The sequence below is a fragment of the Chenopodium quinoa genome, unplaced genomic scaffold (assembly GCF_001683475.1).
Source record: "Chenopodium quinoa cultivar QQ74 unplaced genomic scaffold, ASM168347v1, whole genome shotgun sequence".
NCBI classification, from domain to species: Eukaryota; Viridiplantae; Streptophyta; class Magnoliopsida; order Caryophyllales; family Amaranthaceae; genus Chenopodium; species Chenopodium quinoa.
The window spans coordinates 2,611,892-2,680,966 of NW_018742684.1; the positions used below are offsets into that span (position 1 = coordinate 2,611,892).

The 69,075-nt window shown below is 35.3% G+C and overlaps 7 protein-coding genes and 1 pseudogene across 9 annotated transcripts in view; 4 read left to right on the top strand and 4 right to left on the bottom strand.

The window, feature by feature from the left end:
* Positions 1-1,419, top strand: part of LOC110722780 (protein BRANCHLESS TRICHOME-like) — a 1,625-nt gene extending 206 nt beyond the window's left edge. Inside the window, exon 1 of the mRNA XM_021902074.1 lies at positions 1-1,419. This exon is cut by the window's left edge and continues 206 nt beyond it. Coding sequence (XP_021757766.1) covers positions 212-1,240 — 1,029 coding nt within the window. The 5' untranslated portion in view covers positions 1-211 and the 3' untranslated portion in view covers positions 1,241-1,419.
* An 8,958-nt stretch (positions 1,420-10,377) lies between these two features.
* Positions 10,378-13,508, top strand: LOC110722781 (growth-regulating factor 3-like). Its single transcript, XM_021902075.1, has 4 exons — positions 10,378-11,264; positions 11,399-11,572; positions 11,682-12,027; positions 12,576-13,508. The coding sequence occupies exons 1-4, from the start codon at positions 10,967-10,969 to the stop codon at positions 13,114-13,116; spliced, it is 1,359 nt and encodes a 452-aa protein (XP_021757767.1). The 5' UTR covers positions 10,378-10,966; the 3' UTR covers positions 13,117-13,508.
* Positions 13,509-14,246: 738 nt separating this feature from the next.
* LOC110722578 (protein IQ-DOMAIN 1-like) lies at positions 14,247-17,503 on the bottom strand. Its single transcript, XM_021901843.1, has 5 exons — positions 16,911-17,503; positions 16,532-16,804; positions 15,670-15,912; positions 15,409-15,546; positions 14,247-15,206 (listed from the first exon to the last, which is right to left on the bottom strand). The coding sequence occupies exons 1-5, from the start codon at positions 17,040-17,042 to the stop codon at positions 14,475-14,477; spliced, it is 1,518 nt and encodes a 505-aa protein (XP_021757535.1). The 5' UTR covers positions 17,043-17,503; the 3' UTR covers positions 14,247-14,474.
* Positions 17,504-24,391: 6,888 nt separating this feature from the next.
* LOC110722783 (uncharacterized protein At3g28850-like) lies at positions 24,392-26,096 on the top strand. The gene has a single exon (XM_021902076.1). It carries the CDS (start codon positions 24,927-24,929, stop codon positions 25,977-25,979), a length of 1,053 nt encoding a protein of 350 aa, XP_021757768.1. The 5' UTR covers positions 24,392-24,926; the 3' UTR covers positions 25,980-26,096.
* A 5,600-nt stretch (positions 26,097-31,696) lies between these two features.
* Positions 31,697-34,328, bottom strand: LOC110722784 (NAC domain-containing protein 43-like). Its single transcript, XM_021902077.1, has 3 exons — positions 33,622-34,328; positions 33,222-33,508; positions 31,697-32,691 (listed from the first exon to the last, which is right to left on the bottom strand). The coding sequence occupies exons 1-3, from the start codon at positions 33,791-33,793 to the stop codon at positions 32,125-32,127; spliced, it is 1,026 nt and encodes a 341-aa protein (XP_021757769.1). The 5' UTR covers positions 33,794-34,328; the 3' UTR covers positions 31,697-32,124.
* Positions 34,329-48,956: 14,628 nt separating this feature from the next.
* Positions 48,957-51,372, top strand: LOC110722532 (annotated as a pseudogene).
* A 2,117-nt stretch (positions 51,373-53,489) lies between these two features.
* On the bottom strand, positions 53,490-54,110 carry LOC110722533. Its single transcript, XM_021901802.1, has one exon. It carries the CDS (start codon positions 54,108-54,110, stop codon positions 53,490-53,492), a length of 621 nt encoding a protein of 206 aa, XP_021757494.1.
* A 1,821-nt stretch (positions 54,111-55,931) lies between these two features.
* On the bottom strand, positions 55,932-60,722 carry LOC110722785 (polyadenylate-binding protein-interacting protein 11-like). 3 transcript variants are annotated; one of them, XM_021902080.1, is made up of 11 exons: positions 60,182-60,722; positions 59,699-60,070; positions 59,451-59,561; positions 59,326-59,370; positions 59,087-59,159; positions 58,883-58,995; positions 58,725-58,784; positions 58,588-58,635; positions 58,428-58,496; positions 56,623-56,684; positions 55,932-56,520 (listed from the first exon to the last, which is right to left on the bottom strand). In XM_021902080.1, exons 2-11 carry the CDS (start codon positions 60,008-60,010, stop codon positions 56,463-56,465), a joined length of 951 nt encoding a protein of 316 aa, XP_021757772.1. In that variant the 5' UTR covers positions 60,011-60,070; positions 60,182-60,722; the 3' UTR covers positions 55,932-56,462. The 3 variants fall into 3 exon arrangements, with proteins under 3 accessions (XP_021757772.1, XP_021757770.1, XP_021757773.1); XM_021902078.1 differs by having other exon boundaries at positions 59,699-60,074; positions 60,182-60,719; XM_021902081.1 differs by having other exon boundaries at positions 59,451-59,558; positions 59,699-60,074; positions 60,182-60,718.
* Between the last annotated feature and the right edge of the window lie 8,353 nt (positions 60,723-69,075).

Consider the following 69,075-nt stretch of genomic DNA (forward strand, 5'->3'; position numbering starts at 1 on the left):
AATTCCTTGCTGTTCACAATTAATTCATGTCCCTACTTGTACAGAACTACTTCATGCCTTGCTTCCTTTTTTGTCAATACAATACATTTCCACATAAATGCAAAAAAAAAAGTTCCCTCTTTTACATAAATAAATACCCAACCAGAAAATATTTCTCCTCTTCCAAAAACAACAAAATTTAATACTCGATTAAATTATAAAATCAAATGTTATGTTGATGGCGATGATGCATAGCACGAGTGCCAACCTAGATGATCTTGATACTGATTTCCCCAGAAATCACATCATCAAATCTACCTGTCCAATTAGCTGGAAACTTTACCAAAATCCCTTTTTTATTCCCACTAATCCCATTATTACTAATTTTACCAGTAATAATAATACTGATATTAATCATATTATTAATAATGATTGCAATATTAGTCCCTTTACACTTAAACCCAAGCAACTTCAGCGCAAATACAGTGCTTCAGCAAAGTTCCTGCATCAGTCAGATCTCAAGATGAGTAATACTAAAACCCAGATTGCGGAATTGAAGGCAGAATTGGAGATGGAAAGAACACTCAGAAAGCGAATGCAGGGTTTGAACAAGAAGCTATCGAAAGAGCTTATTGATCAATCTCAGAGGAACAAAGTGTGTGTTGTTTGCGATGATCTAATGAAGGAGATTACGCGGCTGAAGGAAGAGATGCAGAAGATGAAGGCGGAAATGAACGAAGAGAGAAAAATGTTGAGAATGGCGGAAGTTTTAAGGGAGGAAAGAGTTCAGATGAAGCTTGCTGATGCACAGCTCTTTTGCCATCAGGAGTTTCTCAACGGTTTTTTACTGCAGCAACAGCAACAGCAGATCAAACCATGTTCGACAGATTCTGTTATACTTTCAAAGGAAATGGGGTCGTCTTTTGAGCATAATGGCTGTAGCAAGAATGGGAGTAATGTACAAAGGAAGGCGGCAGTGTCGTGTTTGTCGTCGTCGCCGGAAACTGAGAATCCGCATATTAAGCAAGGGATTAAAGGGTTTGTGGAGTTTCAAAGGGCGATTAAGGCGAAAAGCAATGGATGTAATGCTAATAACAATGGTACAAATAATGCTAATTATTATTGCAATAAACAGTTGAGAGATTTGGGTGGTTTCAGTAATAAGGTGGAGTGTCAGAAAGCACAACTTAGAGTTTTGTTCAAGCATAAGTTTTCAGTTCCATATTCTTCTCACCATGATCATAGTTTAATCCTCAGTTAAATTGAAAAGATTTTTGGGGTTGAAGATGAATGATGAATTTAAGGTCACTTTATTTTTCTTTTTCTTTTTCTTTTTTATGAGAAATTAGAGTTCTATTTTGTTTAATTTTTATAAAATTTTGTATGGAAGTAAGTGATAGAGTATATAATAATAATAATATGGTAAGTTGATTGTGTCCCTCTTTTTATTTTAGATTTGAATTTCAGAGATTTGTAGTTGTACCTGGGTCAAGTATTGACAAAATTTTCTGAAAACTAAGTTGCTTCAAAGTGTCGGTAAGTGAATTTATATGATCCAAATAGTGAGGGTTTCAAGTTTTAGTATAATGTTCGTATGATTGAATCTATTTGGCATTTGGCACATTTTAGCCTGGTGTATTTCATGCTCTGTCTCTTTGTTTGCACGCTTTCGAATTCCGATACATATAATCAGGACAATCGACACCAAGTAACAATAGTTTAGTTTACCTTGATTTATCAAATAAGCTTGACAAATTAAGTTAACTTTAGTATATAATTAAATAGATCATGTTTAGCAAAAATAGACTCATAAAGAGGTGTAACGTGTCATGACCAAAAATGTGGTTACTCGATTGACAAGGTGCCGAGTTTTGACACTCCTTAGTCCTTAGTTATTTGGTGCTCTACTTGTGAGGAAAATTAATTTTTGAGGTGTAAACATTACAATTTACACCCCTTTAACTTGTAGATAGACATTTCTTATACTACAAAAAAAAACAGTTTAGCTTGAATTTTGTAAACCCTTGCGTGAGAAATACGGAGTATCAATTTAGCAAAGGTAATGAACCTTTTTATCAATTACAAAAGACAAATCTTTCTTCAAAGTGTAGATTTTATTGTAAAATTAAGTGTTTCATTCAAAGGCTACAAAAATATCCTCCATAATGATAATGTGTTCGTATGATCGAAGTGAGATGGTGTGGTGTGACTTTTGTCACTGACTTTGGAAAGAATTCCAGCACAACCGAAATTATGCCTAAAAGAAGAAGAATGTGTTTAGCTCTTTTTAGATATATATAATGTGTATGTCATATACTCCTGATTTTCTCCACCGGGGGATGTACATGAATCACAAGGCAATATGAAAGGATGGAGAAAATGGAAGACGAATGTTCTTTTGAGCTTTTGGGCAGAGCAGATTTCAGTAGACCAGAGCAGAGTAGGACTAAGCTTCCACACACTGCGAAGCAGATTATAGCACATTTTAGCAAAGCAGAGCAGGGCAGAGCTTAGTAGAGCAGATTAGATTTTAGCTGAGTAGAACAGAACAAAGCATGACAAATAAGAGCAGAGTAGCTCTAATGAACATGGCCGGAGAGATTAATCAGAAATTAAGAGAATTAACCAACCCCTAAACATCTCATTAAGAAAAGAGTGAAGTGAAGGTTACAAAGGCCCGAATAAAAACAACAAGAATGCCAAGGGAATAAACGTGGAAAAAGTCTACTCCACAACTCATCCATGGACAAACACAACCTACTTGTACAATAAACTGATCATATTCTTGAAAAGCCATAAACCAACCGACTTTTACTCTCTCTTTAGTTTAACAAATTTGGCAGAAGAAAAATAAAAAATAAAAAAAATAGATTTGGCTTATTATAAAAGAAAATTGATGTTTTCTAAATAAATTTAAGTTAGCGTTTATCAAGTAAAATTTTGATAAAATATTACTGTATTTTAAAATCCTACGAGTTTGTATTGCTCAATTTACAAATAAAGAATAAAAACATCCAGGTGGGCACATGTGTGGGAGTTGTGAACTTGTGATAGTTGGGTCAGCAAAAAAATGGGCCAAAAACACCGTGATCCAACTAAGTAGCCCATGAGAAGGACGAGGACACTTGAATGTTGTTGATTCATTCGTTTTTATAATGTTGAGCACGTGTAAAAAGTTTTCGAGTTGAGTCGAGCATCTCTTCACTCGTAATCGACTCGTTCGATAAGCACCCTACTCTGCAATGTGTTATCGGCCTTTATACCCTTACGCTAGAATTAAGGTCTCAATATCAGTTAGAAAATGTTGTTAAAATACTTCTCTTTGTTAAATTTAGCCCTTGCTCCTAAACACAATGGCGACAATGCCCTCAAATTAGTCAAATAGCCACATTTTCACTTCTTTCTCCCAACGAAATTACTCACCCCATTTCAAATTTAACAAGTACGTACTAGCCAAGTGGACATACAAATCACTATAATTACTATGATGTAAGCCTTTAATCTTATGTCCTTAGAGCCCCATTATTGGTGAACAAAAAAAAATGGTTCATGGGTCACTATCACCATTTCTCTCTCATCCACATCAACCCAACAAACCATTTACAATATTCACTCTTAACAATAAACACTAAACAATGGTTCATCATCAATACTCCCTACCCCACCTTATTTTATTTTTGTAAATATAATCTTTTTGTTTCATAATTATAATTTATTAACCGATGTCAATGTAATTAATTGACGTATTTAATATTTTAATCGTGATTACTAAATAAGAAATTATCGCGTTTTTTTATCAGCTTTTTAAAAAATTAATTCTTGTGATTAATATTTTTTTAACAACAACGCGGCTAATTTTAATTAACATAAAAAAAAAGGAGGTACAAATCGTGATTACAGTTCTACAACTATAATCTAGTACATTTTATTTAAAAAAAAAAACACAACTACACATCGTTTTGTAAGATGTCCTTAGGGATAACCATTTGTTGTAAACCTAGTTGCCTAAGTTTTCGTTGTTACCAAATTTATTCCATATATGTTCGACCAAGTCGTTTTTTAGCTGCAAATGAGTCTGTTGATCCTCAATCTCTGTTCTACGAGACAAGTATAAGCCGATATCCACAATACGATCAGTACGGTACTCGGTAGTGTCCTCATTAGCGTTCCCTCCAGCATTCATAAACTCATTGGTATTAACGTTATTTTGATACGTCTCTCGTTTATCTTCAACGATCATATTATGTATTATGATGCAGGCGAGCATGATATTGTGGAGTATGTCGGTATCCCACGCCAAAGACGGCTTTTTAATAATGGCAAAACGAGCTTTTTAATAATAATAATAATAATAATAATAATAACAATAACAACGATGATAATAATAATAATAATAACAACGATAATAATAATAATAATAATAACGATAATAATAATAATAATAATAACGATAATAATAAAAATAATAATAATAATAATAATAACGATAATAATAAAAACAATAATAATAATAATAATAATATTAATAATAATATTAATGATAATAATTAAAAATAATAATAACAATAATAATATTAATATTGGTATAAATAATAATAATAATATTGGTAATTATAGAGGGGATTTTTGAAGAGAAAAATATAGTAGAAAAAAATGAATTTTGAAAGTTGAAAAAAATATATCAATATGGGTGTCTATTTATAGAGGGGAAAAAAATAGAGTCGTTGGTAATTTTTTTTTTTTTTTATTTGTATTTTGTAAAATATATCCGTTGCAAAATTACAACGGATATATTTAAAACAGTGCACACGTGTCAAGCAGCGGCTGGGCCAAGTGGCGCGCTCCCAGCCGCTGATTTCTATTTTTTTTTCTGAGCTTCAACAGCAAAACGACGTCGTTTTGCTATAATACCAGTCCAAAATATTGGTGGGGCCCACAGCGAATTAATTCATGGAAATGCTTGCTCCTGCAATCGAACCCATGACCACTCAACATGAACCATTAAAGGTTTGCCATTAAGCCACCACTTTATTTGTTTATTCATTGTGAACAATTAAATAATTCACCCTTAAAGATGCCCTTAGTTCCTTACATAAAGTATATACATGCTATATATTGCTGCGAGATAATTAACAAATGACCTAAGGGCTAAGGCTATCCATAAGTTAGCTAGGCTATACGCCTATACTTGCATAGTTGCATGTACCTTATTTCACGCAATTATTAATTATTCTTGTTAGAGTCGTAATTCGTAAACATCAAGATTATCGTGATTATGTGACATAATTTCTGCCACTAGACTAAAACTATTCAGTAAAATGGTTAGAAACTTAGAGGTAGAGGCGTAGAGCCGTAGAGTGCATTGTAACGTAGTAGTACACTAGTACTCCTTAGTACGTAGTACGAGTACATTACTAGGGTGGTTTTGCCTTTTGGGCATGTGCATGATGGGCAATCGTATAGTGCCTCCAAGTGAAAGGGTCCTAAGACTTGATATTTTTATTACTCCCTCCGCCCACGATTATCTGCACCAAACGTCCTTTTTGCGGATTCCTAGGCAAAACTTTTAGTGGAGTTTAATTAAGTTTAGGTGGATTTAATTAAGTTGTAAAAATGAAAGAAATAGGAGAGAGAAAGTGGGCCTATATGTTTAAGTTTGTTAGTGGGTAAAGTGAGTGGGAAATAGGAGAGAGAAAGTGGTCTCATATGTTTAAGATGGTTTTTTTTACACTTTAAAATTTACTAAAAGAGGAAAGATAAAAAAATTATTACACATGATAGAGAGCACCCATTTATGACAAATGTTGCAGATAATTGCGGGCGGAGGAAGTATATGAAGTATCTTATAAAACTATATACGTATGAAGTACATAAATTGTTGATGATCAATGATTTAATATCAAATAAATTTTATTTGAAAGATTATAATATCAATTTTATCATAACATGAATTTAGTAATGTAGTAAAATAATTTTGTTACTCTGTAATAAATATCATAAGCGTATCTTTAGAACAATGATTTAGGGTCCAAAAATTACAAACTGGTCCTTTGTTATTGTAAGCTAGTAGTATTGGTATCCCCAATAGTCTGTTCTCTTTAAATTATTTTCAATTAAGTTTAGCTCATTTCAATCAATCAGATATACCCCAACTCTATACATTCCATACGATGGAGTATGGACGTGTGGACTATGAAGTACTCCGTATATAACATTAATCCTTTAAAGGTTGCTCCATAACTCTCTTAATAAGATTATTAATGAATTGAGCTGAGCAGAACTTATTGGAGCTGAACTGAATTAAATATTTAATGAGAGAAGAAAATTAAAAAATAAAATGAACTAAACTTATTAGAGTTGAACAGAATTGAAAATAAGTTGAAGAGAACAAGTTCGAAGTACTTAGCACCGAGTATTTTTTTACTCGTATTTATGGCACAAGATAAATTAAATGAAAGTGATGTCGAAAAGAGTAAAGCTAGATAGATAAATAATGCTAGTGCCTAATGTCAAATGCCTAGGAAGCAATGTAGCATACATGCACTAGCAACTTAACGGCGTAACTCAAGTGGTGGCAGTGGCGACGACTGACGATACAATGAGACGGTGACCGTTAGTCAATATATAATAGAGATACATAGATAGATGTGACTTTAGACTTTTTTAGTAGGGTACGGTTATTTTTAGACTTTGCTTTTCAACCCTGCCTACTCTTTTATTACTGTCTTTTTGTCAGAATTTCAATGCTTTACAGTTTTACTCCACCAATTATATATTCAAAGTCGAAGTCAGCCTCATACGAGTAGTGATCAAGTGAGTATGTTACTAAGTACGGAGTATTTTAATTTAATACGACTTGTATTTGACCTTTCATGCATTCTACTCGTAGAGTCGTAGCATCTCCTCCACAGGGCGTAATTCTTGCTTGCTCACCTGCCTACGTGGCCGGATACCAGCTCATTGCTGCCATGGCACCATCATTATTCACCCTCGACTCATGGTCTTATTACAACACGACTTGCACGAGTCCGACATGACATAAAATTTATAAAATTATAATAACATGATTAAGAAATTATAGAGGCTTTAACTTAACAACATTGTACGTGAGTTGTACCATATTGTAGGATACATTCTTGAATATAAGTATTTAGCTCGTGGGAATTATGTATAAGCTATGCTTGATACTTGATAGTGGTTAATTTGACATTTATATTGCTCAAAAGTTGTTAATTACCCTAAAATTGATAAATGGATTTCCAAATGGATTTTTTTTTTTTTTAGTTTCTCTAAAGCACATGCATGATCTTTATTATTTTATTTTTATTTACAGTATAGTATATTATTTTAGCAAATAACTTTTATTGCATCATTATGGGAATTAATGAAATTCCTCTTAAAACATTATGTAACATTCAATTAATTGAGTTATTGAGATTATAATGCAAAACCATGTTCTCAAATAAGTACACTGGTTGGCAGTATAATTTATGTAATTTGTTAAAAATTTGACATTCCATCTTTAGATGGACAATATCATAAATTCCCTTGACAAAGGATATCATAATAGGCTCATAGATAGCCTATTGTCTTTAATTAACATCACTTTTCCTTAACTCCTAAGCCTATGTGGGCTAAACATTAAACCTCATACTTCCTTTGATTTTTACTCCATTGTTTCACACTTTTATATCATATTTATAAAAGAATTCAATCGCCAACACAGATACTGATCTAATTAATAATTATATATATATATATAAAAAAAAATAGTTAATCATTTGATAAAATACAATTAAATGAATCTCACAAGACAAGATTTTTCCTACATTATGAATCATAGGAGTCAAAATAAATCATGTGACTAAAAAAAGAACAAAAAAGTACTCCATATCATATATGATATACCCTATGAAACTAATACGGAATAATAAAAGAGTTAGGGCCTGCTATGTTCAGTTTAACTTTAGTTCAATCAGTTCAACTCCAATCAGTTCAATTTCTAATTTTCTTCTCGCATAAACAATTCATTTTAGCTCTTTTTAGTTTAGTTTAGTTTAATTCACTTCAGCCCCAATCATTTTATTCAATTATTTTCAGTAAATCAGAACAGACCCTTAAAGAGTAGTACTAGTATCAAAATAAATGTAATTAATTATGATGGATACTCATATATAGAACATAGAAGGGAGTAAGAAATGACGTTAGAAAAAACCAAAGAGTAGTACTCCGTAATAGTATTGTCGAGGGGAAGAAAACAAAAGAGAAATAAAGGGGTTTGTCTTGAGGTGAAAAATATCAAGAGCATAAAAAAATAAATAAAAGTGTTAATAGGAAGTAATTAAATGAGGAGATAAGAGAAAGGCAAAAAGTAGGAAAGTGATGTGAAATGCTTGGTTAATGCAAACATCCAATAATATTAAGCGGCTATTGAGAGAGTATAGAGAAGATGAGGTATAAAGGACATCTTTAAACGGTGAGTTTTGGCCCTTTCGAGTTTTAACCAACGACGTAATTACCTAAGCCGTGAACAAGGACGACTACTACTTCAAGACTTCAAGTGGTGCCAAGTTTTGACTCCTTCTTACAAATTAGCTTTCCTCCAAACAAAGGTAAAAACAACCATTTATTATTGAGTACTTGGTATGTTTTTGTCCTATTCAAAGTATGAGTAGTATAGGTTATACAAATTGATTTCAGCATAGATAAGTAGGGTTATTTAAAGCCTGTTGTTTTTAGCTTATTTTCAGTTTATTTCAGCTTCAATAACTTCAATTTTGTTCAGTTTTTATTTTAATTTCCTTCTCTCATAGAATATTCACTTTACTTTAGATTAGTTCAGTTTTAATAAGTTCAATTCAGTCAATCAGAGCAGACTCTTAAACTAATAAAGTTTGATTTAAGTTTTTAATCGGTCTATTATAAGGAGTGATGAGTAAAGACAAGAAATAATAAAATTTACTTCATTAAGCAGTACTCATAGTAAATTAGAATTTATATATAGACAAAAGAATACATTACTAGTAGACATTAATCACATTATTACTTTTGAATTATATGACAGTGAATCGTGATCAATTATGATAGATTTCAACATCACTCCAAATGTCATATTCATTAATGAACACTAAATTGAAGGCATATTTTTTAAAAAAATCAAGAAAATAAAACAAGTAAATAATGATTTAGACTCATTAAATAAAATTCCGTTTAAATATATAAAGTATTCAAAATAACTCAAATTAAATGAACAACCGATTACACATATTCGACTAAAGTGACACCGATCATTATATTCATAGGAGTAGCAATTCTTAATTTAGTGAATGTATGATCATCCCCAAGGCCCCCAACCTCAAATTAAAAATTGAGAATGTGTTCATCAAGTCCAACTCCAAAGCTAAAACTCAAAATTGACACAATTGACTACGGGTCTATTTAGTTTAGCCTCAATTAATTCACTTTACTTCACTTCCTAATTTCCTTTTCTCATAAACAATTCATTTCACCTCTACTTAGTTCAGCTCCAATTAGGGGTCGTTTGGTTCGCACGGGGTAATGGGAAAGGGAATAGAATAAAACCCTTTCTACGTAGTATGTTGTTTGTTTTACAAAACAAAGGAATCACCATCATTCCACCACCTGCACCACCACCACCACACAACCCCTCTTCCCCAGCCATTCCACCAGCCACCACCTCACTGACCCTCGCCGCCCAATTTCGCACCTCCCCCACCCTCTCGCCGCCCATTTTCGCATCTTCCCACCCCTCGCCGCCCCATATCACACCTCCCCCACCCACTGTCGCCAGATATCGTACCTCCCCCACCACTCGTCGCTCAATTTCGCATCTCCCCCACCCCCTCGCCGCCCGATTTCGCATCTTCCCACCATCGTCGCTCGATTTTGCTGGCTTGTTTGGGTTTGTGTGGCTGGGTTTGCGTGTCGGAATCTTGGGCGGCGGATTGGTTGGGTTTGCGTGGCTGACTTGGGTGGGAGGATGATTTTCAAGGGTTTTGGCGAGGGGAGGGGGAGGTGCAACTGATTCCGGCGAGGGGAGGGGGAGGCGCAACGGATTCCGGGAAGGGGGAGGTGCGACGCGTTCCGGCGAGGGGAGGGGGAGGTGTGACGAGTTCCGGCGAGGTGCCTTGGCGGTGGGCGTGACTGGGTAAGGTAGCAGTTGGTGATGTAGTGGTGGCTGGGGAAAGGGAATGCCAAAGTCTAGGGGGGGTGGGGAATCAATATAGAAGGATTTTGGGTAAACTCATAAATGAAAATGGGTAAAGGAAATGAAAAAAATGGCAAACAAACAACAACAAAGGGAATGAGCCATCTTCATTCTTTTTCCCTTTGATTATTAACTCCAACCAAACGACCCCTTAGGTTTAATTCAATTAAGTTATTTTCAGTAAATCGGAACATACCGTAATTGAGTACTTATATTAATTTTTTCAAAATCAATTACTCATTTTGAAAAAGAAAAGAAAAAAGAAGATGAATTTATCCGAATAGCGAGGTGTGTAGTGAGGACAATGACACTAGACTACTAAACCTCTCTGCTCTAAAACACAAACACACACACTTACTTTCGTTGTTTCTCTCTCCTTCACGCAGTGCATCGTTTACTAATTTTGTCTGTTTCCACACCACTCACTCCACTTACTAACATCAATGTTGGAACCATAGGAAGCATAAACCCACATACCACCTTCATCTTCAAACATCTCAATTCTACTTTAAAAAAACACAAATAAACACCATTTTTAATATCATACTGTATTATTATTATGCAAATTAGCTTAATCCAAATAAACAAACAAATCTTAGTTGCTTACTTTGGCGGCCACCGCTTCTTCTTCCACCCCCTTCTCTCTCCAATATAACAACAAACTAAGCTCTGTCTCATTTTACTTGGAATTTTAACATCAGAAATACTCTGAAACTATAATAATTCTTTCTTTTGGATTTCTGATTCTTCTTTTACAAAATGGCAAGTGGAAATCGAACTAGCGTGTATGGAAATTGGGAATTCGACAAAGGTGATGTTAATTTAGACTATTGTGATGTTGGGTTAGGCTTAAAAATTCCATGGCTCCAACAACAGCAGCAACAACCGCAGTCGCAACAACAACAGAGACAACAACAACAGCATCTTCAGCAGCAGCAGCAGCAACAACAACACTGTGTTGTTCCGTGGCTTCAAACACGCCAAATTCACAATCATACCGAAGATAACAGGAGTCCTAGTCCTACAATTTCCGGGTTTTCTTCGGTTTCGCGATTTGGTAACTATGTTTTTACGTAATTTGTTAATTTAAAACATCGCCCTGAGAAATCGGGCGATGCTGAATTATTTCAGAAGGATGAATTATGTAAATAATAAATTATCGGTGTTTTTTTTGTTGCTGTTGTTGTTCAGGAGATGGAGGAAGAGTGACATTTACAGCAATACAAAGACAAGAATTAGAGAGACAAACAATCATATATAAATATATGATGGCTGCTATGCCTGTACCTCCTGAACTCCTCATTCCTCTGTCTAAATACCCTTCTATTTCAACTTCTACTATCACTACTACATCATCACCCTCTGGTAAATAATTAATCAATTAGTTTTACCTTTTAGTTACTACTTCCGTTTTAAATTATTTGCAATGATTAGACATTTTTAACTCACGCTTTATATCGGGTGGGTGATGCAGTAGGGAGGAAAGCAGGGGTGGAAATGCGATACGCGGGGGTGGGGCGAGGCGGGGGAGGAGATCCAGAGCCATGGAGGTGTAGAAGAACAGATGGGAAGAAATGGAGGTGTTCAAGGGATGTAGCACCTGAACAAAAGTATTGTGAAAGACATTCTCACAAAGGCCGTCCTTCTCGTTCAAGAAAGCCTGTGGAATCATCAACAACATCAGCAGCAACACTTCCTGTTACAACTACACCTTCTGTTTCTTCTTCTAATCCTATTATCTTTACCCCTTTTTCAATCCCTAAACCCTCTTCTCACTCCTTCGACTTGCCTTCTCCTACTCAATTCAACTCTTTTCCAAGGTATAATCTTTTTTCCTCTTTTTTTTTTTTTTTTTTTTTGTTCATTTTTCCTGTTTTATTGAATTTTCTGGATTTCATTTCTTATTGTTATTGATTGTATGAGGTTGAATTAGTACAGTTCATGTAATTAATGGTCATCATATTACACATGTTAGATATGGCTACATGAGTACGTGTCCAAGTGTCTGATTTGACAATTTGTAATACTGTATAGTGTCTTACATTCACGGGTTAGACATACACGGGTATTTGAGGTGAAATGAGAGTAATTAAAATGGGTCTATCAACTCTATTCATTTGGATTATATATTGGGAAATGGGAATTAATTAAGGAGGGGAGTAAATATTGCTACTTTGGAGTGTGTTATTTATGTGGTGGGGTGTAAGAGGATTTTGTTTTTTCACAAGTAAATGATGTTTGGTGATGAAGGTGGGGGATGATATTTTATTTCATATTTGTGGAGGGGGTTTAAGTAGGGATTTCTTTTGAGTGTTTGACTCTAAACTTTCCCTTTTGGTTAAAACAAAATTATGACTTTTTAAATTAGGTATCCAGATTGGTTCACATTGAAGGAAGTTGCACCAACTACTACTGCTTGTTTGTACCCTCAACAAATAGGAGGGGGTGACACAACAAGAACATCATCTATTGTTGAAGATCATAACCAAAGCTGCCTTCTTCCTAGGCCGTTTATCGATGCTTGGTCTTTAGGTGATCACGGCGATCCCAAGGATGGTTCGAATTCCATTGATAACACTAACACCTGCCCTACTCCATCCTCACCGCTCAATTCCATTTTGCCCCTCACATTGTCTATGTCTGCCAGTGTAGACCATGATCATGATAACTCTGAGGACAACACCAAAGACCATCCTGAAACAAGGCTGTCATCATCGTCCCATCATCATCAGCCGTTGAATTGGATGAACTCATGGATTGGTTCACCAGCTGCCCCTGGTGGTCCTTTGGCAGAGGCATTGTGTCTTGGGATATCCGGATCAGGAAATGGGAGAATGGCGAGTCATTCGGATGAATTGGTGTCACCTCATGGACATAGCACAAGCTCTAGTACCACCACCCTGGGATAGCAAAAAGTGGCATTCATCCTAGCTAGTGGTAACAATAATAGTGTTCACCTTAACATTGGTATATCATAAGATTATCATGCAATGTTTGGCTTTTTATTGCACATTCCACTAAATTGAGCACACTAGCTAGTAAGCAACAATCTGTTAATTCTTTGTAGGTTGGGGCAACTCTTTTTTGTAAGAGTTTTGGGTAATAGAAGATAGAAATGCACTTTTTAAGTAGCTCAAGTATTTTAAAAAGTTGTTTATATTTTTGTCATATTTTTTTAATTTTCTTTTTTAATTTACTTTCTGTCTTCTGTTTAACTTTTTCATGATCAGAAAAGATGTTAGGAAGATGGTTATTAGACAGTGGGAGATTCTGAAATGCAGATCATGTGTCACTTTCAGTATTTTTGGCCTAATTGTCTTTCTGTTACATATGTGATATGTCTATGCTGTGACCTTACTGTTCACCACATCATTCATTGACTAAGGATTTTTTTTAAATTTGGAAATTTGTTTTTACTACCCCATGTTCTCCTTCTCCACAGGGTTCAATTATGAGCTGGCTTAACTAAAAAAAAACTTGGCTTACTTGCATAATTTTACCTACTCGTAGACTAGATGTGTCAAAAATTGACCCAATTTGATAAAACTTGACTAATCTAATACGGAGTAGTGGTCAATCTAAAATTCCACTTAAAGGGCACAAAGAATTAGTATAACTCAAACACGGATTAGTCATTTATGAATTTTGAAAAGGTTTTGTAATACGAATATATATTTTCAACAAAACACCTATTTGTGGCTCTGTCTAATGTTTTTTTACTTTATTGAGACTTGTTATTTCCCTATTCTTTAGGTATAGTATGTTAGAGATAACAATAAATTAAAGAGTATCAGTTATGAATAGACAAAATCCAAATGCAGTAGTCATTGGAAGTATGTCTTTGAAACTAGTTGGTCTTGAACAGCTTGTTCAGCATTTGACAGCAGATAGTAATCAACTAGAGTGTACGCGTGCCAACATGCTTCATCTGTTGACAGAGTCGCGGCTAGAGTGACTCTATGGCTGCAGCTGAAGTTGTCTTGGAATTAAGAAGTGATCATCATTGGAATGGTGTGGTAAGGGCTTTTGATGCATCAAGGGATTATGATGAGATTATTGCTAAGCTGAGTTTTATTAACATAGTAGTTAAACGGAAAGATATTGAATCAGAAGTAGAGGTTTTAATTAGAGTAAAATTTTGATCTAATTTTCTGCAGCAATGTTAATAAAACAGTGGATTTAATCCTAGAAACCTAGTTAACAACATTAATCATCCAGTCAGATAAAAGATATGATCCCTTAATTCCCCTGGTTTATCTCTATTCGTTTAACTTAACCACCTTCTAAGATGACTTCTTGTTGAGGCTGGAGAAATTTCTCCTCCTGTAATATCTGTGTAAGATGAACAGGTAGTCGCTCTATCAATACGACTATACAAGCCTTCCTGAACACTTCTGAAGCTTGGACTTCTTAAGTTCTGGCTGAAAGAACTATAGTCAGTAGTGTAGATGTTCCCTGAATAATGTTGATCAGGATTAGGGAATGAGAGTCGTTTCTTTACTGATGATCCCCCTCGAACTTCTCTATCTGATGTAGAATGTCTCTGCCTGGGTGTACTCTGTGTCCGAGCTCTGGCCCTTGCTGATTCTGTGGCTGCCATGTAGTTTGGTGTTGTCGTACTAACACGTAAGCTAGGAGTGTTCACTGCTGAGTGGCTTTTGTATCCCTTATTGCATCGTGGACTTGCTGATTGAACCTGCTGTGGCCTTGTATCGCGTAGTGATGGGGTCATAGGGCGTGTAGTATATAAGCCTGGAGAGGCAACATGCAGGCTGTGTCTCCTATGCTGCTGTGATCGTTGAAAACTTGTTGGTGTGCTGAGGTGTGGTGGTAATGACTCCATTTCAACATTCTTTACTGCCTCTATTTTGTGTTTTGTTAGACTGATGTGATTCTCACTATACTCTTTAGAATCCAGCCACTGACTGAGCCATTCATTGTCCTTATTTTCCTGTTCCTTCTCGTCTTTTGGATATACTTTCCGGTCAAATCTTCGTATCTTGATGTAGATAGAAACATCAATGTGATCATTAGAACCATTAACAAATTATGCAAATGGAAGTTAGAAAACTTAGTTCTTCTCCCCATTTTGGAACATGACTAAACTTATTTTAGTTGTATATCAAGCTTGCATAGAGCCCTTTTTTAAACAAATTTAAGGTGAAAAGAACAAAGCACATACTTTATGTAAAGTGACAAACCTGTTGAGATAATGCAAAGGCAAGGGCTTGTTCGCGGCATAGAGATGCTTCCTTTTTGCTTTGAAACATGGCTTCAATATCCTCTATTGTGTATAAAGGGCTTTTGCATTGCTCTTCAATGCTATTTTCATCTCCAGACTGCAGCAAGTCAGGGTGCATAAAGGTGTCAAAATTCCGGTCTAGTTAGTCACAAGTCGAAAAGAAGGCACGAGCTTTGCATGCATATAAAGAGATGAGGGAGGGGGAGGGGGGTGGTGTTACCATTGGTTTTCTTTGACGGATATTTTTGTATTTGTCCCATAAGTTGTTGCTTTCAGCAAACATAGACTTTCGGGTTAGACCATGTGAAACCTTTGGTGAAGATTGATCACAGAGTTTAGCTTGCACACGAATCAGAGCTTGCATACATTTCAATGTCGTCTTTGCTTGCTTTCTTATGTTATGGCCTCTCACTAATGCCTGCAGCTTCACTATCCCCTTGAGCGCTCGCAGAGCTCGTCTTGCCTTCAGATAAGCAATTACTGTCAGTGGTGGAAGTAAATGGTATACTGAACAATGCTCACAAGTCACACAAACCTCTGATATGGCTTTAGTAACCACTGATTAGTAATTGGAATACATATTCAGTATATTCCAAAAATTAAATGACCTTGTTCATATCTGTTTGCATCTACTTCTGCTACTAGTTTACTATTACTAATCAATGTATTATAAAAAATTTGCGGTATATTGATCAGTTTTGACAAGTAAAAGTTTATCAACTGCATATAAGTAAAACAATAGCATGTCAGTAAATTTACTCCTCAGTTCTTATCCATGAGTAAAACCTGAGTAATGTATATACCAGGCATAAACAACATATCCTATTCATTTTCGAAAAGTACTACGTTGTACAAGCAAGTATCTTCATATAAGATTTTAAATCAGGTTTGATGCAAGGTTAAATATCAAGGATTTTCCTTATGAACAATACATAACTTTAAGCAAAGAATTACGGAGTACTAATTTCTGGAAGAATCTGTACATTTGTGATTTGTAGTCCTACAAATGCAGGGGCACAATGTGTATTGACAATAAACAGTACTGTTAAACAAAAGAAAAATAGATAGAGTATGTTACTTACTAGGTAGCCTCTAAAAACAGTCTGAATAATCAAAGCAGCATAGTATTCTCTAGCTAAATATGCAGGTATTATGTTCTGAACTCTAACAGCAGTTTTAGTAGTTGCCACAGCTGATTTTGCTGCTGCTATACTAGCTTCTGCCGCGGCTATTATGCGTCTGTGCTGATGGATCGAAATCGAGTCTGCTTGCACTTCTTTGCTACTCATATTAGCCTCATATTGTTGATTATGAGAAGAATTTTTCCTGAAAATCCATCTTCTTTTCTCTGTTTTCTGTGGACAGACATTCAGAAATTACAGCAGATTAGCAGGTGATGAGAGCTTCAGAAGACTGTTACTAAAACTACATTCAGAAAACATGCTTAATTAGAATCATCACCTTTTCCTCTTCTTCATCATCTCTTGCACATTCTTCTTTTCTCTTGCAGTTTTTCTTAGGAGATGCTTTCGTAGGAGATCGAAAAACCTTCTTGACCGCGGTAATCCAGGATGTACCACCTGCCTTCCCCATCCAGCTTGCATAAAACTTATGCAGCTAACTGAGCCAGGTTTCAGTATTTGAGAGGTAAATTTGATCTTACTATAATATGACTAACAAAGACATAATGTATATGTGTACGACTACAATAGAGTTAGAATTTATATATACTCGCCGTAGTAAGTAAGTAGTGTGAGTGTATGATGGTATTATACTCTTGACATTGAGTCATCATGTCAGTGAATCTTAAATTTGAGTATCTTGATATTGGGGAACATAAGTGTTAGTGATGGAGGAGAAAATAAGAAGGCACATAAGCCCACTAAAATAAAGCCATATTGGGAAACGTTAGTGTTAGGGTCCTTAGGGAATAGAGATGATATGGGGGTGAGAACTGAGAAGTACTATATGCAATATGCCATGCACAATCACCACCTCTTTCCCTCCAATCGAAATATTTTTCTACTCGGTATGTTGTTAGGGAAATACCTATCTTGTCCCTACATCTATCCTTATAATTCATCGGGTTGGAGAAGAAATCAATAACACTAAACAAAGTGAGTTCACCCGACCTAATTAGTAATTACCTGGTCGATCATGTATATGTTACAAATAAATTAGTATGTTAGCGACTCTTTATGCTTAACTAGGAGCAACAAAATCAAACTCGAGGTAGCCATTATATAAAAGTGAAATAGTCCAAAAGCTCATACGTAAGAGTCAAGAATCCTATGACTCACCCAAGAATTGAGTCGGACGGATCACTATTACTCAAACTATTAATATTACTTCTGTTACATAATAGTGGCATTGTTTTCGTTTTGTTTTATATACTAGTACATTAATTAATATCGGACATGCAAGCATTAACCCAAGAAATAGAGATAGATAAGAGGACTGAAGGAAGCAGGGAAATGCATAAGAAAACCATGTGAAATGTAAAAAGAAAATAAAGGCAATCACGTGGGTAAGAGTAATAAGAGTACAGACAAGTGAAAGACGAGAGAAGAAGAGGAGGGAGAAGTTAAGTGTTGGTTGGCTTATCTGCTATTGGGATGTGCAACTTTCACTTAAGATACTTACTACCCAAATTCATCAATATTGCTGCTACTCAAAATTTTACATATAAATATCATATATTATAATATAATTTTAATTTAAGGGTATTGAGAGTTTAGAGACCTCGAAGACTGCCATTTTAATTTAAGTGGTAATTTTTTTGATGAGGAACTTGTTTCTGGGTACAAGAGACCTCTCTGCCAATTTTTGCCGTTAGACTGGTCAAACTGTCACTTTTTTTTTTAATTACTAATCATATTATATACTTGTACATGCATGTATATATAATTGTATACAGTATATACTCCGTAAGTCCGTATACATTAAATTAAAATGATACTTTTGTAGTTTAATGCAATTGATGATTTATATAGAGTGCGGGATCTGAACGCATAAATAAGAATATAAATGTTTCTGAAATGATATATTATGGTGTTTGATCAACAGCTTCTGCTTGCGTAACCATGTGGTTTGGACCATTGTCTGTTGCCTAGACATGGTTTCAGTTCTATTGAACACAATTTTTGGCATGCTTGATTTAACTTTATTGCTTACTTGTTTTTTTGTAATTAGAAGAATCACTAGTTGTCTTGCATTAAAGGAGGAGCGGGAGAACGATTAATGTATAAGATTGGTGGATATCTATTTATATAGGCGATGATCATTATGTTTGAAATTTTAAAATGATGTTAGATTTATACCAATTACGTGGTTGTCTTTTTAGTTATCGTGAAGTTTAAAATGCAATTTGGATGCATCCAGTATTGTTTTAGGATTACTTTAATCTAGCTTTTGATTATATATAAACTGTTTTAGGTTATTATTAACATGTTTAGATGTTAAATATGTTTTAGAAGGTGATCATCAAGGAATAGGTTTTATAAAGAATTCGGAGTAATGTGATTACCATTTTAAATTTAAAAGTTTGTTTTCTTAGTATATTGCTAGTACATACGAAGTACAAGTTACAACTAAGCTAAGGTTGTTTTAATGGAAAGAAGAACATCTTCCTAGGGCAATTTTGAGGAGGAAATTCCCTCATTTAGATCCGTGAAAGATTATGGCCCAATAATATCCCCATTTTAAGATGTCTTTAGTGGAAATTTAACCCGAAATCTTAAAATTATACTGGTTTCACCAAATTACGCTTAACTTGGTATCTATTGAGTATGTAGGTATGGTACATTGGTACATATTTTACAATATCACAAGTGGTAGATAGTTGATGGGCTGACAGAATGACAATCACCTCCAGAAGCAGCAGTCCAATTCATGCGAGTCTATTCTTTACATACAAATTCTTCTATGGACCCTGGTCCACCCATTTTAGATGGACCACTACTAAACACATGCTTCTCTGAATTAAACGCATCTTCATTTTCTTCTCCATTTTCTTCTTTTTTTTTTTTTTTTGTTATTTTTTGTTTCCTTCTTCACATGAGCTCTCTTTCCCTTCTTAATCTGATTGTCTTTTTTTTTTCTTTCTCGATTATAATTCTTTTGTTTTTCAAATTCTTATTTCCTCTCTCCTCTATTCTTTGGTTTTTTTTTCCCATTATATTTTCCATTGATTTGCTGCATTAAACATGACGAATATGTTTTTCAAATTCAAAATTTCGGAAGTGATCAATCCAAGTTAGTTATTCTGAATTCATTGTGACCAATATTAATTTATTTTTTGTTTTTGAGATGAATTTGTGGATTTAATACTTGTTTTAATATTAATTGAATTTCTTGAAGCTAATCTAATCGATCTCAATCCATTAAGATAGATTTCAATCAATTATGATCGATTAATTGATATTTTTTATTGTTTTCATTAATTTGATCGATTAATTTTATCGATCTTATTAATTTGTATGAAATTTATTAATTGTTTGTTTCAAAATTAGTTATATGTACCACGCCTATACTTTTGAACATTTACTAAAAAATTATGAACGATTGCAAATTTTGAACATTTAGTAAAAAAAATCCGAACAAAACATCGAAAATTTTGAACATTTAGTAAAAATATTTGAACAATCGCATTGTACCATGCCCATACTTTTGGACATTTAGTAAAAAAAATCTGAACGATTGCAAATTTTGAACATTTAGTAAAAAAAATTTGAACTGAACATCAAATTTTTTGAACATTTAGTAAAAAATTTGAACAATCGCAATGTATCACGCCTATAGTTTTGAACATTTTGTAAAAAAAAATTGAACAATTACATATTTTGAACATTTAGTAAAAAAAATCCGAACATCGTAAAATTTGAATATTTAGTAAAAATATTTGAACAATCGCAATGTACCATGCCTTTACTTTTGAACATTTAGTAAAAAAATCTGAACAACTTCAGAATTTGAACTTTTGATTAAAAAAATCTGAACATCGCAAATTTTGAACATTTGGTAAAAATATCCGAACAATTGCACTGTACCACTGCATGCCTTGAAATCGATTGGATTAGCTTCAACAATTCATCTTCATCACTACTTGTAGAATATTTGTCAAGTTTCTAAAAAAAATGTGAAAAATGTTATGAAATTATTCACAAATTACAAAAATTTAAATAATTTTAACAAATTACAACAATTTCGAAGGAAATCAATTAACGTATTTAAAGAAATCTAAAGAAGTTTTAAGTTCAGATATTTAATTACCTTTCTGGACCTTTTTCTTGTTTATCTTCCATGGATATTCATAGAGGAGAGAGATAACTAGTTGAGCAATTGAAAAATGAAATGAAAGTAATAAATGAAAGTTGTTGCAGAGGAGAGAAATATGTTGTTGCAGCGAAATAACATAAAGAAAGAAACTGAGTAAATTTTGAGAGTGTTTGGGCCGCAAGATATGAGGTTTGTAGTGTATATGGGCCCGGTGGTTCATCTAGTTCTAGATGGACCAGGGTCTACAATAGACTTATTGTCTATTATTGAACACATCAATAAGGGTGCACTTTAAATAGGTGTAACAACGTAGCCCAAAAGCCTAATTACACACAACCCAATTAAAAAAAAGCCCTAAAACTAAAAAACACGAAAACTGCAATACACCCACCAGCACCCAATACACCCACCCACACCCAATAAATGTAACGTCATTTCCAAACTCAAAAATCTTCTTCTTCTATATGATTTTCTCTCTCCTCTTTTTACTTTCTCTCTCCTCTATTTCATTCTTTCACTAAAAAACTGCAAAAACTTCAATAGACATTAGGAAAGAGATGCAAAATCAAAAAGATCCTCCCCAAAATGACAATTTTATATAATTTTCACTTAATTTTGTTTGAATTTATATGATTATCACTTAATTTTGTTTGAATATTGTTCGAAATTTATTATTGGAATTGTAAAAAAAAAAAAAAATAGTGAAATCAAACGGATATTTTATGTTCACATTTCGAAATGCATATGTTTATAATTTAAATTCTTATGTTCATATTTTGAATCCGTTTGTAAACTTTCTGAAATGCTTATATTCACTTTCTAAATTCATATGTTCATATTTTTTTTTTTATGTATATGTTCACCTTCTGAAATGCTTAATTATGTTCATACGCATTAAAAAATGAACCAATGCATATGTTCATATTTTGAATTCATATGTTCATATATTTTAATACTTATGAATTATGATGCATATGTTTCATAATCATATTATTTTTATTTCTTCAATTTTTAATCTTCATAATAAAATGCCTTATATTCATAATAATATTTTATATGTTCATAATGTAAATATTTTTTGTTCTCATTAAGTTTGTTTATGCATATCTTCTCTCTCTGAATGCATATGATCATATTTTTTACGCATATGTTCACCTTTTAAATGGTTATATTCACTTTAAGGAAACCAATGCTTACGTTCATATTTTGAATTTTTATGTTTACCTTCTGAAATGCATATGTTCATATATTTTATGCTTATGTTCACTTTCTAAAAAGCTAATGTTCATATTTAAGGGGACCTATGCATGTGTTCATATTTTGCATGATTATGTTCATTGATAAAAAAAAATGTAGAAAATCAAATGAAATTCATATACAAATGAAATTGATCGAAGCTTTAAAAAAAAAATTCAATTCATATGAATTCAAAAAATCAAATAAACAACCAATTCCATATAGTAAGTAACATATTCAATCGTTAAATCGAAAAACCGAGAAAATAGAAAAAAAATAAAAAATAAAAAATGAGGAAAAAGGAATTAAAGAAGGAAGGAGAAAAATAGAGTATAATTTGTGAATTCAAATATTCATATACACCTTAATCAATCGAAATTAAAGCACAAAATCGAAATTCACACAAAAATTCATACTTAATAACTACTTTCATGTTGTAAGAAACAAATTTAATCAAAAAAGTGTAAAAAAGGGGGAAAAATTAAAAAAACAGAGGAGAGAGAAAATAAAAAATGAAGGAGAAAAATAAAGGAGAAGAAACCTAATGTTCACTTTCTGAAAAGCTAATGTTCATATAGTGTTGTTGTTACACCTATTTCTAGGTGCATGATTGTGCACCTAAGAATATGTGTGAACACATGGTGTTTTTGGACCTATACTTGACCCAGCCCAAAGCTGATATTGGCTATCAGAACTTCAGAAGCCCACAATTCCACGAGCTCTCTTTTCATCATTCATAACTTACAGTAAGTCTTAAGGTTATAGATTGTTAAAAATATTACTAGCATAATTATTCTTACTAATACACCGAGTTTGAAGCTTGAACTTACCTCAAATTATATGCGAAGTAAGCTACTCGAAAATGAAAACACTGCTTCAAGTAGTCTTTGCCACCTCTTTGAAACAAGCTCTATGGAGTACAACTTAGGGTCTATTCCAATTTACCGAATTGAAGTGATTGGGGCTGAATTGAATTGAATTGAATTGAACTGAACAAAACTGTATAGAGTTGAAATAAATTGTTTATGAGAGAAGAAAATTAGAAATTAAACTGATTGGAGCCGAACTAAAATTAAGCTGAATAAAACAGGACCCTTAGTACGAGTCTTCGAGCTACTTTATTGCCCAAATTGTTTTCTTTTTGTGTCGACTCGTCTATTATCATGGTTAACATTAAGCAGGGTTTGAATTAAGTTAAATATGGTTGCTGGTTGTGCCAAATAATCTCTCATAATGTGACTTGCCTCATGGCCGAGTCTACTCACTACATATCGTTTGAAATTTTCAAAAGGATGTCCGACTCATGCCATGTGGCACTGTTTTGTATTCATTTGCGTACGTGAACAAAATTTAACTTATTTTGCTTCATTGTCATGTCGGTTAAATATACATGTTATGCATTGTCGCGTTTCTTAATTTTTTTTAAAAAAAAGTGGTTCAGCCCTAATTTACAACTGCTTGTCGTATCATGACATAAGTTAGACAAATTTGATCAACACCTGAACCAACCCAATACACATGAGTGGGTGAATATTGAGAACACACGATCTAATAAACGAGCAAGTTTGGGGACATTTGGTGATTATTTTGACGTACGCAAATAATATTTTTCAAGAGCTGATCGTGATTGAACCAACCCAATACACATGAGTGGGTGAATATTGAGAACACACGATCTAATAAACGAGCAAGTTTGGGGACATTTGGTGATTACGATTTTGTTGTCTAGCATGATGTCACGACTTACTTGAAGAATATGGGCTTTGAAAAACAAAACAAAAAAAATCTATGAAATATTATGTGGATGTTCGATTTATCCCTATATTATTCCGTAATATTCTAAATCTAAAGTTTATTATTTTTCAAGAAAATCTGGTTACATTGTAAATTTATATTTCTCCCTTATACAAAGTGTATGAATAAGAACAATAAGGGGCTGTTCTCATACGTTTATTTTCAGTTTAATTCAGCTCCTAATTCCTTCTCTTATAAAATATTCATTTCATTTCAGTTCAGTTCAACTGAGTTCAATTTATGAGAACAGACCCTAAGTTTGTTCTTTCCTAATTTCTCTATTCTCTTTGTATCACAACATAAAATTAAATTTTATACTCCCTCCGTTTTTTTTTATATGCATCACTTGGGAATGCACATATAGGAGATAAATATAATATTGTGAGTGGGTGAATAAATTATTATAATAAAAGTATGATGGGGACCATGAAAGAGAAAGTATGCGAGAGAGAATAGATATTTTATTATTTAAGTGGGGACATAGAAGAGAGGGAAATGATAAAATAATTTGATTGGGGTTTAAAGTAAGAGAGAGAAATAATAAAATATAGTAACCAAATATAGAAGTGATGCATATAAAAAAAAACATCTATAAAAGGAAAGTGATGCATATAAAAAAAAAAAAACGGAGGGAGTATTAATCTTTGAAACAAAAATTTAGGGTAACTCAAATGAGTATTTGAACTTTTGTTTGAAAGAAAATGAGTATTTGATCTAATTATATTCAAATTTTTACGAATCAAACTTTATTTTTACCAATTAAAGTTTCCGAAAAGACCCAAATCCTTTTTATTCTTTTAATGAAGTTTCTTTTGTTGTTCACAAAAGTCACAAGACTCAAAACTATCACGAGTGTAGTAATCCTAATACTCTGTAGCTAATAAGCAAAACCCGTTAATAGCCTTAAATGACCCTCCTCACTAGTCACCATGCTACTACAGTTTCACATTTTCAAACTCAAATCGGCGCCTTCCTCACTTCTTTCGTGAACAACCACAGTAACCCCCTCACTCACTCTCCCCCCAAAATCACATTTTTGAATCTTGAATTTTTCTCTCTCCTCCTCTTCTCATAACTTCCCCTCTTTTTTCTCATCAAACTCACTACAAAACTCTAACCAAAACCAAATTCAAATCAAAATCAAAAACACCCCAAAAAAAATCACAAAAAATGGGTTGTGTATCATCAACTCTCCTAAACCAAGACGATGATTTCCCACAAATCGGAAGCACCGCCTTTAACCACCACATTGTCTCCCTCACTTCCACCACTTACGGCCTTCTTTCGCTCGATCCCCCACCACCCTCTTCCCCTATGACACCGCCTCAGCCGCTCCCTCGCTTCTCTCTAACACCCAAATCCCTACTCATTGACCAGCCTCCTACCGAAGTCATCAATTCATGGGAACTTATGGCCGGCCTGGACTCAACCACACCAGAAAATAATGAGATTCAAGACAATAATAGTAGTTTCAGATTCACTCCTCAGTTATCTAACTCCAAACCTTGTACCCCTAAATTCTTCTCCAAATTCAAAGAGAATTCGAACCCGAATACTAATACTCGGGTTCGAAAACCCCGACAATTGTTCTCAGAACCAGATGATGGTTGCGGAAATAAGTGTAAATTGGAGAAGTTTCCGGAAATTTGTCCGCCAAATGGGGAGGATAAAGTAGTGCTCTACACTACTTCTTTGAGAGGGGTTCGGAAGACGTTTGAGGGTTGCAATGCGGTTAGATCGGTGATTCAAGGTTTGGGTTTCGGGTTTTGCGAAAGAGATATATCAATGGATCGCGGGCTAAGAGACGAATTGAAGAAGTTGTTAGCATCATCATCAAAGGGCGGAAATCATGAGGTGCTTGCTCCGTCTCCGCCACCGCTGCCTTGTTTATTTATAAAAGGACGGTTTATTGGAGGAGTTGATGAAGTGTTGAAATTACACGAAGAAGGTGGCCTTGTTGAGCTGCTTCAAGGGTTACCGAGACTCGAGGCAGGTACTGTGTGTGAAGGGTGCGGTGATGTTAGGTTCTTGCCTTGTTTTCGATGTAATGGGAGTTGTAAATTGGTTGCGGTTGTCAAAGAGGTTGATGATGATTATAATCAAGATAATGTTATTAGTAAGAATACTAATTATGTTAGTAGTGATGGTGTTAAGAGGTCTGTAGTGATTAGATGCCCTGATTGTAATGAGAATGGATTAGTGCTCTGCCCTATTTGCAGTTGATCAAATCATAAAATTAATTTGTAAGTTTATTTCTCTATCTCAAATCTTCTCATTTGAGTATTTTTAAACAATAGTGTTAATTGTATGGTTATGTTATACAAGTACAATATATTGTAAACTAGAAAATTTGGTTTCTACTAATTGATATGATTTGTAAGAGTATGGATAATTTTGAACTAATGACTTTACAAGTATTATACAACTTTTGAAATCTTTTCAAGATTTCGAATTATTGATTGATCATACCTTCACCTACACAGAATGACAATGACATTACTCTTGTTTTTGGTTTGTACCAACTAAAAGGAAAAATCTAAAATCATGCATTTGGATATGTTGTTTCATAGGAAGATGCATAATTTTTCTACGACATTTAGGTTGATACTTGGTGTCGTAGTGCATCCTCCATGATTTCACTTTTCTATTAGTCTTTTTTGTCATGATATTATACAAGATTGTCTGTTATTTTATCATTTTTTTTTTGTTTGGTGCTTGAATATTGGAGTTTAAGTACTTTTATTTTGTATAGAGGTGTAAGTGTGTAACTAACTAACTCACTATTGTTATGGTTGCTGCATAAAGATTCATATTGGGTTCCTTTGAATGAATTTTTGGTAGATACTCTTAAGCCCCACTCTACATCCCTTATGGAATGTTTGAAAAATCCTCCAAAGGGTATAAAAGAACAAAATCCAATAGTGGCCGAAAAAATAACTGTGGTGAATTGGGGACCTTCAAAGTTCGAACTTATAACTATGAATCTATGATAGTTAGAAAGTACGAGTACAAAATTTAAATTGTTTTGATAAAATGCTTTGTATATCTATATCCTCTAATGGAAAAAATAATCCATTCTTAAGAGTAATTAGTAAAATCATTACTCTAGCTATAAACTCACTAAATTAATCCTATATCTAGATTTGGCCGGTTTGTCTACTCTTAGGGAGGGCTTATCATTGCTCTTAAAAGGTGCATAAAATGAATAGATAAACAATTTAATTTTTGTAGTTTTGTAGGTTTTAACCAGGTGGAAAAAACTTATGTGTGAGATTCCCCATATATGGACAATACACTTTAGCACTGGATTCCTTATCAACTGTAAGTAACAACTTCTCTTATGTTCTTATTTAAGTGTTGAATATAGTATGGATTGTTGTTACATGAGTCTTGGTGAAATTGAACCAACAAGTAACACTCTGAGTAATCTTTGAAATTTATTTATTCCTTGAAGCATCGCGATTTTATTGAAATCTATGTTTTATGGAGTACCATGGCTGCTAAAGTGCTAAGGGTATAGTCACCTTTAAAAATATTCACGAATACATAGTACATAACTGTAAACATAATTTATTTCATGTATCAATTAATCGTTGTAAGTAATTTGAAAGGCAAATACACTACAACTTTACAAGCATGGTAGTAGGCCTTGTCGCTGGCTATCAGCTACTTAAACCTAAAAGATTTCGAATAATTTTGTCTTGTGAAACAAACACAACATTTTACCAACCAAGATGAAAGTCTATGGTGATTGGTTTAGTTGATTACCCCACATTCCTCCAAGAAGTTATCCTGTCCTGTTCAATTATCATCAATTTAGTTGGCTACTAATGAGGGAAAGGAAATAAAGGCAAAGGATAAGAGGGATATGAAATTTTATTCCTCTTTTGATTTGACGATTATTGAGGAAGTGAATGCATCTTTATCACTACTAGTACTCCCTCCGTCCCCGAATGATAGGGGTGTTCAAAAAAACTCGACCTGATTGTCTCGATCCGTTTTCCCGATGATCCGATAAATACCCGACGAAAAATTTAGGAGAAAATCTATTTTTTCGGGACGGGTACCCGACCCGGTTAAATTCCCTTCTATCCGGGTCAGGCATTGGGCGGAATTCTTCATTATCGGGTACCCGAATACCCGATAATAATAAATTAAAATTAAAAAAAAAAAAAGCTACAAGGCTACAGCCCAGCCCACATACCCTTTTGTTTTGAAACAAACTTAGGGTTTCCAGAAGTTTAAGCTCCACCGTTCTCTCTCTCTTCCTCTCTCTTCCTGCCTCTCTCTCTTCCTTCCTTCTTCTTCCTTGAATTCCTTCTCTATTCTTCCTACTTCCATTGCTTCTTTAGTTCTTCCTACATCTCTATTCTCAAACTCTCAAAACCTCTTCTCAACCGCCTTCTTCTTCCTTGAGCCTCGATCTGCTTTGCCCACCTCCGTTTGAGACTCGGTGCTGCTTCGAGTAGGTGGTCGCTGCGTGCTACTTCGCCCAACACGGTGGTCGCTTTGTTCTATGTTGCAACAGTACCTTGGGAGCAAATTAATTGTAATTTCTAATTATATTTTTTCTATTCTAATTTCTTTGTATATTTCAAATTTTATTATTTTTTATTGAAACAAAGCTTTGTATAAAGTTATTTTGTATCTTGGTTGTTCAATTGTGTGGAGTTTGGATAGTAGATCTAAATTGTTTTTCAATTTTTTACCTTTTGGGAGCAAATTATTTACAATCATTCAAAATTCCGGGTACCCTATGTCCCGACCCGAATAATTCGGGTACCCGGGGGTTCCGGGTACCCGAATTATTCGGGTCGGGACATGGGACAAATTTACAAGTACCCGAAACTCCGGGTACCCGGATTTGAACATCCCTGCCGAATGATAGTCATTATTTCCATTTTTGGACACCTAAAATGTTAGTCACACTTCACAATTTTAGGTCCCATACAATAACATAAAATGACCTATATACCCTCATTTTTTTTTTGTTGTATTATCCGTGCTTCCCAAAATACCCTCATATTTGCCTTAGTATTTGTGCCTTAATTGAATGAGTTGTCTCCCTTTTTAATGACAATCAGTTTCTCTCTCTTCTTTTTGTTTTGCACATGATTGGGTTTTAGTTTCCAGGTACTTTATTTATTTCTTCTTAATTTCCGTGATTTTCACCCAAAAGTGACTATCATTCGGGGACGGAAGGAGTATTTTTTTTTGCCTAAAATTCTAGTGATTATAAGATTTAATTCATCACTTTATGTAGTGATTTTAATTCAATATACTCGTACAAAGTATATTTCTCCATAGGTTATAAATGCTATTTTTGGTCAATTTGATGGGTGTTACTTGTTAGTTTACTCTACTAATATATTATCATAGTAACAAGTAACAACTAACAAGTACTCCGTACATAACAATAGAGTGAGGGATAGATCAAGTGGTTAAAGCTCCCCTTCCGATTCCAAGAGATCTTGAAATCGATTCTTATCACCCGCCCTTGTAGCTCTCTAAACAACCAAAAAAAAAAAAATAATAATAATAAAAAAATGTTTCAATGAAATTCTAGAAAAGTGCCCTTTGATCGAAGTGATACTCTGCTACGGAGTATTAGTTACTTCGTAAGTGCTTATGTTATTTTCATCATCATTTAAAACTTATCCGTACAATACAAACTACATACGAAGTATGAAGTATAAAACTTTTATCAATCTTTTGAATTATGTCCTTGTTGAAATGAGCCATTAATATAAGTATATAACCCTTCACCCTTCTCGCTATCAACCAAAAGTAAGGGTGTCATTTACCACCTTTCCTTTTATCTTGGTTAAGATTCTCTCTTGACAACTAGGAAGTACAATGTTTTGTAATGTAAAGATCAAGCTTTGAGAAAAATGAAAATTGACATGAGAAATTGTACTTGCTTTTAGGAATGAATCTATCTAACTTGTAAACTGAAGTAAATCTTTCCTTTTCCCCCCTATTACATGAGAGATGACAGTTTGTTTTTGCTCAATAATTGGATAGTAGAGGCTATGCACAATACACGTTGGGTAGGGGTGAGCAAAAATTCAGGGTACCCTGAATCGGAACCGAAACCTGTTAGGAACTGCAGGTTCTAAGAGGTTCCGGTTCCGAGTAGTAAAATAGTCACCTTGTTGCAACAGATTCCGGTCAGGTTCTTGATTTTTTGGAATCCGTAGGGTACCCTATAACCTAATAAAAGTGTTACTTAACCCCAAATCATATATCAATTTAAGCTCAATTTTTACTTAATATTAATAAAAAATAATTTTATAACTATATGTATTAAAATTGGTAAATAAGTATTTTTGGTTTGTTATATTTGCAAACTGTAAATTTATGAAAAATTGCAAAAAAGTACGAAATATAGTAAAAGACAGAGTACCCTGAATCAAAACCAGAACCGGTTCGGTTTGCAACAGATTCCAATCAGGTTCTTGATTTTTTGGAATCTGTAGGGTACCCTATAACCTAATAAAAGTGTTACTTAACCCCAAATCATATATCAATTTAAGCTCAATTTTTACTTAATATTAATAAAAAATAATTTTATAACTATATGTATTAAAATTGGTAAATAAGTATTTTTGGTTTGTTATATTTGCAAACTGTAAATTTATGAAAAATTGCAAAAAAGTACGAAATATAGTAAAAGACAGAGTACCCTGAATCAAAACCAGAACCGGTTCGGTTTCCAATTTTCAGGAACCTGTTCAATAGGTTCCGGTTCTCATTTTTAGGAACCTTTTGCAACAGGTTCCGGTTCCAAAAAATTTAACAGGTTAGATATCTTGTTATGCTCACCCCTAAGTCCTAACATTGGGCATCTGACAAACATAAAACGAAAGAAACATGAAGACTAAAATAAAAGAGCATAAACTTGGATGAACATAAAATCCCATCAACATAACATTATCTTAATTATAGCTCTTATGTTCATTGGAAGTTTTTATGTTCTTTGATTAAAAAATCTAAAGGTGATGATTAAAAAATACGGAGTACTTTCTTATAAAAAAAATTATAAGAAGCGGTAGTCCAATTAATATGAAAAAGGATGTAATTCTCCTTAATTCCTTTTAATATTTACTGCGTGAAATCATTTAAAATCTTAAATTACTTTATGGCTGAGGTTCAGTCACCTTTGTGTATGATTAAAATGTGAATTAAGATCTTAATTAGTACAAACTATTAATCATTGAACCATTATAATCCTTAACTTCATCCATCTCTTCATCATGTAATTAAATGGAGGTAAATATGCAAATCATTAAGATAAGCTACCACTAACACCCATCATAGAAGTCAACACTTCAATCACTAATTTTTTCTGAAAAAAAAGAAATATTTAAATTACAAAACAATAGTATATCAAAATACAATTTAATATGAATTCTCCATATAAAAAGATGTACAAGAGAGTTTTTTTTCTTAATTGTATATTTTGAGAGATATTGGGCGTGTTCGGACTAGCGTTTGAGTAGCTTTTAGTGATTTGATTAATTAAACCATTACTTTGTAAAAGATATAAATGTTTGATAATGTAGTGATGGGAGTAGAGTTTAGTACTTGAAGTAGCTTTTGTGAAAAATTAATAGTTTTTATGAAAAATTAATAGTTTTTATGAAAAGCTAATTAGCTGTTGGAATTTTTCTTCTATATTTTAAGAATTTTACCGCTAACAACCAGTTAACAGTTATTTTACCAAACACTTATACTTAAATATATATTTTTAAAGCTCACAGCTACTGGACAGCTAACGGTTAGTATCATAGCTAACAGCTATCTCTATAGATACATTTTGCCGAACACGTCCATTTATTAAAGTTCGAATGAAGATCGACTTTAACCGGTCCGGTGACACCCATATATCAATGAAGTCAAACTATAATCATCAAAATAATTTATTAAAATTACAAAACAATAATATTACAAAATTACACTTTGATATGAATACTAGATCCGATCCGTATAAAGATGTACAAGTGAATTTTATTGTAAAGTTTTAGCGAAATCATCAATAGTTAAAGATGGAATGATAATCATGCAAAGAGGAAGACTTTACAGGGTATATATCAGCTAAATTTCAACGTAAGTAATGATGAAAATTGGTAACGACAAAGATCTTCAGTAACTAGTCAACTTTCATAGATAGTCCTGGGTTCGTTGCTGGTTCCCACAAGTGACTTGATGAAAAAGTTGCTCTAATTGATGACCGCGAATCATGTGTAGAAAGGTAACTAATGTCACCATCTTCATCATCATCTGGATTCAGGAGACAGCAGAAAACGCGATTTTGCATACTACTAACAAATCTTGTATAACAGTAGGGCGGATATCTAGCTATGACTTAACCATGATACATAACTGATGAATTCGAGCATATTAAGTCTTGGTGATCTTGGCCGTTGAGCTGTGATGCAATAAGGCGGTCTAGTGTAATCCAATCGCTTAAACTTGTTGTGTTACCGCTGCAGGTAAGCATAGGATCATCTTCGTTAAATGGTTGTGGGCTGCTGTTGTTGCTGCAGGTCAGCATAGGAAGATTATTGTACTGATCATTTTCGACTGAGAACTGATTGTTCAGTAATAGCTGATGGTTCGAGACCTCGATGCTGGGGGTGGTTTTAGTACAGCAGTTGTAAGTAGGGATGATGTTGTTATTGGTGGCGGTACTAGTACAGGTTGTTGGATGATCATGATTGTTGGTAATCTCATCTTCATAGGTTGTCTTCTCCATGCAAGAAAAGAGGTGATCAAGCACCTTTTTACTGCTGAAATTTAACAATTGGGTTTGTGGATCGGTTGATGTTGGGAAGCATCTTGGACTATCACTTGCCTTTTGGTAGTTTTTCTTCTTGAAAACGCGGCATATCACCCACCCTTCTTCTGTTGTGCAATTGTCTTGTCTCGGCACCTATAACAACATCAATTATCGGTTGTTAAATTAGATTAGTTAGTCGATCTTCAAGATCTATCACAAGTGTCAAGTATCAATACTCATGTTAGAGTACGTTATTTTGAAGGTCCGACAAGGGTACTTTATATAAAATGAGAAGTCTAAGTTATAAGATAGATCACATGAATTACTTAGAAGTATACAATATCTGTAAACCATCCAAAAAAATGTAAACGTGTCAAGTTGTCAATACTAATTTTGACATCAAGAATCATTATGCATGGATGTTAAAGGATATTTTTTATCCCTTGAGTATAAACGTAAATAGAAACACAGGATAATTAGGTAAAAACTATCCTAAAGTAGAAGATTATTGATATGTACTGCTTGAAAAGGAGGTCGTCTACATTTGCTGTATTTCATAACAAAATCATAACTCTTTGACTCTATAAATCATCCTTTTTTATATTTTGCATTGATTTCCTAAGCTTTTCATAAATAATGCTTAGAAAAAAAAAGGTAAAATTTATTAAAAGCTTTAAGCTTACAAAGGAGTGATGATCATGCACCGTGTTAGAACCACAGTCTTCAAGCCTGTACTCGTGCATAATCCAATCAGATTTCTCACCATGAGGAGCTCGACCTTTGTAGAAAACAAGCGTCTTTCTCATACCAATGCGTTTGTTATTGCTATGTATCATCTTGTCGCGGCCTGTGGCCTTCCAAAACCCGGCTGCTGTGGCACGATTTGTTCGAGTCCCTGTAGGGTATTTCTTGTCTTTATGACTAAAGAAGTACCAGTCATTTTGAGGCCCTGATCCTATTTTGCACTTCTCTGAAAAATAGTATATAATTTGTGTAAGGAAAATGATCAATTTTAATTTTGTACATTAATGATATGAAAAAAAATATGTTATGAAATGAAATCTAGTCACATAAATGTATTACCTTGGATATCCCATGGTTCAAGCTTGTTAAGATTAATGTCTCTAATGACATCAAGGTCTATCTTTTCATAAGCAACTTTCTTCTTCAAGTAATATTGAAGAAGCTCTTCTTCTGTAGGATGAAATCGAAACCCTGGAGGTACTTTTGAGTGACCATTCACTGAAAGATTCATATTGATTCGACTATCAACAAAAAAATCAAATAACACTAGAAGAATATTTATCACAACAATAATAATAATAAAAAACGCGGATCCTTGTAGTGAGTTGTGTTTGAATCAAGAGTTGATCATAGAAATAATAGTTAATGACTTAGAGAAATTTGAGCATTGTAATTATGGAAAACAAAGTTGCAGAGTAGAACTGTGGGGGGACAAATCAATGGTTATTAGGAAGACAATATATATAAAGGCAATGAAGATTAAGGTGAAAAGAGTCCAAAAACTACATGGAAAGGTTTGGTATCAGACCACTATCAGCAGTGAGGAAAAAAAAAACCTCTCAATCTCTCTCTACCCACTTTCTCACTCCTCCCATACAATTTCTCTCATCAAATGTTTTTTTCACTACATCAATGAGGAGAAAAAAAAACCTCTCATCACTTTTTCCTCCACTATTTACTATACCCCACCATAATACACATCATCTTTTTATTTTATCTTTATTTTGAAATAATGTTTATACTACATATTTAATTTTCCAATACAATTAAAATATGTGAAAATAATTTATTTTTTAATTACGTTTAAAAATAATTTAATAAAAATGTATAATTTAATAACAATTTATAAGTTTTATATTTCCTTTTCAATTACGTTTAAAAATAATATAATAAAAATTTATAATTTTTATATTTATTTTTCAATTACGTTTCAATTATAACTTAATAAGATTGTTATTTATTTGTCAATTACGTTTTAATTATAATTAATAATATTTTTTTTATTTTTCAATTACGTTTTATTTATAATTTAACATTTGAATTAGTAGCACATTTTTGTAATGAACACATTAAATAGTCACATGGGAACTTCAATAACGGTAATACAAACACATGGGATGTTAAATAACGGTACAATTACGAACTAGATAAAAGTGGTTCTACTAAAATAAAATACAAACACGAGTATTAAAACATAAATAACGATACGGTTACAAATAACAAACTAAAAAATTATTTATTCAACCGCATTATGACGAAAGTTCTGCCATATGTGCTCCACTAAATCTTGTTTCAGAGATGAATGAATTTCTCTATCACGAAGGGAAATCCTTCTCTCCAAATACGTGTTGAAATCAATGTTGGGTGGTCGCCCGACGTTGAATTCAAATGGCTCGTTGTTAAACACCGTGGCACTTGTGCTCGGGTCTGCCCGCCTACTACTACTACTACTACTAGTAATAATAATAATAATAATTATAATAATAATAAAAATAATAATAATAATAATAATAATACTAAATAATAACTGAGGGTTTTTTTTTTTACGAATAATAATAATAATAAAAATGATGAAAATAACTCAAAGAAATTGGGAAAAGAAGGAAATTTGTAGTATTTATGGGTTTTTTGAAAGTATATCAAAATATATCAAAATGCATGTCTATTTATAGAGAAAAAAAAAATCTATCCGTTGGTGAATTTTGTTTTTTTTTTTTTTTTTTTTATAATTACAACGGTTATATTTACCTTACAAAAATATAACCGTTGTAATAAAAGCAAAAAAATCTGATTGGTTGGAAGGACAAAGCCTGACGCGTGTCGCATCCCCATTGGCTGGGTCTGACGCGCGTCAGGCCAGCTGCCCCCTTATTTTTTTTTCCCTTTTTGCCCCTCAAAATGGCGTCGTTTCGCCCTTCTTTAAGGCAAAACGACGTCGTTTTGCAAGCCAGAAAGGAAAAAAAAGGGAAAGCAGCGTGTACATGTGGGGCCCACCGGTTACTGTTCACGAGTATTTCCCCTCAACTCTTGTGCGTTTTCCATAGCTCTCAACGGTGAGGGTTTTTTCCCTCACTAGCGTAATGCTCGGGTATTTTTTTTACACCTTTATTTTTACTCGTGAGGGCTTTTTTCCTCACTGCTGGGAGTGCTCTCATGGCCATTCTAGTGTACTTTGTGGGTCCTTATTATGGGGGGGCTTCCAGAAGGGGCTAACTACCTAAAATATCAATAAGAATGTACATTACATAAGGTGTAACTTAATTATAAGTGTGAATCAATTTCAAGTCTTTTAACTAGTAATTATCTCTCGTTAAAACTTAAAAGTATTTACCTTATTTGGTAATCGGCTTTTATACGTCATGTAGTAATACAATTAGAATTGTGTTGGATTAAAGGTAGGTTTATCTAAACTACAGTGTTTTAGCCAATATCAAAAGACTAATAGAAGCAAATTTTTCTCAATAGCTTTTGATAGTTTTGGCTAATTATTTGATCAGCACATAATAGTAACCAATTAACAATTGATAATATCAAAACAAATTTGAAAACAATAGAGTATACAATTGCTTATAGCTTTATTTGGCCACGCAAGCCTAGTGAAATAGTTTTTTAAAGTATTATAATATAATTGTCATTTGATATCCTAGTAAGCAACTTATAGAGAAAAATAACGCGGAATAGGGTTTGTAATTTTTTTGTGTGTTTATTGCTTGTGATAGTACAAATATTTATACACAGAAGTATCCCGTAAATTAGGCAACTACTACCAAGATTACAGCCTAAATATTTGCAGACTAAATTGGTTAATATTTAGTCCCTTTGATTAAGGAACTAATTATGGTTATTTCTACACTCCCCCTCAAGTTGGGCATTCGGTGCTCCAATGCCTAACTTGCGCAATGCCTCATCGAATGCTTCACTGTTGACAGCTTTTGTCAGAATATCAGCTAACTGATCTCTTGATCTCACAAATGGAAGTTTAATTATCTTATCTTCCAATTTGTCTTTTATGAAGTGTCTGTCTATCTCAACATGCTTCGTTCTGTCGTGTTGAACTGGATTTTCTGAGATACTTATTGCTGCTTTGTTATCACAAAAGAGTTTGCATGTTGTTTTTTGTGGAAAACCAATTTCACTCATAAGTTTTCGGATCCATAAGATTTCAGTTATCCCTTTTGCAATACCTCTGAATTCTGCCTCTGCACTTGACAAAGCCACTACTTTCTGTTTCTTACTTCTCTAGGTGACCAAATTACCTCCTACTAGGGTGAAGTATCCAGAGGTGGATTTTCTACCATCGCGATCTCCTGCCCAATCTGCGTCCGTGTACGCAATTAGATCTAGGTGATCATTCTTGTCAAAGTAAATCCCAGTACTACTTGTACCCTTTAGGTACCTCAAAATCCTCATTACTGCTGTCATGTGTTGTACTTGTGGAAGATGCATGAATCTGCTCACTACCCCTACTGCATAGGCTATGTCTCGTCTTGTGTGAGCTAAGTAAATAAGTTTTCCCACAATCTTTTGATACTGCTCTTTATTAGTCAATTTTGCACCTTCAAGAATTTGAAGGCCATGATTTGCCACAATCGGAGGTTCAGCTGGTTTGCAACCAAGCATTCCTGTTTCTGCCAGAAGGTCAAGAATATATTTCCTCTGGTGAATGAAGATCCCTTGCTTTGATCTCAAGACCTCTATGACAAGAAAGTATTTGAGGTTGCCCAAATTTTTAATCTCAAATTCCTGAAATAATTTTCCCTTTAAGTCTGCAATCTCCTCTTCATCATTTCCTGTAATAATCATGTCATCTACATAGATGATTAAACAGGTTATTTTCTCTTTTTCTTTCTTCAGAAATAAAGTATGATCGGAATTACTTTGCCTATATCCAAACTTCTTCATAGCTTTTGTGAATCTTCCGAACCACGCCCTAGGAGACTGTTTTAGTCCATAGAGAGCCTTCCTCAATCTGCATCCTTCCCTATCTCTAAAATCATGAGAATATCCAGGAGGTACCTCCATATACACCTCCTCGTCAATGCTTCCATGAAGGAAGGCATTTTTCACATCAAACTGGTACAGAGGCCATTCCTTGTTTGCAGCTACAGAAAACAGAACTCGTATCGTGTCAATTTTGGCTACAGGAGAGGAAGTTTCTGAGTAGTCTATTCCATATGTCTGAGTGTATCCCTTAGCAACCAGTCGTGCTTTGTATCTCTCAATAGTTCCATCTGCTCTTTATTTGATGGAGAATACCCATCTACATCCCACCTTCTTCTTCCCCTTTGGTAAGATGCATTTCTCCCAAGTCTTGTTTTTCTGTAGGGCCTGATACTCTTCTTCCATAGCCTGCTTCCATTTTTCATTCTTGACAGCTTCCTCCACATTCTTTGGAATGTCTGCGGAGTATAAAGAGGCATTGAAAGCTATGGCTGTGCTGGACAGATTTTCAGTGCTGATTCTTTCGATTGGATATCTCGACCGTTGGTCCTCATATTCAGGATCATATCTCCTTGGTGGAACTCCTCTCGTACTTCTAGGAGGTAACTCATACCTGTTTTGTTCACTTTCATTGGAGACAGGATTAATTTCAGACATATTGTAGGAAACAGGAGAGCTTTCAGATGGTACCTCTTCTGATGATGGAATGTCATCAGATGGATGCTCATTTGGCGGATCTGGTGGAGACTGAAGAGGAAGTGGGACTACGGCTTCTAGGGTAGCATCGGTGGTATTGCCTACTTGTGTTGTAGGATCTGGGTCCACCATTTTTGGATATGTCAACCAGCTAAGGTCATCACTCAAATTGTCTCCCTGAGGACCTAGTTGGGTGTAATAGTAAGTTTGTTCAAAGAACTCACAGTCTAAGGTGGTGTAGACCCTTTTTTGAATTGGATCATAACAACGGTACCCTTTTTGATAAACCCCATACCCAATAAAGACACATTTAATTGCCCTATGTTCGAGCTTATTTCGAGCCCGTTTTGGTAAATGAACATAGACAACGCACCCAAAGACTCGTGGAGGTAAAGAATGGACTGATGGGATGGTGACATGAGAGGATAAGGTGTCAAGAGGTGTTTGGTAGTCAAGCGGTTTACTAGGAATTCGGTTTGTGAGATAGGTGGAAGTAGCAATAGCTTCTGGCCAAAAATAGACCGGGACATGGGATTCTAACATGATAGCTCTGGTTATTTCAAGAAGGGTTCGATTTTTCCGTTCGGCAATTCCATTTTGTTGGGGAGTGTCTGGGCATGTGGTTTGGTGAATCAGACCATGGTCAATAATGAATTGTTCCATATCTAAGGTTATATATTCCCCCCCATTGTCCGATCGTAAAATTTGTGGGTGAGCATGAAACTGAGTGCATATCATATGATAAAATTTAACAAATACATCAAACACTTCAGATTTATGTTTTAAGAAATAAACCCAACTCATACGAGTACAATCATCCACAAATAAAACAAAATAAGAATAGTTATGGAACGCAAATTCAGGCGCTGGGCCCCAGACATCGGAATGAATCAAAACAAAAGGTTCAGAGGCATGACTTAAACTAGGATGATAAGTATGTTTATGACTCTTAGCTAAGACACATGCTTCACAGTTCAATGCTACATCAATATTTTTAAAAGAGGGAAATAAACGTTTTAGGTAACCAAGAGAGGGGTGACCTAGCCGACGATGCCACATCCAAAGTTGGCTTTCCGGTGATCCATGAGCAAGCAAAGCGTTACCCTGTTGAGCCTCCTCATCCACATAGTACAAACCCCCTCGTTCAGTACCACGCCCAATGATCCGTCCTGTTAGAGCATCCTGCACAATACAACTGACTCACAGATAAAAGCTTATGAGTAAGACTAGGAATTAAAAGACAATTATTTAAATGTATATCTGAAGTAACATCAATAATCCCAGTCTTGGTAACAGGAATATATTCCCCATTTGCTGTTTGGATTTGGTTTCGGTGAGAGGTTTGGGTGGCTTTAATATCTGATGGATCACTCGTCATAGTGTCAGTGGCTCCGCAGTCAAAAATCCATGGAGTGATTTTATTACAAACAAAGCCAAGAGGTTTCGAGCTTAAGTCATTGGGCTGTAAGTTTTCGGTTTGGGCTTCCAAACAAATGGGACCGGTTAGAGGAAGATTGAGAGAGTGAGTTTTGTGGGCTAAGTTTTCTTCCCTTTCCTCACTTCTCCTAGCCGACATATGTAAGAGGATTTCATCCTCTTTCCTTCTTTCATCCTCACTTTTTATTTTCTGAATCTCACTTTCCATACTCTGCTCCCTACTTTCCTTACCACCATTTTTATCGGTGACATTTTCTTCTTCTCTCATGCCCGAAATTCCTGTGTTGCCTGAGATGTTGTCTGAAATGTTGCCGGATCCGGTGCTTTCTGGGTTCGAGTACACGGCGACACTGGCCTTGCCGCCGGCTCCGGCCTTGGTGGCGGCCTTCTTCTTCATGTACTCCTCCCACCATTCTGGATACCCGATAATTTTGAAACACCCTTTCTTGGTGTGTTTCGTTCCTCCACAATGGGTACATTTTAGGTGGGTTTTGTCTTCTCGCCGGAATGAGGATTCCGACCGACGATTAGCAACGAGCCCGCTTCCAATTTTTGAGGGATTTTGTCCTGATGATGAAACGCCGGTCATTATCCCGCGACGGGTAATTTTCCGTCTAATGAACGCGTATGTTGCGTCAATTGATGGAAGAGGGTCGTGATTCAGTAAGTCCCTCTTCTCTTTGTCCAGTGAGTCGTTTACACCGGCCAAAAATTGGTATAATCTTTGCCTCTGTATAAACGAATTAAAGAGAGTGATATCTTCTGGGCACTGCATTGGATTTGGCATTCTCCTATCAATCTCTTTCCAGAGGGTATTCAGTTTACTGAAATACACCTCTAACTTTTCGTTTCCCTGCTTCAAAGATGCAGCCTTTGTGTTCAGATCAAAGGTCTGTAATTCGTCCCTCCCACTACTGAGTAAGGTTTCAATGCCCTTCCATAGATCTCGAGCATATTTATAATCTAGAAATTGGTTCACTAGATCTCCATCGATGTTTTCGATGATCCAGGAGAGAACTAATGAGTCCCGTTGTGCCCATTGTGTGTACTCCGGATCGTCCAATGGTACGGGGTTGGCAGTGATGTGATTGAGCCTTCCCCGACCACCAATTGCTATTTGCATCAGTTTACACCATTTTGTGTAATTCGTGAAGGTTAATTTTTCGGCCACACGCATTGTTTGTGATGTGCCGGATTCTGGATTATTTTGTGTTTTGTTCATTTTCTGGAATAATTGGAACATTTGTTCCATGGAAATTAACTGGTTGTTTGGTGGTTGTTCGTCCATCGCAGGTAAGTTCTCCGATAAATGATGAGGAAAAACAAGGTTTCGTTTCCCAAATCGAACCTTACGGCTCTGATACCATATAGAGAAAAATAACGCGGAATAGGGTTTGTAATTTTTTTGTGTGTTTATTGCTTGTGATAGTACAAATATTTATACACAGAAGTATCCTGTAAATTAGGCAACTACTACCAAGATTACAGCCTAAATATTTGCAGACTAAATTGGTTAATATTTAGTCCCTTTGATTAAGGAACTAATTATGGTTATTTCTACACAACTAACCCTTTTTATGTCTTAACAGGGTTTAAGATGCATGGTTTGCACCCCCAAATATATATTCAAATGGAATATCATTAATTCATTATTGCTTTGTTATTAGATCAGATCAGCTCAAACTAATATTGGAAACATTGATCGATCTACGTACACATCGATGGCACTACAACATGCATTCGTACGTCCTTTTATCTAATTTTTTTGAAGTCTCATGGGGTTGTTCATATGTTCATCAACTAATTAAGTTGGGCCTTTTTTTAAAACCAGCCAATTCAATTTAGTAAAATTAGAATGAAAACTTGTTACAAGTTTAATTGGTGGGGTCACTCTCCTCCATTCCAAACACAAAGTATGCAAAAAAAACATAATAGCCAAAGGCAAACATAATGAATTGGTCCTACAAAAGGGGGCTTGTTAGGGTAAGGGGAAGCCCTCCATCTTACATCATATTATGACCCTTCACCTTATAATCTTCAGTGAAAGCACCATTTTCAAGTATAAATAGAATTACAATTAGAAGTAGAAGTATTAGTTAGATGACATATCTCCAAAAGAAGATACTCAGCAAACTATCTTCATTCTTTCGTATCCTTTGAGTTTAGATAACACGGAAATTACCCTCCTCCCTTTTTGTGGTGTTCGACCACAATATAGGTTTTTTTTTTTTTTTTTTTTTTTCACCAATGTGACATAAATTTGACTTTTTAAAAATATATTATACCAATCTGGTTAATTTTTTTAACCTCCCAACTAATATGGAACAAACTCCAAACTTACATATATAACCTCAAAGTCAAGAGATGAGACGGCTACCATCAAGGTTGAACCAAGTTTGTGTGTCGAGTGTTGGGTTACTTAAGCAGTGGCTAACATACGGGGCACACAGAGGTATAACTGTTAACAAAAAAATAACGGTTAACAAAATTGACCTATCTTTTTATAAAAAAAAAAATTAAAAGGTATATTAGATGCTCCTATAGTAACTGGCCTAAGTGCCTAACCAGTAACCATGATGTGTGTTGCGCATGTCGACAGTCTAATGATAAAATAAAAAGAGATCCGTTTTATAAATAATTGATCTCTTAGGTACTGTCATTTTCTGTAGCTGTAGATTTAAAAAAAAGACCGCTTTTTATGGATAATTGGTCTCTTAGATGTGCTCTTTTGATTTTATTCAACAGCAACTTCTTTTTTATTTTTTTTAAAAAAATTATTTTCTTGTAAGGAAATCCTATATGTTCCTGGATGTGACAATAATTATCTTTGTACTTAGTAATTTTTTCACACAAATTTATACGGAGTATCAATTCTTGTAAAATAAAAACCCTATTGTATTTTTCATTGCAAATTTTCTTGTACTAATAATATTGTGCAATTAATATACTCGTGCGTTATACGGAGTATTATGGAAATGTGTTTAAGTAAGTGTATATGATTAATCTATATCTATATCTATATTTAGTATTTAAAAACTATAATCAAGGAAAATACATGTCTATATCCTATTACACTTCAATATTTTTTTCTCTAACCTAAATGCCACATGTCTTCTTATACTATTAATTAATTTTTTTATTACACTATATTTCTTTAATTCTTTCATTAAAATTATATGCTTCATCTTCTATATACACTTCATCTTCATCATCATCTCCCCTCTTCAATTCAACCTTTTGCTTTTCTCTCTTTAATTTTAACCCCTCCACCTTTATTTAATCCCCATTTTCAATTACAATTCCAAAAATTAAATTTCTTAATCATATTTTTTATCACACATTATAAGCATAATGGCTTATTGATATATCCTAATTCATCTTTCAATGCAATTTTTTATGAATAACCCGTGCATTGCACGGGTCAGAAGGCTAGTTATACTTAATTCAATATATATAACAAGTATGTTTTAGTGTATATATATGTGTAGTCGTTAGCTTAAAGTTATAGCTTGCATAGCTTAAATCTTTATTTAAGTGTAACCTTTAATTTATATAATGGCTTATTTGTTTTGTTCAATTATAGACAAATTAATAATTATTTGAAAGTCTAGTATGACAAATTTTGAGTTTTATAAAATTTTTTTAACAAAGTCGTTAGCTTAAAATTATAATTTGCATGACAAGTGAAATACATGCAATGATGAATAAAGAGTAAGAGTGTGAAATTAATATTTGAAAGTCTAGTATGACAAATTTTGTGTTCTATAAATTTTTTTTAACAAATTTAATTCCATATTACCATAACTAAATTTCTGAATCCGCCACCGTACTTAACAATTTAGCAGTATACACTAATACACATGTGCATTTATGGACTTGACGAGTTATGTACGGAAACTAGAAAAAAACACAAGAAAATTCAAATAGGCAACCAACAATATAACAGTGATGGATTCGTTCAAACAAAAAAAAGAAAAAAAAAAAAGAAAAAGTGACGTATATCTCTCGTGAAATAGACGAGTATACAAGTATGTGGAGAAAGAGGCTGAAAGTGCATGTTAGGAAGTAGTTGTTCTGTCAATTAATAAGTTTGGCCCAAATCATGATTATGGATAGAATTTTAAGGGCTTAAGCTTAATGGCCATAATTAAGACCAAGACTATTGTGTAAGTAGTAGGAGTAGTAACTAGTAAGTAGTAAAACTCTCTTAACTGAAACTAATCAGCTTTGGTGCAGTGCGCCACCCATATTATATTATGCATGTCATTAATCTCATGATTTCAAAATATTGGTGAAGTGGGATTGAAATATTACATACGTATGTTGTCATATCTAATCACAAATTTGCGATAAATATCACTTAGTTTAGTTAGTTAAAAGTAACTCGCATAAAAGATTACTATAAACACAAACTTTATTTTTTAAGTGGCTGGTCACACCATGTGACCAATCATTATGAAAGTTACTTTTTTAGTGCTTTAAAGATTACTCACTCGCTCATAGGTTACTTGATTGGTTAAGGGTTACTCGATCGGTTAGGGATTACTCACTCGGCCAGGAGTTATTAAGTCGGACAGGAGTTACTCGGTCGGTCAGATTTTACTCGTTGATTATTAGGGGTTACTTAAGTATAACCTTAAAATTACGATCAAACCTGGTCTAACATAACCATAAGTACACAAGTACATACGAGGTTTGATCTTAATTTAAATATTGCTCAAATAATAATCCTTAATATGTAATCATATTATTGTTGTTATTCCCAAGCCTTTCATGACGTGGAATATGATTTTTAAGTTTTGTGTACTTTATGTGTGCTATTATGGTTTGCATGTTTGTTATCAACCCTTGTAATTGTTAATCAATACCAATTAACATGCAATCACTCGTTATATCTTTATGATAATGGATTCATATCTTTTAATTTGGACTCTTAAATATAGTGATCACCTTTTATTAAATCTCATGGGCTATATTAAGAGAGAATTCAAGTTAATCTCTGAGATTGACATGAAAAGTTAATCTCCTCTCACAATATATTGTTTTACTTTTATTTTTAAAATAATAAAAGTGAAATAGTAAAGTGGCACGAAAACAAATGCATAAAATTGTGAGAGAATGTTAATCTCGGAGATTAACTGGGGCTCCCTCATTCTTATATGCTGGAATTATGAATTTTTTTGCCCCATGCCTCCTAGAGACGCTATCTAATCTGCAGATAAAAATCTCCCTTGTTGATCACCAAAATTACAGGCTTAAGTTTGTTTATCTTCAATGGCATGCCATCAGAGTCTAGATGGTAAGACTGAATAAACTCCACTTATATTGTTTACATTAAGCTAAGAGGCTGCACTATATCCAGGCTCGTGATGTTGCTAACAACATGCAGGGGTGATTTAATTCTTCTAACTGGCTCTGCTCTAGGACTTGTTCATAATTTTATATGGCCCGGACTCGAAGTTTTTACAATTACTAATCATTCTGGACGAGGTACTTTGTAGAGATTTTCTTAAGCCTGTTTCATCCCATATTACTGTAAAACCTTTGGAATTGTTTTCTGATATTTGCTTAGCTCCCATATATTCTTCGGCAGTATTTCAGACTCTGATCATGATGAGCTAGACGTTCTGGTTAACCAGGCTGAACGTCTTTTGAGTGTAAAAGGTTTTTGCGGAAATTAAAAGTTTGCGTGTGCTGAATCCTGTATATAATTGTTGCTGTCAAACCCGGTCTAAGTTTATCACCTTGAATAATTAGGATTGCAAATTATGTGATAATTAAGTAGCTAAGTAAACAAACAAACCCGGTCCACATTAGTAAATGACATTTTCATAATAAGTTTTTATGCGTGATTAAATGATGGGTTGACATTTGTTGATATCACTGCGATTTGCAAATTCGTGTTGCTAACCGGATATCTTTGGTGATTTAATTACAAGATTGTTGCTTAATTTGTAATTTTTCTTTATCATAGTGATATACCGAGAATTAATTTATTGTATAACTATGGGATATTATAGGGGAGGGGGAATTATAGAGTGATCTAGGGATGAAAGCTAACTTAAGATGAAAATGGATCTTTGTAATAGAGTCGTTAAATTATAGGCTTGTTGAAAAACCTATAGAGTGACACGTGTGAATGTCTTTTAACAATATTGTAAATAATTAGGTTGATTTGAAAGGGACATGATAGGGACAAGTAGAGAACTACTAAATATGCTTTAAAGGGAGACTTAAAATTGTTATTTGATTCTTAAAATGGACAACTAAATGAAAGAGATTTAAACCAGATGATCATCAAATTAGCATCTTAAACAGACTAATATACACTAAAGCTGATTAATATAGCAGTGGCTAACATACGGGGCACACAGAGGTATAACTGTTAACAAAAAAATAACGGTTAACAAAATTGACCTATTTTTTTATAAAAAAAAAAATTAAAAGGTATATTAGATGCTCCTATAGTAACTGGCCTAAGTGCCTAACCAGTAACCATGATGTGTGTTGCGCATGTCGACAGTCTAATGATAAAATAAAAAGAGATCCGTTTTATAAATAACTGATCTCTTAGGTACTGTCATTTTCTGTAGCTGTAGATTTAAAAAAAAGACCGCTTTTTATGGATAACTGGTCTCTTAGATGTGCTCTTTTGATTTTATTCAACAGCAACTTCTTTTTTATTTTTTTTAAAAAAATTATTTTCTTGTAAGGAAATCCTATATGTTCCTGGATGTGACAATAATTATCTTTGTACTTAGTAATTTTTTCACACAAATTTATACGGAGTATCAATTCTTGTAAAATAAAAACCCTATTGTATTTTTCATTGCAAATTTTCTTGTACTAATAATATTGTGCAATTAATATACTCGTGCGTTATACGGAGTATTATGGAAATGTGTTTAAGTAAGTGTATATGATTAATCTATATCTATATCTATATTTAGTATTTAAAAACTATAATCAAGGAAAATACATGTCTATATCCTATTACACTTCAATATTTTTTTCTCTAACCTAAATGCCACATGTCTTCTTATACTATTAATTAATTTTTTTATTACACTATATTTCTTTAATTCTTTCATTAAAATTATATGCTTCATCTTCTATATACACTTCATCTTCATCTTCATCTCCCCTCTTCAATTCAACCTTTTGCTTTTCTCTCTTTAATTTTAACCCCTCCACCTTTATTTAATCCCCATTTTCAATTACAATTCCAAAAATTAAATTTCTTAATCATATTTTTTATCACACATTATAAGCATAATGGCTTATTGATATATCCTAATTCATCTTTCAATGCAATTTTTTATGAATAACCCGTGCATTGCACGGGTCAGAAGGCTAGTTATACTTAATTCAATATATATAACAAGTATGTTTTAGTGTATATATATGTGTAGTCGTTAGCTTAAAGTTATAGCTTGCATAGCTTAAATCTTTATTTAAGTGTAACCTTTAATTTATATAATGGCTTATTTGTTTTGTTCAATTATAGACAAATTAATAATTATTTGAAAGTCTAGTATGACAAATTTTGAGTTTTATAAAAAATTTTTAACAAAGTCGTTAGCTTAAAATTATAATTTGCATGACAAGTGAAATACATGCAATGATGAATAAAGAGTAAGAGTGTGAAATTAATATTTGAAAGGCTAGTATGACAAATTTTGTGTTCTATAAATTTTTTTTAACAAATTTAATTCCATATCACCATAACTAAATTTCTGAATCCGTCACCGTACTTAACAATTTAGCAGTATACACTAATACACATGTGCATTTATGGACTTGACGAGTTATGTACGGAAACTAGAAAAAAACACAAGAAAATTCAAATAGGCAACCAACAATATAACAGTGATGGATTCGTTCAAACAAAAAAAAGAAAACAAAAAAAAAAGTGACGTATATCTCTCGTGAAATAGACGAGTATACAAGTATGTGGAGAAAGAGGCTGAAAGTGCATGTTAGGAAGTAGTTGTTCTGTCAATTAATAAGTTTGGCCCAAATCATGATTATGGATAGAATTTTAAGGGCTTAAGCTTAATGGCCATAATTAAGACCAAGACTATTGTGTAAGTAGTAGGAGTAGTAACTAGTAAGTAGTAAAACTCTCTTAACTGAAACTAATCAGCTTTGGTGCAGTGCGCCACCCATATTATATTATGCATGTAATTAATCTCATGATTTCAAAATATTGGTGAAGTGGGATTGAAATATTACATACGTATGTTGTCATATCTAATCACAAATTTGCGATAAATATCACTTAGTTTAGTTAGTTAAAAGTAACTCGCATAAAAGATTACTATAAACACAAACTTTATTTTTTAAGTGGCTGGTCACACCATGTGACCAATCATTATGAAAGTTACTTTTTTAGTGCTTTAAAGATTACTCACTCGCTCATAGGTTACTTGATTGGTTAAGGGTTACTCGATCGGTTAGGGATTACTCACTCGGTCAGGAGTTATTAAGTCGGACAGGAGTTGCTCGGTCGGTCAGATTTTACTCGTTGATTATTAGGGGTTACTTAAGTATAACCTTAAAATTACGATCAAACCTAGTCTAACATAACCATAAGTACACAAGTACATACGAGGTTTGATCTTAATTTAAGTATTGCTCAAATAATAATCCTTAATATGTAATCATATTATTGTTGTTATTCCCAAGCCTTTCATGACGTGGAATATGATTTTTAAGTTTTGTGTACTTTATGTGTGCTATTATGGTTTGCATGTTTGTTATCAACCCTTGTAATTGTTAATCAATACCAATTAACATGCAATCACTCGTTATATCTTTATGATAATGGATTCATATCTTTTAATTTGGACTCTTAAATATAGTGATCACCTTTTATTAAATCTCATGGGCTATATTAAGAGAGAATTCAAGTTAATCTCTGAGATTGACATGAAAAGTTAATCTCCTCTCACAATATATTGTTTTACTTTTATTTTTAAAATAATAAAAGTGAAATAGTAAAGTGGCACGAAAACAAATGCATAAAATTGTGAGAGAATGTTAATCTCGGAGATTAACTGGGGCTCCCTCATTCTTATATGCTGGAATTATGAGGTACATTGGTTGAAATTTACTGGATGTTGTTCATGAATTTATGGAATTTGATTATATAAGTTTTGTAATTTTGGTGCAATTTGAGAAAAATAGGAATTTCAATTTCAATTGAACTTGTTACGATGATTTTAATGTTGTAGTGTAATTGTTCATACAATTTGTTATTCGTTGAATTTTATTGGGGTTATTCTTAATTATTTCAAGCCAAATTTGTAGATGAATCAATGCAAAGCTTACTAGCATATAAAGTTCTTGAATATGGAAACAATGATAAAATGTCAATTACTGGTTGCTTGTTCTTCCTGAGGAAAAGCCAAGATTTGAACCTTGGTTGGAACAAGAGAATGGCTGCTCATAATCTAGTCTATCTATATGTGTTCCTGTATGCCTTTTGACCGTTCAGTTGAGGACCGGGAACTCGATAGGGGTTTACAGTCTCCAGCTTCATTTATTGCTTTCCCTAATCTATGTTTAGATTTGTTGTTGGTTTGTCATGAAAATTGTAATATCTACACTGTATTTTGCTGATGAATATTCATGAGACTTTCAATTAGGCTCCATTTGGTTTGATGTACCACAAGGATCAAGATGATGGATGACAACACTTTTTACTTGAATTGGAATTTGTTCAGTGTTTAGCCAGTCCAACTTACATCCATTGTATATTACTTCTCCTATAACTAATGATGTGAGACCTGGGGTTGCACAATGTGAACTTCAAAATAAACGGAAAAGTTTTACCTGTGTGCAGATTTGGCACAGAATTGCTATTTTGAAGACGAGATTTTCATTGGTTATTTGAAATACCTTCAGTATTGGCAGCGGCCAAAGTCTTAAAAATATATAATGTAAGTATATTTGTTATGTCAACTTAATAGCTGATTTGAAACATGCAATTTGCCAAATGGATGATACTTTTTGTAAATTTATTTTGGCTAGCCTATTCTCTTGCCTGTTAAGTGTTGACATGACACTGTCACATTTAGGTATCCTCACTACTTGTTCTTCCTCGAGCTGTTGCAAAATGCAAACTTCTGTAATACAATAGCTCATCCCGGGAGCAAGGTAATTATGTTATCTTATTTCTCTTTTATCGACTTTGATTGATGCATCAAAAGCTTGGAAATGATGAGGATGAAAAGAATTGTTTGTGACTTGTCATTGGTTTTGGAGCAAGGGCATTTGTACTACCCCATGTAGCCTGTTCTATAAATTACACCTTAATTTTGGAAACAGCATGATTCGTGTTGGTTTACCTTCGTGCCCTAATGAGCTAGTCAGCTAGCAATAGTAATACATGGGTTACCTAGTTTATCACAGTCCTTCTAGCAGTTATCCAAGCTTTGTTCTTTTCACCATAAATTCTGAGTTAGAGGAAATGTAAGATTTTTTTTTTTTTTTTTTTTTTTGACATGATATCCAAGGAATGAATTGTTTTAGTTTTGCTTGCTGTTGCAAATGATATGCTGGATTTCCCTTTTCCCCATTTCCCTAAATCTCTTGGTGGAGGTTAGGGGGTTAAAAGTCCACATGTTTAGGATATGGGTTACTATATGATTCTTCGACCTAGTTATTTCTAAAAAAAGGTCCATCACAGTCTTGTGATAGGAATGTCTAGTTTTACAAATAGGTCTATCCGTCTATCACAAGTTCAGGTGCATAAAATACCATGGGCTTTAATATGGAGTTTTCACTTTAAAAGTACCCAAAGGCCAAAGCTCATTGCCATTGTCATAGTTTATTACCGACCAGTCGACTACCAAATGGACTGTCTACTTGATAAATATTGCTTCAATGTTCATTTCTTCTTCCTATTTACCAAAATATATAATATGAATTGGGCAATAGCTTCAATACCTGGACATGATTCTTCTATTTTATAGGAGAGATACATGATTTATCTATATATTTATTTTAAGGTAAGGAAAAGGATCCTAAACCAGACCTCAACCCTCATGGTTTTGAGTTGTCTGCTATTTAATACAATTGTATTTGTCATCAAATTCTAGAGAAAAAATAATTTTTCAGCAGGAATTCAGGATGCTCTTACATGATCAACTATCACTTCAAAATTTTCAGGAATTGACTCACAGATAACAGTTTTATTTCTGGAAGAACTACAGAAACAATAGGCTGAAATACATTTTCCCCAAATTCATTCCCGAACCTGCTCCTGCACCTCCACCTTCAACTACTGCCCACCACCCCTACCGCCTGCTATTCTTTCAATTCCGGCTACTTCTCCAGCCCTTTCTCCTATGCAATATGTTTTCCAAACTGCATCTGGTGTTGCAAGAATGACATGATGTATAGTGGCATTGATCGAAAAAAGAGAAAGTAAGCTTGTTTTTACTTGTTTGAACTGGAGAGCACACATTGTGCATGTAGCATATTCAAGTTGCACATTGTTTAAAATAAAAGAATCAAAAGTTGAACAGATACTAATGCCAGATATGTGCTTACAGGAAAGAAAGTTGGCCATCTTGACTGCTTCTTATGCTACTTCCTACTGCTAGATTTATTTCTCTCTTTGAGGGAAGCAGGAGTATGTCAGTATGGTAAACCTTCTTATCAGAGTCTCATCGAAGGTTAAACCATGTCTTTCTTTTTTATTTGTCCCTTTTGTACTAGCTCATCAAACTTTGCCTTTTCTTATCAATTTAATATTATGGATGGATTTTAACATCAGATACAGAAATATATAAAAAGTGGACTTCACATCCTCTATAACAGAAGTCGAATAATATAGATTTCATTTAAAATTAGTTATAATTATTGTTTATTGACCTTTTGGTGTCTAAAAGCATTGGTAAATGTATTTGATTATTTTCAAAGCCTGCAGTTATAAGTAGATAAGAATCATTGTAAGTGCTTAGAGCCTCAGAATTTCTTCCTGGCCTTGCTAATCCATTCTCTAATATTGTGACAGGTAAGAGGGGGATAAAATTAATTGAAGAAAACTCTTCTGTCACTTCTCTAGTTAGTGTTCTTGATTGATGTGTGAATATGACACAGTGTGTCTTCTTCTTGTCTTGCCCTTCCTAAATTGATGTGTGAAAATGACACATTTTATGCCCTTTTCTGTCTTGCCTTTCTGTGGGACAGATACCTTAAACAAGTACAGAAGAAGAAGAAGAACATGTTCATTATGCTTAAGTAAATGTAAACACATGTTCAGTAAAATGTTGTTTAATAGCCTCTTTTTATTGGTGTATAGTTACTATGCATATTGTTGATAATTACCACCCAGCAATTTTACCAAATATCTTTGTAAATAAGTCAATTCAAAGTATCATTAATTGTTCAAACAAAAGTCAATTCAACAGCAATAGATGGGCAAGTGCTGTGTTAGACTTAGATGTATATTCACACTTTTCACGCTTATCTTACCATGTTCACCCATTATCACTTTGTACCCTTTATTTTGGATTTTGATCCATATCTTAGGGTAGTCATTAGTAATGGTGTTTGATAAAATTGTTATTCCACATTTTCACTCTGAATATGAATGGTTTCTCTAGCCTTTGGAAGTGTAGTTTTGAGTCTTTTGACCATGCTCTCTAACAAAAGAAATACTAATGCAATGAACAAGTTAAAGTCGGTCGTGTTGAAAACATTTACTTTAATCCAACTTAATTAATCTTATGTCAAACTCTTTGTCATAAAGTGCAATTTAGGTTAGGATAACTTATGCCAACTCTAAACCTCCGATTCATCTCAAACACAATAAATTGAATTGTTGCCGGCCTTGCCGCCCCAAGGATAATGCTCTTTCTTGATGGGCTTGCAAATAATACAGATGACAATGAAAAAGACCTAACAGAAACTGTGAAAGGGAAAAAAGAGAAGCTAGACATAATCAAGGCAAAGGAAGCAAAAAGAGGAACAAAGAAGACAGCAGCCAATGATTTCCCCATGCAATTTCCATGCTTATCTAACATAAAGAGCATTAAAGTAAAGGCCCAAATTTCAGGGGGAAAGCTAAATTGCAACCAAAGAAGCCGTAGCTTGCCCAACACCCTTCACCCAGCCCTACAATGACAGGATATTTACTTTAATCTTTAATGCAGATTTTTTTTTTTGGTGGATAGGTTGGCTAGGTATATTCTCGGCCTTCGTATCCAGGCCATCTTGGACAACTCGTCGAACCTCAACACCCAGACCCGAATCTGACTAGACCTCAATGCATAGTCGTTGTTAGACCCTAATACAGAGAAATGATGCATCCGAGACTCCATTCAAGTTGTTCTGCAGGATATTCGAGATGTGGCTTTGATGCCACCAGATCACTGACTAGATTGGCTCTACTAATGAAATTTGCAAAACACTACATGTGTAGCAAAGAACTTTTACCATAAATAAACCTGAATAATTTAATCTAGATTTATGCTAGATTCGCGGCTCTTCCATGGGTGATTAATCACAGTACAGAGAAGGGGACATAAAATTTACAGGTAGAACTTTCGATAACAAGCACAAACACAAATTACACGAACATAAAATTCATTAGATATAATCATATTAGCTAAAGGAGTTCATTGCATAATTCAGATCACTTGCACATTCAAATGTCTGCTTAAGGCAGAATTCAGCATCTCTTAAAAGGACTCTTCCAGAAACTATACAGGCAGAAATCTTGTTAGCAGCACAAGCAAAATCAGCAGCTATGCTCTTTTCTTTGTTCCCACCCCACTTCCCCCCAAAGAAAAATAAAAGTTTAATAAGAGATTACGAAGTAAACTAAGTTTCTCGGGATACTAATCTTTCTTTGAGGATGCCCTGCTACTAGCTACACTCCATTGATCTGAAAACCCGGTAGAGGCGGCCCCATTGCAGCCACATTTTGCTACGGTTCTGACACTCTCAATCAACTCCTCAGTGCGCGCTTCTTGTGACAGTATCTCCACCAACTGCTCTGGAGTTATCACCAGCTTCACCTTCCAAACTCCTTCTTTTGCTCCTCCTCTATTGCTGTACCTCGAAAAGACATCAGTATTTGATCTCTTGAGAACATTGCTTTGAGTTGTACTCCTGCTATCAAAGGACATCCTATAACCTGCATTCCCTCCTGTTGTACCTGTAGGTATACTCTTGGATCTAACATGCCCTACCTTAACATCAAACTCGTCTTTATATTCTTTACTCGTATGAAGCGGAAGAAGCAAGTACGAAACTCCAGGATGAAGCTCTTCATTGTTTAACAACGGCTTCCAGAAGAGATCATCACTCTTAAAAATGGCGTGGCAAGGAAATTCTTCCAAGATGAAGCCAACTGTTATAGGGCCATGGAATTCCATAATACCGCCATTTGCTGTGACAACTTGGATGGTCTCAGCCTCCTCCGCACCTCCCATGCCACCAAACAAGCAATTTCCCATGATGACTAGTACTAACTACTGGTTTGTTCCAACTATAAGAGGCTTTTTTGACACAGAAAGCATTTTCCAGTCATCCCCTTAATTTCAGCAATGCAGTTATGCTGATCTAGTGGGATTCTGGTATAAATGCAGGGGGGTTGGTTTTGGTCGGCAAATTATTGATTTATAACTTGTGAAAAAAAAAAAAAAACTAGTTTTAAACCCGGGCAATGCCACGACTATGTTCTAAAATAGTGAAGTATTAAATTCATGTTCCCCTGGTCCCCTCACCTCAATCTTTACTAATCTTTTGACTAACAAATGATAAGAGAACAAACAAAAAGCGATTCATCTTATAACAAGAAAAACCAGATCTAAGAGTAATTCAACATCACGCTACGAGCACATATAAATAAGCCAGTGTTAAGCAGTGGTCTGAATCTGATGGTGTCTCCAACATCCACAGGCTAAGCCAAAGAAAGATGGTCAAAAACACACCCAAGACTCATTGAAGTGGTCCACTAAACCTCATCATAACCTTCACTTTCCCTTTAACAAAGGCTATGTCTATATTCTATACCAAGGAATAAGAATTTTTTTTTCCCGCTGCTTTAAAAAACAAAATATATTCCCAATCCCAAAGTATCACTATCCTTTTAAAGTAAGTGGATTATTATGCAGCAATCAACTGCAGTTTGCAGCTAAAAAGGTTTATATTAGTGGTTGTTAACTCCACTAATACATGCACTTCTAATTAAAGAAACATCAAAACTACAAAATAGAATATATTGCCCTCAAAATCCTCTAACTTTAAGCCTGAATCCACCTTATAACCACATTCCTAATGCAAATGACTTATATAGTATCTGGCAGCTCAAAAGGTAACAAAAGTATGCAGCTTAATAGAAAAGAAATACTAATATATTTAAGTAAGAACCACTAATAACTTTCCATACATGTAAGATGTAACAGTGTAACACCCCACTCACATATTCATTTAAAAAATAATAATAAAATAGAATAAATTAGGTTTAGTCCGACACAATGCATAGAGTTTAGAGTTCATTCACAATTATTTCTACCAAAAGCCTACATAAACTTCGGGAGAAAATGATGTACATGAACTCGAGGATGGTTCCGGACTTTAAATCCACCCAATGCCCAGTAGCTCCCTTTAGACTTTTGTAAAGAAGAAAAGGAAAATTCAACAATAGCATATTAGCATCCCACTTTTTTACTCTTTAACATGTTTTGTATCTTGCACAGGCTGCACTACTTTTACTAATTACTGCCAGCGCAGTGTTTGAGACAGATACTGCTTAATGACAGTCTGTTACTCAAGTAACTCCATTAATATGATGTAATAACTACCAAAAGGTTCCAGTTGCTAGAAGCTTCCTGTATCCCCTCAGGGGACAGATGACAGTTTGTAACTTCCTAAACCCAAGCTCAACTTTCACAGTAAAGTGTAGGTATAATATCACCAAATTTCAGGTCTCAGAAACAATAACAAATCTATAATGGTTTCACATCCCCAGGGGGACGCTATAAATTTTCCTTACAACCTGTAGAGTGACTCGCTTAAGAGTAACAGGCATTAGACACCATCAGCATCCCAAAGAGGTCTGATAAACAAATCTCTGAGTCGGAAAACTCTCGAGAGCAAATTTAGGTAGTAACTAATAAGGCACACCCTAGGGAACGAGGATAAGCGTGGACCCTTAAATCCACTCTCTGAGATGAGGGAAAACATTCTCATCTTGATATGACAAAAGGCAGAGTGAGGGGTAATAAGACCACCTCAAAGCCCCAAACAGTCTGCTTAAGCAAATGAAAGATATATACATGGAAAGTTGGAAACATAGTTCATGTTCCATCCCGTATACAACTAGTACATGTAGAATTCCAATGGCAGATACAGCCATACAGGCATACAGCAGATTACAAGTTAGGCAGGTAATAGCAAATAAATAGCAGATGTGTCAAATTCATGGCAATTCAAGAATCCAGGACGACATAGATAACGTAAACATGAGCTTGAAACTCATAATAGCTGATAGGAAACATTAAAAAAAACCTCAATAACTGCTACCACAATGGGTAATCATAGTTAAGTTATAAGTAGAATTGTCAAGTCAAAAACAGCTGCACCTTCATTCAGCCGTGCATCATATACAACCTTGCAAGATCCTCAAAATTCCATCCAACTCTATGCCATTAAGTAGACCCAAAATGAAATACGATACTCCCTGATAAGAATAATTCAGGCTCAGATAGGCAGAAACACCAAGTAGGAGTATAGCATCTTTACATAGTCATCTATGTCCAAAATATACAAAAAGTACTCCTGTTCCTCAAAAGAGCAAAGATGAATCAGTGCATAGGTTTTCTGGGAGCACGAGGGCGAACTGGTGTCTTGGATGGGCTGACCCTGTACAAATACAATCCACCAAAAACAACACGTAAACAGAGCTGTAGTGAAATACACGGGTATTCATATAAATACACCGAACTCTGATATATGGTATCTGACCTTATAGCCGAAGTTCCCAAGACCACACCACTGCAATTCAGAGCTGCTATAGCACTTTCAGCCTGAAGAGGTCAAATGGTAAAGCGCATCAGTAACATGCTTTAAAAATTCTCCATTGAGTCTTCACTATAATCTTTATATATCCTGTTTTCTTAAATTTTCTCTTCATTCACTAGGTTGATGATTTAAAATAACTATTTTTCGGTTCATCTACTAGGTTGATTACTTGATCAAATCAGAGAATAACAAGTGCTGAATTATTTTCTATTCGCATAGAAGTCAAAAGGCAGCTATACCACTAACACCCACGATCCAAAATACATCAGTGGCAGCATTAATAAAGTGACAGAGTTCATGAAATTGGTAAACAAAACAGATTTATGCCAAAGTCAGCAAATGCCCTTATGCCTTCTGTTGCACAACAAGTATTCGCCTACAAACCTCTGCCTATATTAGCCAACCTTTCAGATAGTTCAACTAGAAAGACAGTACACAACATAGATGGAGACTTTCAGATATTTTTCTATCATAGAGATTAGAAGTAAAGCATGATATACTCTCTAACTGTTGCAAGTTGCAGGACAGACAACCACAGAGAAGTGGAATAAAAATATACTCTACTCAGTTGAAGAAAAATTTTAAGCACCCAAAAGTCACACTCCAGAAACACTAATTTAACCAAGAGGGAACAGATGTATTTGATAGCAAGTAAATGTTAAAAAAATTTATAGTTCAACATTTTAGGAAGTATGCTGACAGCAAGTGCCACAAGAAAAAAGAAAAAAAAAAGTTCCAAAGAGCATGTAATTAGTGCTGCATTTCATTAGAGTTACAGTGGTAGACAAAGAAGGATTAGGGCATTAACCTAAACATCAGTCAGAAAGTGCAGCCATAATACTGCAGGACCACCTAAATTACATATCGACATTCATCATCATGCAATTTACAGCTTCGAGGCTTTTAGACACTTCAACTTATTACTTCCAAACCACAATGTCAGAGGTAATTGTGCTACACTTTCCACTATAAGCTGAGCACAAATAATGCATTCAACACCTTTATAAAAATTTCAAACCTTGAAAAAAATATTTAGAGAGCAGGAGTTAAAAATGATCCCACATTGAAAAGCTCCAGCGGAAAGGTGAAACAATGTTTTATCCTACATTATAATTATTTCACTTCCATAGTATATATGGTTTTTTTTTTTTTAATACACTTCCATAGTATATAAATACTCAATAAGCTTTGACTGAAAACATAATTCAGGAACACAACATTTTAAATTTTTAACTGACTGAAGGTCAGTTATATTGGAGGATAAATCCATTGTTAATTGGGATCAAAAATCACATTGTGCAGGTATTGTGCAGGTATATAGTGATAAGACTTTTATCGCATTAACTAATCCCACATACACCTCAAAAACAAAAAAGTGTATGGTTGAATTGATGTACATAATTTGACATTCTATTCATCAATGTACAATGTTGGACCCTAAAAGGATATAATACCTATTCAATATAAAGAAAAATTAAACAATAAGGTCTAGAACTACAATTTCTCTAAAGTTATTTTACTCAACGTCAGCAATGAAATCTTGAAGCCTTACAACTTCCATAGCCCAAATTATGGGAGAACTAAGATATCAACTAACCAACTAGGTGAACAATGGCAGTAATGACGATCACAGACTTCAGAAAACAATATATATAGGTGTTCAAGTTTAAAACAGAGCACTTATCAAGGAACGACATTTGATAAAATAACAAAAAAGGAACCAAAAAAATGAAAATGAAAATACTTACCATCTCAAACTCAACAAAACAAATACGAGTAGAATGGTGATGATCTCCAAGCATCCTTAAGCGACGAACCTGAAACAAACAAGATCTGCAGTTCAACAAAGACCCTAAACAAAAAGAAAGTAATACAGTAAATTTTTCCAGGCAAGACTAAGCCACAAACCTCTCCACAAATTGTCTCGAAAAATACTTTGATTTCAGTCTGTGAGACCTACACAACCAGGGAGACATACATTAAACCAGCATACAAATTTTGACGATGAACAACGAAAAAACAACTGCAAGAAAAAGAAAAGGCACCTTCTTATCGATATTGGTGCAGTAAACAGTTCTTGCACACATTTCACGCTCATCGTCGTTCTGAAGTCAAAATTATCCAAGTATAATATGTTAAAATGGAGAAACAAAACAATAAGCCTAAAAGCAATATGAATGGTGATGATGGCGATGACACTCACCTGGGGCAAAAAAGTAGGGTTTACAGGAGCAATTGCAGTCTTAGAAGGCAGAACTTTGATCGGATAAAAGCCAAGCATAGTACCAGACAGACTCAATGCAGCCTGTGCACCTTCTGCAGCACCACATAACAAGTTGCTTTGTTAAACTTAAAGAATCAAAGTTTTGATTTTGAAACTACAATAAGGACATGTTCAATGCATTACCCTCATCTGTGAACTCAACAAAAGCGAACCGAAGCACAGAATTCGGGTCACCACAAACACGGCAATCCACCACCTAAAAGAGAGTGATACAATTTACAATACTATTCAGAACTAATGATAAAATTCAACAAAAACACAAAGAAAAACTACTGCTTGTAGACTAATTTATTTTTAACAAATTCAAAAGCAAATACTGCCAAAAAAAAACTGATAGAATTTGAGTCTATGAAATCAAATACCGGTCCATAGTTGATGAAAAGACCAGCCAGCTGCTCTTCAGTAACCTACCAAAAAACCCCCAGATATAATTTTAGAAAATACAAAAATGATTTAATTTTTTCTTTAAATGAAAGTGATAGAATACCTGTTGATCAATATCAGAAACATAAACAGTCCTTCTAATAACTTCTTCCCTTTGTGCCATACCAGTTCGATTATTTGGCCTACGCTTTCCTTGACCATAATTACCCTTCTTCTACACACAAACAACCCATTTCAATAAATGACAATCTTATCACACACAACAACAGATTCAATAAACAGTTAAAAATTCACAAAAAAAAAAAACAGAAGAAAGAAAGAAAAAAAAAACAAAAAAAAAATCACTCGAACCTTTCTCGGATTAAGATTATTCTGAGGATTCGGGAAGATTCGAAACGGATCATCCATAGTAGGAGGACCAAAATTAGGAACAAACGATCGAGGAAATTGAGGGGGAAATTGATGCTGACTACTGAGAAGAGATGGCGGAACAAATTCTTGAGCACATGGGTTTAATTGCGATAACATTTCCTCCAATTCCCTCATTTCTCTTTTATGATTTTCATTGTTGTTGGTATTGTTCGTGTTGTTGGAGGTCCGATTCATTGATGACCCATTTTCAGCACCCAAATCACCCTTAACACCATTTTCAACCACTGCCATTTCTTCTTCTTCCTAAACTCTCAACAACTCTTCTTTTTCTCTCTCCTTTGAAAAATCCGCCTACCTAATTCAATCAATATAAAACCACATTAAAAACTATAGATTATAATACTGAATATAAAAAAATTATAGATTTGATAGTATAAAAGAAATTAAAGAAAAGGGTATTACCTGGGTTTAAGGAAGTTTGAATGATCGAATGAACTACACAACGAGTGATTGATTTATTTGAAACCTAACCCCACCTCGAGATTCTTCTAAAAGGGGGGAAAGATTAAGAAAAAAAATGGGAAATTTCTATTTTTATGAAAGAAAAAATTAGGGCATTAAATGAGAAAGTATTGGAATGAAATTAGAGGAGAGAGAAAATTTTGTCGTGTTGGATCATAAGGTGAAAGGGGAGCAGAAGATCAAGTTTGAGTCTGCTACAAATCCTTCCAAAAATGGCGAAAAACGCTTCCTTTTTCAGAACCTACTAACTTTTTTTTTTTTTTTTATGGGTTATTATTATGATTGATATTTAAAAAATAAAATTGTCATGAATTTTTGACGTATTGGAAATATGAGAAAGAGGTGCCAAGTCTAAAGGTGACATGTGGTGGGATTTGATTGGTGGATGTGATGGAGTGGGTTTTGGAGGGTGAGAGAGAATAATGGATGAATAGGATGATGCATGCCACAATGTCCCATGCTAATATATGATCTAGATTTTAGAGATATAACTAAATTGTTTGATTATCAAGTGATAATTGGTGAAATTGGGAGTGGTTTCACTTTATTATTACCTTAATAAAGTGTGTAGAAGCTTATCAGTTACGATTTTTGGATTTAACAATTTTAGGGAAGAAGTCTCGTTTTATTTTCTTGATAAGCATATTTTCTTTAATAAGGGGTAAAATTGTAATATCATATGCTAGTATACGTACAAAATTACGCATTTATTTATGACATTGTCATTTGAAATAACATGAATTATTTATCAAGAAAATAAACTTGAATTTTTTTTCGTCTATAGTCTTGTGGTTGAGGTTTTTAGCTTGTGAAAAGTTCGATCTAGTAGAATTTTTTCCATATACAAAAAAAATGATCATTGGATCTTACATGTATTAGTCCAATTTAACTACTCCGTACAACTCATATTCTTTATTTGACATGGAGTATTGGATTAAGTCAATAACTTATTGTGATAGAGTATAAAACATATTCCTGGGCCTCAACCATCAGCCATCAGCTTTGAGGCCCAGGAATATGTTTTATACTCTATCAAATTGGTTTAGTTTAATTTGTTTGGTTGGCATTAAAGAAATTACAATTCCTAAAAAAAAAAATGAATTTATAGAGGTAGGTAAATTTTTTGCACAATTTTCCCACATAACACAATATACTCTTTAATATATTTCATTTTCCTTCATTTACATTTTTTTTATTAGCATTAACCAAACAATAGTCTTTAATGTATTTTTGGTACGTACATAAAATTGGTGCAATCATATGCCATGGCAATGACAATGATATACTCCGTAGTTTTGTTATATCAATGTATATATATGTAATGTGTGTGATATTGACATGATGTGATACATATAAATGTTGAATGCACACAAAATAAATGGGATTAGGAGGGTAGTACTAAGGCGGTGTAAGAATGAATGGAAAATGGGAGAGTTTGGTTAACCAACTCGTGAATAGTTGTTATGTAGTGCTTTAATAACTTTGATAGGTGGCGGTACACTTGGGCTAGTAGTGGCCTATTGCGCAATAGTGCACCGCACCCTAAGACACACACATACACCCACCTCATACCCTGATGGTACTTGCTTGGTTGTGGCATGCACAGCTGCTGTAGTCTGCAGGAGGACAAGCCAGCTTTCTTTGTCCCTGCACTCCTACAGTTCTTCGCCAACCCTTTTTGTCGTTTACTCGCTTTACTCATACACTATTACACTCATACTTTTCATTGGATTATTATTGGACCTCAAACTAAACCATTTGCACAACAGTTTATAAACATGGCCCAGCAATAAATCTTGGCCCCTTTTAGTCCCAAGCCCAATTTTTTTTTGGGTGTTCCACTAGCCCAACTTTATTAATGACTCTGTATAAGGGCAGGTTCACATTTACTAAATTGAGCTGAACTAAACTGAATGTTTTATGAGAGAAGGAAATTAAAAGTTGAATTTAACTCAACTGATTAGAGCTTAACTCAACTGAACTAAGCTGAACTGAATACTTTATGAGAGAAGGAAATTAGAAGTTGAACTAAATTGATTGGAGCTGAACTAAATTGATTGGAGCTTAACTGAACTGAGATTAAGCTGAAGTGAACAGAACCCAAGTTAATATAAAAAGATAGTATTCGAATTCAAACAATGCCTCAGATTATTACATGAAATTTAGATAGTATCCGAAATCAAACAATGTCTCAGATGAAATTAAGCCAGTAACCTTATAATTAGGTCACCGATCATTTGACTTATTAAAAGAAAACGCCCATCAAAGTTGAGATTATTAAAAAAATAATTGAAATTTATATTATTAATAGTAAATAGCCCAAAATTTAGATTAATAAAATCAAATTTATATTTCCTATATTTCTTCTCTTTTAGTGTTAATCAAACAGCTACTTAAATTGTATTTCTCATAAATTATAACTTCCTCTTTTTTTTCTTTTTTCTTTTTTTTTTTTAACCTAAGGCAAGATTGTGAGGGGAACACTGCCTTCTAATTCTTTTTTCCTACTAGGTGATAATTGTAGGTGAATAATGTTGGAAGTTTTTGAGTGAAACACAAAGAAAATGTTAGAGAAAATAAAAAGGAGAGTTCTAAGTCGATAAAGTTCAAATTTTCCTTTTTTTTTGGGAAGTATTACTTGTTTGAGAAGTGAAAAGTGTGTTGTGGCCTTCTTATCATTTTTATATCTGTTTTCTCTTTGCTGGTTTATTGTTATTGGAACATTAACTTATGTCCCGTGTAACACACAGTTTTTACAACTTAATTATGAATTATAGAGTTAATTTAACAATAATTTTCAATTCCAAATAAAATAAAATAAAATAAAATAAAATATAAATGTTTTTGATTAGGGGATTTTGCTCCCACCAATCGGAATGCGCCACGTGGGCCAATCAAGTCCTGCCAAGTGTCCCCCAGTTGGAACTGTCAGGGCTTGCCACGTGGCACACGCCTATTCGTCCACCCTGGACCTATTATGTCAGGACACGTGGCATACTCCATGCCTAATGGAGAAACCGGCCACCTAGGCCCAACTTCCGAGGGAAGCCCAATCAGCCCAAGGTTAACCTAAACCTAGGATTGGCACGTTTCCCAAGGTTATAAATACCTCCTTTAAACCTCATTAAGAGAGATTACGCACATTAAAAACTCTCACCTAGAGAGACCCAATCACTTTAATTTCCGCATTAATTACTCCTTAATCAAGTACTAACTTGACCGTCGGAGGCGGATCTCCAATCATCCGGAGCATCCGTTTGTTTTGCAGGTACAGGCGTCCGGTTCCAGTCTCGGAATTGTAACTCTCCCGCAGGACATCAGAAAACCCCGAAACATTTTGGCGCCGTCTGTGGGGAGAGTACTTTTGAGATGGCATCCACGTCTGTACCGACTCCTGAAGAGAGGCGTCCCCTAGACGATCCTCAAGTTCAGTCGGACCATGATACTGAGAATGAATGTGAAGTTGAAGCTCACACAGCTTCAGACGAGACCCTAAGGGCCCGACGCACCCGTCATACCGAAAGGAGGGAACGGGAACATCTTCAAACTGGACTCAGTGATCCAGCAGGCGCACCGCCTGTTCAACAGCAGCCGACTGATGGGTCTGCTCCCATTACAAGGAACGAACTCATGACCTTCATGAGGGGCTTCAAGGGAGAGATTCAAGAGTTGCTCAACAAGAAGCCTGCTCTGGCCAAGGAACAGTCGGCTAAGAAATCTTCCACTTCAGGGAAGAGGAAGCCAGTTCAAGGGCGAGAGACGACCCCTCATCCTAACTCTAGGAAGTGGGAGCCGCCTGCCCTTGATTTCACAAAGTTCCGTTTTCCTACTCCAGGAAAGAGGAAACCTGTTCGTCATATTCAGGCGGACGGGTCGAAGAAAACATACACAGATGCTCGGTTATTGCTAGAACAGAAGAAGAACGACCGATTGTCAAAGTCGGCCTCTACTTCAAACTTCCAAGACGGTCTGCGCAATACCTCGATGAGGCATACTCAGTCGCATCATGAGAGTCAGTCAGGCGGTACCTCCCGTCAGTCCGGCTTTCATAGTGACCAGGCGGTACCAAACTTACCATTTGTACCGCAACAACAATATTTTTTGCAGCCACCTCTGTTTGGTGGGCATGCAGCAAAGAATGTCCCACCTATGGACTGGCAGCTACGGTTGCTTAGACTTGGAGAACAGCCGTCGGCCTTCTCCAAGGAAATTGCTGAAGCCGCTCAGTCGGCCAAAGTGAAAAATGTATTAGTAGGCGCCTATGACGGCACTACTAACCCAGAAGACCATTTGATGGCATTCACCAACCTGATGTACCTTCAAGGGTTGGACGATCCCACTTGGTGCAAGTGTTTCCCAGCGACTCTCAAAGGAATCGCACAACAATGGTTCGGCAACCTGCTGACTGGTTGTGTGAATAACTTCAGGACGCTTGCCTACTTATTCACCTCCAACTTTGCCATGAACATACCTGCGAAGAAGACGACCCTTGATTTAGGAACGATTCAGCAGGGCGAGAAGGAGGGGCTTCGTTCTTACATCAGGCGGTTTAACCTGATGAGAATACATATTCAAGGGTTACCGGATGAGGTAGCCTATACTGACTTTTTCAGAGGCCTCAAAGACGGATCGACATTCAAATTTGATTTGGTCCGAAAGAGGGTGGCGACTCTTCAAGAGGCCTTGATTGAAGCGGAAGCCTATATACAGGCGACTGGTCTTTGTAGTACAAAACAGTCGGACGGGAAAAGCTTCGACAAAAAAGAAGGGCGACAGAAACAGTTGTCGAACAAAGATGAGAAGAAAAGAAAAGAGGTCTGGGCGGCTGATTCCTCTAAACAGCCGGCCGAGAAGAAGAAAAAAGAATTCAAACCATACTCCCCAAAGTATGCGTTTAACAAGGATAGCCAAGCTATCCTAAAGGAAATCAAGGGACGGATCTCAATTGAGAAGCCGGTCCCCATGAAGGGTTCTGCAAGCAACCGGAACCAAGAAAAATTTTGTGATTATCATGAAGATGTTGGTCATCACACCAACGAATGCATCAGTCTCATGCGGTATCTGGACCGCCTGGCTGAGCAAGGCGATCTTGACTCTTATGTCAAGAAATCCACGGGGAACACTTCCTCGAAAAAGCAGTCGGCCAAAAATAGTCAACAGGCCGACAGCTCTGATACAGATGATGCATTTGTCTACACCATTGCAGGCGGCTTCGCAGGAGGCGGTCCCACTATTAGGGGCAACAAAGACAATATCAGGCGGCTAGATGTAAATTTCGTTCACCAAGAACAGCCCTCCAAATATTCATTTCCTGAGATTGTCATCACTGAAGAAGATCTAGGAGGGGTAAGGGGGCCGCATGACGACCCTATCGTTATTGAGTGTAAAGTGGCCAACCAGAGAGTTGGCCGAATCCTTATAGATACTAGAAGCTCCTCAGATCTTATCAGTAGCAAATGTCTGTCAAAATTAAAATATCAGACTGATTGCATACATCCGGCATCCCACCCTTTAGTAGGGTTTGGAGGAGGAGTCGTCCACCCAGTGGGTCGAGTGGAATTACCCATCCGCCTGGGTGAGAAGGGGGAAGGACGACACATGGTAGTCCGGTTCCTGGTAGTAGAAGAACTCTCGGCCTACAACATGATTCTGGGACGACCAACCTTGAATAATTCCAAGGCTGTTATAATCCCATCTCTTATGTTGCTCAAGTTTGAGAGGGATAATGGAACAGTCGGGTCCCTAAGGGGAGATCAGAGGATGGCCCGAGAGTGCTATCTCTCGGATATCAAGCCCACTGTTATGACCGCTGGATCAAGTGGTGGAAAAACAGACCTTGACAATGTCAAGGAGAGTGCGCCTGTTCAAGAAGCAGGCGACAAGAAGAGAAAGGCAGCCCAGACGGGGGCCGCAAGAAAAGACAGAAAATAGCAATCATTGGCAGAGGAGCGGTCGGACGAATTCCGCCCTCAGCCGGCTGGTGAGCATACGGACCTGATCTTAGACGACTCACATCCTGACCGAACAGTCAAAGTTGGGACGACTGCTCTGAGAGTCCTGGGTGACGATTTGCACAAACTATTGAAAGAATACAAGGACATCTTTGCATTCGAAGTCCACGAAATTCCAGGCATTAGTCCTGACCTGGCGGTACATAAACTGGCTGTGGATCCGAAAAAGAAGTCGGTAAGGCAGAAAAAACGGAACCATGGCGAAGAAAGAAGTCAGGCGGCAGCCGCCGAAGTCAAAAAACTGCTTGATGCAGGGTTCATTCGGCAATGTTACTTCCCAGACTGGGTTGCAAATGTGGTGCTTGTTAAAAAGCCGAATGACACTTGGCAAATGTGTGTAGACTACACAGACTTAAACAAAGCGTGCCCCAAAGACAGTTACCCTCTGCCTAAAATTGATAACTTGGTCGACTCAACAGCCGACCATGCTTTAATGAGCTTTATGGATGCCTACTCTGGTTTCCATCAAATTCCTTTATGGAAGAAAGATCAGGAGAAGACAACCTTTGTCACTGATCAAGGGTTATACTGTTACACGGTTATGCCGTTCGGTCTTAAGAATGCCCCGACCACCTTCCTGCGAATGATAAACACTGTGTTCTTTGATCAAATCGGGAGAAACGTCGAGGCATACATTGATGATATGATTGTCAAGTCTAAGCTTCAGACAGATCATCTGTCGGACCTCCGAGAAATGTGTATTTGGAGTTGAGTCTGGGAAATTTCTCGGATTCCTTATCAATCAGAGAGGAATAGAGGCGAACCCTGAGAAGGTGCAGGCGGTCATCAACATGCAGTTGCCTCGTAACGTCCGAGAGGTTCAGAAGTTAACAGGTTGTCTGGCGGCCTTGGGAAGATTTCTAAGCCGATCAGGCGACAAATGCTTATACTTCTTCCAGGCCATTAAGAAGAAGGCAAGGTTTGAATGGGGGCCGGATGCTGAGGCGGCCTTCCAGAAATTGAAAGTTCACTTGCATTCCTTGCCAAGGCTGGTCAGCCCTTTGCCCAAAGAAGTACTCTACATGTACCTGGCCGTCTCTGATCATGTGTTAAGCGTCGTTCTTCTTGCTGAAAGAAACGGTTGTCAGCTCCCGGTCTACTTTGTCAGTCATGTATTGAAAAATGCCGAGTTGAGGTATCCCTTAGTGGAGAAATTTGGTCTTGCACTCTTCATGGCTGTTAAAAAATTGAAGCCCTACTTTTTGGCACATGCAGTCGTCGTGTATACAGATCAACCTATCAAGCGGCCACTGACCACCATGGAGTCGTCAGGCCGAATGATCAAATGGGCCATAGAAATACAGAGCCTCGAAGTTACTTTCGAGCCTAGAAAAGCAGTGAAGGGGCAAGCCTTTGCTGACTTTATTGTTGAGATGACTCATCCCCCTGGTTCTCGAGATCCAGACCAAGTCTGGAAGGTATATGTGGATGGAAGCTCTACTTCAAATGGTTGTGGAGCAGGCGTCATATGTCAGTCGCTAGAAGGCGACAGGTACGAATATGCTCTACGCTTCAATTTTCAGGCCTCAAACAATGAGGCAGAATATGAAGCTTTACTAGCCGGAATCCGCATGTGCAAGGCAGCAGGGGCACGAAAGATAAACGCCTTTTCCGATTCACAATTGATAGTGAGTCAGTATAATGGCGAATACGAAGCAACCCATCCGGCCATGATCAAGTATTTACAGACGGTACGACAGGCAGTCGGTTCCCTTGAAGATTTTCATCTGACTCAAGTGCCGAGATCAGAAAACAACCAGGCGGATGCACTTTCAAAATTAGCATCGTCCGCCTCTTGTGATACTCCTCGAACTGTTTTTTGGGAAGTAATGGAGAAGAGAAGCATCGAGGAAGACCCTATTGGAATCCTAGACAGAAGCTCAACCTGGATGGATCCAATCAGGGCATATCTGACAGACGGTACCCTGCCGGATGATCATCACCAGGCGGCAGCGCTGAAAAAACGAGCAGCCAGTTTTGAAATGATAAAGGGAGAACTTCACAAAAGAGGGTACCTTCAAACCTACTTAAAATGTGTTACTCCAGAAAAGGGGCGAGAGATACTAGACGATCTTCACTCTGGTTACTGCGCTTCCCATATAGGCGGTAGGACGCTTGCTCAACGGACAAGGCGGCAGGGCTACTTTTGGCCTACTTTAGAAGCAGATGCAATGGAGATGGTGAAAAAATGTGACAAGTGCCAAAGGTTTGGAAAACTAATTCACCGTCCAGCTACTGACCTCACTACCATTCATAGCCCACTACCGTTTGCTAAGTGGGGCATGGATATTCTGGGTCCCTATACGCCTGCTACAGGCGGAAGGAGGTACATACTTGTTGCAGTCAACTACTTCACTAAATGGGTGGAGGCGGAGGCTGTAAAGGGAATCAAGACGAAGGATGTAATTTCATTCATCTGGAAAAATGTCATCACTCGGTTCGGGGTTCCCATGTCTATGGTCTTTGATAATGGTCCCCAATTTGAGACGCCTGTTCTCAAAAGCTGGTTGGGTGACCAAGGAATTGCACACCACTTTGCATCAGTCGGCCGTCCACAAGCAAACGGCCAGGTAGAAGCTTTTAATAAAATCATCTCAGACGGTCTCAAGAAAAAGATTGAACGAGCAGGCGGCCTATGGGCGGATGAATTGCCACATGTTCTCTGTGCCGTTAGGACGACTGAAAAAGGGGCGACTGGAGAAACTCCATTCCTCCTAACTTATGGTGCGGAAGCTGTTCTTCCAATAGAACACTACGAGCCGACTCTTCGAGTAATGCTATATGACGAAGAGGCAAACTGGGAAGCCATGCGCCTGGCATTAG

Excerpts from the sequence above, each read along its gene's own strand:
- LOC110722578 (XM_021901843.1), bottom strand. The coding sequence starts at position 17,042 with ATGGGGAAGGCAGGTGGTACATCCTGGATTACCGCGGTCAAGAAGGTT. Across the intron at positions 15,913-16,531 it reads CTGTTTTTAGAGGCTACCTA|GCAAGACGAGCTCTGCGAGC; the intron begins GTAAGTAACATA and ends GCTTATCTGAAG. Across the intron at positions 15,547-15,669 it reads TCCGTCAAAGAAAACCAATG|TCTGGAGATGAAAATAGCAT; the intron begins GTAACACCACCC and ends GACTTGCTGCAG.
- LOC110722784 (XM_021902077.1), bottom strand. The coding sequence starts at position 33,793 with ATGAATCTTTCAGTGAATGGTCACTCAAAAGTACCTCCAGGGTTTCGA. Across the intron at positions 33,509-33,621 it reads TGAACCATGGGATATCCAAG|AGAAGTGCAAAATAGGATCA; the intron begins GTAATACATTTA and ends ACTATTTTTCAG. Across the intron at positions 32,692-33,221 it reads TGCATGATCATCACTCCTTT|GTGCCGAGACAAGACAATTG; the intron begins GTAAGCTTAAAG and ends ATGTTGTTATAG.
- LOC110722783 (XM_021902076.1), top strand. The coding sequence starts at position 24,927 with ATGGGTTGTGTATCATCAACTCTCCTAAACCAAGACGATGATTTCCCA.
- LOC110722781 (XM_021902075.1), top strand. The coding sequence starts at position 10,967 with ATGGCAAGTGGAAATCGAACTAGCGTGTATGGAAATTGGGAATTCGAC. Across the intron at positions 11,265-11,398 it reads TTCTTCGGTTTCGCGATTTG|GAGATGGAGGAAGAGTGACA; the intron begins GTAACTATGTTT and ends GTTGTTGTTCAG. Across the intron at positions 11,573-11,681 it reads TACTACATCATCACCCTCTG|TAGGGAGGAAAGCAGGGGTG; the intron begins GTAAATAATTAA and ends TGGGTGATGCAG.
- LOC110722533 (XM_021901802.1), bottom strand. The coding sequence starts at position 54,110 with ATGGGAAATTGCTTGTTTGGTGGCATGGGAGGTGCGGAGGAGGCTGAG.
- LOC110722785 (XM_021902080.1), bottom strand. The coding sequence starts at position 60,010 with ATGGCAGTGGTTGAAAATGGTGTTAAGGGTGATTTGGGTGCTGAAAAT. Across the intron at positions 59,371-59,450 it reads TTTCTGATATTGATCAACAG|GTTACTGAAGAGCAGCTGGC; the intron begins GTATTCTATCAC and ends GTTTTTTGGTAG. Across the intron at positions 58,497-58,587 it reads TCGAGACAATTTGTGGAGAG|GTTCGTCGCTTAAGGATGCT; the intron begins GTTTGTGGCTTA and ends TGTTTGTTTCAG.